The 72089-nt window shown below is 34.9% G+C and overlaps 3 protein-coding genes across 6 annotated transcripts; 1 reads left to right on the top strand and 2 right to left on the bottom strand.

Moving 5' to 3' along the window:
* Positions 1–19524: 19524 nt before the first annotated feature.
* LOC115988376 (metal transporter Nramp6-like) lies at positions 19525–35811 on the top strand. 3 transcript variants are annotated; one of them, XM_031111916.1, is made up of 14 exons: positions 19525–19830; positions 20315–20457; positions 21840–21918; positions 22031–22071; positions 22538–22616; positions 22722–22826; positions 24658–24767; positions 24986–25167; positions 25248–25317; positions 25532–25702; positions 25862–25966; positions 32182–32313; positions 34632–34727; positions 35342–35811. In XM_031111916.1, exons 2-14 carry the CDS (start codon positions 20338–20340, stop codon positions 35666–35668), a joined length of 1617 nt encoding a protein of 538 aa, XP_030967776.1. In that variant the 5' UTR covers positions 19525–19830; positions 20315–20337; the 3' UTR covers positions 35669–35811. The 3 variants fall into 3 exon arrangements, with proteins under 3 accessions (XP_030967776.1, XP_030967774.1, XP_030967775.1); XM_031111914.1 differs by having other exon boundaries at positions 25529–25702; XM_031111915.1 differs by lacking the exon at positions 19525–19830 and adding an exon at positions 19893–20163 and having other exon boundaries at positions 25529–25702.
* Positions 35812–40445: 4634 nt separating this feature from the next.
* Positions 40446–42133, bottom strand: LOC115990412. The gene is made up of 3 exons (XM_031114247.1): positions 41113–42133; positions 40808–41038; positions 40446–40687 (listed from the first exon to the last, which is right to left on the bottom strand). The coding sequence occupies exons 1-3, from the start codon at positions 42131–42133 to the stop codon at positions 40446–40448; spliced, it is 1494 nt and encodes a 497-aa protein (XP_030970107.1).
* Positions 42134–61971: 19838 nt separating this feature from the next.
* Positions 61972–70992, bottom strand: LOC115991866 (magnesium transporter MRS2-1). 2 transcript variants are annotated; one of them, XM_031115820.1, is made up of 8 exons: positions 70670–70992; positions 70497–70589; positions 69827–69828; positions 69167–69795; positions 63876–64004; positions 62963–63295; positions 62821–62868; positions 61972–62504 (listed from the first exon to the last, which is right to left on the bottom strand). In XM_031115820.1, the coding sequence occupies exons 4-8, from the start codon at positions 69755–69757 to the stop codon at positions 62274–62276; spliced, it is 1332 nt and encodes a 443-aa protein (XP_030971680.1). In that variant the 5' UTR covers positions 69758–69795; positions 69827–69828; positions 70497–70589; positions 70670–70992; the 3' UTR covers positions 61972–62273. The 2 variants fall into 2 exon arrangements, with proteins under 2 accessions (XP_030971680.1, XP_030971679.1); XM_031115819.1 differs by lacking the exon at positions 69827–69828 and having other exon boundaries at positions 70670–70991.
* Between the last annotated feature and the right edge of the window lie 1097 nt (positions 70993–72089).

Raw genomic sequence — 72089 nt, 5'->3', positions numbered from 1 at the left:
TTTTAACAGTTTTTACCAAACACTCAGTTTTTTAAAAAAGCACTTTTTCATTATGCATTTTTTGAAAACTCCACTTTTTCATTATGCACTTTTTCAAAAAGCTGAACCAAACTCACCCTAAATTCATGTCTTTTTTTTAAATAGCCATCTAAATCCATGTCTTGGTTTTCTCCCTCAATTCCCTTATCCGGTTATCCCACATTCCCACTTCCATTTTTTCCCCCTGAATTATCCACTTACAATTAGTTTCTCATCCACGATTTAATAGACAGTTACCACTCTTTTTTATAACAGTTTTTTTTTTTTTGTTTAATTTCAAAAATAATAAATAAATAAATAAAAACTCCCAAAACATTATCCAACCAAGCTACCATTTTCTACTATAAAAGACGATTGCAGTATATCAATCAAAATTCAAAACTAAAATTCTTTGCTTATTCGAAGACAGAAAAGGAGGTAAGTTTTCGGTGAATTGCCCCAGTGCTAATTTGTTACAGAATCTAAGTAACAGAGGTGAGAAAATTAAATTATTGATTTTAGGTATTCACTTTATGATTTTGATGTGTTTCTTAGCCGGTTTTTATAAATATTTTCACTTCCTCTCTTTCTTTGTGATAAACTGTGTAGTTGAATTGCTTCTCTATAAAAAATCTTGATGTGAAAAATTTTCAAAACTAGGTTGTTTCTATCTGATTATTAGCGTGCATTTGTTGAGATTTACTTTTTATTGTTAACATCTTCTCTCTTTGTTACAATTTCTTAGTCCTCATGAAGCTCTAAAAAACATATATGTTGAATTGAAAGTATTGTACTTTGGGAAAAAAATGGAAGAGCTCTAAAAAAACAAATATGTTAACTGCATTTGCAAGTTTATTTAAGATTTAAGAATTGAGGCTAGATATTAGTTCAAGTTTATTTAAGATTTAAGTAATAAGTTGGGTTTGAAAGATAAGGGTGATGTGTTTGATGTTCAAAGAACCAATCCTTTTAGTGTATTCCCTATTCAAGATACTCATGCTATTGGGAGTGGTATCAATCTAGATAAGGGAAGAAGAGCCTGAAGTGCAACAAAGAAAGTGGAATGCATTTGGAATGATTTAAGGTCAACCAAAGCGCAAAAGAGTGTATAGTAAACCTGCTCACATAGTTATTACAAATTAGATTCTAAAAACAGAGTTATATAAAAATTCATAAATATACTCCAAAGCCCGGTAATATTGAAGCCCGTGGGCAGCCCAGTAGCCCAATGGGATAGGCTATGGGTTGGTTTCTTTACCCATGGGCGCCCGGTGGGCCGGCCCGTTAGCCCAGCCCAGTAGCCCGACCCGTTAGCCTAACTCATTGCCCAAAATTTATAACAAAATAATTTGGGAGTTGGGTGGGTGAGGGATTGAACTTTAGACATTATAAAAACTTTAAGACCATACACCTAACCACTAAATACTTGGAATGATTGTGATACAATATGCATAATAAATATATATTTTGGTATTAGTCTAGTAGCTTTGATTTTTAAAACAAAGTTACTAAGATGACAATTGCCCTACCTCTGTGCCTCTGGAAAGAAAGTCATTCTTTCCTTTAATAAATTCCAATTCTTTCCTTACAAGTTATAATTATAGAAGAAATTCTTTAAAAAATAAAAAAAGCTTACCATTGGTTGGAAGAAATTCTTTCCTTAATGAGTTGATATTTGATTCTTCATATATTTCCTTTAAGAATTGATATTTTATTCTTCAAATATTTCTTTTAAGAGTTGATATTTAATTCAATGTACTTATTTATTCTTATCAATAAAAGTTAATTAATCTTATTTTAGTACCTTTTTAAGAGGTATGTCTTAGTATTTTTTTTTAATAGAATCTTTTTAGTGGATTTAATTGTTCAATTTGATAGTTTGTAATAATATATAATTATAATTTTTTTGGTTAAATTTTTACCTATTAAAAATGCTCATGGGTAGCCCATTAAACCCACCTCACTAGCCCAGCCCACTAAAGCCCAAATGGGCATTGCCCATGGGTAGGGTCATGGGCTAGGGTTTTTCCATCCAGCCCAGCCCGACCTACCCCATTGACTAGTCAACAGCTCATTAAGCCCAGCTCATTAGACCCATGGGCCAAGTAAAAACGGGTCTGGCCCGCCCGGCCCGGCCCATTGACGAGGCCTACCTCTGAGCACGCACTCACGCACGTGATCAGAGGCTCTTCTATTTTGTGGGTAATGATTAATTTAGAGCATTTATTATACTTTGAAATTACTACATTTTCTAATCACAAAAAAACCTAGGGGTGTGATAAGTATTATGTGTGGTGAAATAATTTTTCATCATACCCCTAGGTTTTTTTTATGATTGAAAAATGTAGTAATCCCAAAGTATAATAAATGCTCTATATTTATATTTATACTACTATTTAAGGGGCTTCTCTTATTTGGACTGGATTTTGTTTTTCTAAAAAATACCCCTACAACCTAAATTTAAGTAGATATAAAGCTTGAGGATAACATAGTAAAAATACATCTTTAACTCTCACCTATAACCTTGCCTACAAAATAGGCAATATTTAACTCCAAGCATTACTCCACGTTTTCACTTTTCTTTCTTCAGTTTTTTTTTTTTTTTTTTTTTTTTTTTTTTTTTTTTTTTTTCCTTTATCAAGACTTAACTGTTTTTTTTTTTTTTTCTTTTTCTTTGCATAAATATTAAAAAAAAATTTTAAAAAAAAACTTAACTTTTTTTTTCAATACCCGGTTTCCCTTAATCTTATCTCATGTTTGGTTTGGTTTGGTTTTTTTTTTTTTTGGAAGAAAAAAATACTAAAGAGTAGAAATCAATCATATCCAAAAGAAATCCAAAAATTTTCAAATACCACATTCAAACCCATGTTCAACTTCTATCAAAAAAAAAATCCCCTAAAAAAAAAATCCCACTTTCAAATTTATCCAAAAAAAACCCTACTTTCAAATATATCTTACGTTTCAAAAAAAAAAAAAAGGATAACTGAAGGTAGTTGTAAAAATCGGATTGCTACACCTATTAAAACCATGTTCGTTCTCCAAAAAAAAAAAATCACATCCTCACATCCACCACAATATTATCCTTCTCCTTTAGTTTCTTCTTCCTTCATCCACCCAATCTTCTTCCACCATCTTTCAAATCCTGTTCATAAATTGATAACAGTTTTGATGTCATTGTTGGTCCTCAATAGGAAGGTCGGGGACAGATAGATTGCGGCTATGGGTTTAGGAGATTATGATACTTTGTTTGCTAGAAGCATTATTAAGGGTATCAATACACCATTCAATTTGCAGTAATTATAATTTGTAACTTTTTTGTTGTTGTTATTATTCAAGGGTGTTTGATGTTCCTGACCACATTATGCCTTCACTTCATACATTTTTTCTAGAGTAATTTTTTCTAGAATGTCTCATCAATTGGCCGAATTCAAGATTAATGTACTACTATGAATGTTCATTGTATTTTGTTGTTGTGTTAGCCACGGATGTAAACAATCTTAAATCCATTTCAATAAAAAATAAAAATAAAATAACTTCCACACAAAAATTTATGGTATTATTTGTTTGTATTTGATTTGAACTCTTTAATGTGGGTAGTGTACAGGAAAAATATTAGTATGAGATAGGATGATAGTCATTTGACTCTTTCATGGTAGAGTTAGATAACTATAATCCTTTCCTAAATCTAATCTTTTTTGACAGGCATGAAGAAATGGGGAGAGAATAGCCAAAAGAAGGAGGAGAGATAAAATAAAGGGTATTTATCTCCACAAAAAAGAAGATTGAACTCCATGCTAATCTATTTCCATATTCTTCCAACGGATTATTTCCATATCTTTAATGAACTCTTAAAATAATTCTAGCTTTGCATGGACATATCATGTAATGAAAAAAATTATTTCACCCATAAATGCATAACTCGTCATACTCCTAAGTTTTTTTGTGATAAGAAAATGTATTAATCTCAAATTATAATTGATGAAAAAAAAAAAAAAAAAAAACCCTCTAAGCATGCGCGTGAGCGATTGAATATATCTGGAATTGAAGTTTTATTAGAAATGGCAAATGTTCTATCATGGCATAAAGTCAACTTATAATGGTGATTCTTTATGTTATGTGATACTCGCAAATATGATTACTTTATTGGCATCAAGGGTAGTCAAGAATTGCCCTAATGAGAATGATGAGATAGCCCTAATAAGAAGGATATGACCATGGCATGGATGAGAATCGGCTATAATTGTGGGAAAATTGGGCATTCATTTGCTTAATGCCCCTAATCTTTTTGTGTTGTTATTCACCTTTTGATTTACTTTGTATCATTTCAAGTTTTTCTATTTCTGCTTAAGTTTGTCTTTGGATTATGCATTCACCCCATCAATTTAGATCTATTCTTTTAGTTGTTGTATTGAGTGATACTTCACATTGGATTGACTTAATGTACAAAGTTTAGTTCAAGTTAACATAAAATTGTTTTTAAAAGAATACTTTAAGGTGGCTTTACACAAATTGATAGCTCATCTCTATTAAAAGTTTTGAAAAAAATTCATTTTTAAGTCACTTTAGTAATCCTCTTACTAGCCTCTAAGCACGCACTCATGCGCGTGCTTAGAGGCTCTTCTATTTTTTGGGTAAGGGTTAATTTAGAGCATTTATTATAATTTGAAAAAAAAAAAAAAAAACCTAAGGGTGTGATGAGTATTATGTGTTTGCAGGTGAAATAATTTTTCATCACACCCCTAAGTTTTTTTGTGATTGAAAAATGTAGTAATCCCAAATTATAATTGATGCAAATTATTAACTTTTTCTCCAAAAAAAAAATAAAAAAATAGAAAAGCCTCTGAGCACGCGCTCAGAGGCTAGTCATTATTTAAGGGGTTTCCCCTGTTTAGACCAGATTTTTTTTTGTTCCAAAATACCCCTACAGTGTACGTTTAAGTAGGGGTAAAACTTGGTAAAAATGCTTTTTTAACTTCCACGTAAAACACTATCTACAATATAGGACCACACTCCCAATACACTCACGTTGGTTTTTAAACTACTCTTTTAACTTCCTGTGAACAAATTTTATTAACTTCTATTACATTTCCGATTTTTTTTTTTTTTTTTAGTATGAAGCTATATCCTTCTTCTTCTAGAAATATCAAACAAAACAAATCTAGATATGTATAAACTACTTTACGGAAAATAGACTTGATTACTTGACCGAATAAATATATATGAGCAAATAATTTTCTTTTACTTATCGGGTTATTCTCTTCTTTTTTTTACTTAAATTTTCCTATTTCATATATACAATTACCATTTTTAAATATTTGTTTTGGTTTCTTATATTAAATGCCTCTCAAACGTGTATTTGTGATAATGAGATGTTACTGTCACAGCCATACTCTTGACATCATGCTTCCACTAGATCAAGAAGGGCACAACATAGCCATGATTATGTTTCAAGCCACTGGCTCCTCCTACTTCATCAATATCTCACCAACAACGAATTAACACCTATTTGGTGAAATCCTAACTTCACAATATGTATTTGGTTGTCTCTTGCCACATGACAATTTCTAATTGTTTGGTACTCATTTCTCTTATTTAATGTCAAACTGTTCTTTCTTTTTTCTTTTTCTTTTCTAAATTCAATAATTTTGCATCTAATATGACAAATAAATTCTTTCTTTTGGTTCCCTTTATATATATTTCTTCATTTTGACTTCTGTTAATGGCTGTCTATAAAAGTTTTTCATTATTTGTTAGCTTCCTTTCTGTTTAAAATGATGTTGTTTCAAAGTGTCTCACAAGATTAACATAGTTTCTATTTAAATTCTTCATCTGCATGCTAGGTGCCCAAGTATATGAGTTTTTTTTAGAACACTTTCTTTTAATTTGAACCTATATGCCAATAGAAACTATTAGGAAACTTGAAAGAAAAGGGGGAAAAAAACTAAAAAGCCTATAAAAAAGTGCATGGAGTGTGTAAAATAAAGAAGGCTACACACAAATGTTCTTTTGATGGTTTAGAATGTAGCTGACACATTTTGTTCATTTCTCCTTATTATTTTTATGTATATGGATATCGTACATAGGTTGTTTTTCAATGTCATGTAAAAGGTTATATGATTTTGATATTGTATCAAAATAAATTGTTGAGTTTGATTTTGGATGCTTTCAATAATTTTTGAATGCTTTAATTGGCTTCCTTAAATAAAATAAATCTACACCAAACATTGAGTTTATCGACTAATCAAGTAACAATCCTCCAACTAAATTGGTACATTCCAGTTTCTTTTTCATCATTTAGTTTTCTACCTTGATGAAAGCACAATATTAATGTATACTGATTATTGAAAGCTAATCTATAATTTATGTTGAAAGATAATCTATATATAATTTATACTAGCTTCATCACACTCGTTTCGTGCATGCAATGAGGCTTTTTTTTTTTTTTTTTGGGATAATTTTTCTTTCATATTAATTTGAGGTTTACACATTTGTCTATTACATTACAGATTTCACAAGTTAATGCTTGATTTGTATTGTACTTATCATTATTGTGTACGTTTTAAAGTGTCTATTAATAACACAAAGTAACACATTTTGTATCATAGGTTCATGGCAAATGCTGCTAGAAAACAATTAGAATGTGGAACAAATAACATTGCTCCACTAAATTCTCCACCATAGTTGACATAATTTTAATAAGTTGACCTATTCCATGTTTTAGATGCAGTGAATTATTTTACAATTTTACTTGATGTAAATATTTCAATTTTCTACATTGATCCATCAACTTCTTCATAATAGCTTTTGTAAATATTTTCACATGTATTTTGTAAGTAGTTTTATAGTTACAATTTTCATTATGCATTTTCAATATATGTAAATTTATAAGATTTATTCAAATGATCTTTTCTTTCCTCCCCTTAAAGGTTAATACTAAATTATAGCATCATCTTCCAATCAATAAAATGTTGATTACTACATAAGCAAAATTGCCAAAAACGGATAATAATTACGAAATACTAGCCTCTTAGCACATGCTAAAAGTTAATAATTTGAATCTATTATAATTTTATATATATAAAGGAAAAAAAAGTCCAATAAAAAGAAAATGTAAAGAAAAAAAAAACCTTGGGATTCTAAGCCAATACACTTGCTTTTGTAGACATTTCCTCTTAACCATAAACATGGTGGAGCCTTGAAGGTATTAACTAATTGGATGGTTGGATTAAAACTACAAGTGATACACACCACATGCTTCGTAAATAACGGAAGAAGCAAAGAAGAAACATAGTAAAAAAGCATATCAGTTGAATTGAGACAGGAGACAAAATGAGATAAAATGTCAAAGAGTCACCTATGCCAGAAGAACTTAGTGGTGTTTGCAACTGCATAGTGGTGCAAATAGGTACCCTTCCTATGAAGATTTTAGAGGTAAATCACAGCCTCAGATTGTGAAGTCGACTGTAGTAAGCTCTAAAACTGTTTTTCAACTAGAATTTTTATTTTTTTTATTTTTTTATTTGTTGAAATGTTGGTGATTGGAGAATGTCTAAATATTTTTTCAGAATTTGGGGGGGCTAGAAAGTATATCTAGTCTTGAAAATTGTTTAATTGGTTGGGATAACTCATATTTCAATATATCTACTTTTTTTTCTTCAAAATTTTTTTTTTGGGAGGGGGTGGGGGGTGGATGGCTCCCTTCATTAACTCCCAAAATTGGAAAGGAGATTCAACATCAGCTCAACACAAATAAGATTCTTTCTTATTCCGTTATTTGGGATAAAAGAGTTTATTTTCGTCTAATTTTGCTTGCTTCTAATAGTACTATGTCCTATGGGAATTTAAGTTTATGGTGGTGGGAAATATGTAAAGTTCTAATTGTAAATGAGATCTAGTCTTTCAACTCCTTTTGAAGTATGAATGTTTGTGAACGGTTTTAAATTTCTTGTGTATTGTGCTCTCATGTAGACAATTGAGATGGGTATTTTTATGTGTGCTCTCAAATAGACTTTGGTTCCCCTTACTATGACTTGCTAACTTGCAAATTTGATTCCACTCCCACATCTTTTAGGTTTTCTATTAGCTAAAAACTTGCTAATTTGATTCCTCTCCCACATCTTTTAGGTTTTCTATTAACTAAAAATTGGATTTTATATTTTGGCTGCGTTTGGCAACATGTAAAATATTTTCAAGTGTTTGGCTGCATTCTAAAAATGCTACTTTTCTACTAGTTTCTCACATTTTCTCCACTTCCAAACAAATTTTATAATAGAAAAATTTCAATAAATATACTTAAAGGAACAAAAATCAAAATAAAACCATTCACTAAACTAAAAAATTTGGTCAAACTAAGAGAGGGAGGAAGAGAGAGTGATCGAAAACTGAGGGAAAAAGAGAGACCAGTCATGGGTGGTCATGGGTGACGAGATGGATCATGGGCGATGAGATCGAGACGACGAGATTGGTCAAGCGGCAGCAGGCTTCAGGCAGCGACAAGATCAAGATGACGAGAGTTCGAGCAAGAGAGCGGTAGCGATGGGCTTCAGGCAGCAACGGGGTTCAGGTTTCAGGTTCAAGCTCTCTCTCTCTCTCTCTCTCTCTCTCTCTCTCTCTCTCTCTCTCTCTCTCTCTCTCTCTCTCTCTCTCTCTCTCTCTCTCTCTCTCTCTCTCTCTCTCAGGTAGGCTGAAAACGGGTGTAATTAGTTTGAAGGTAAAATAGAATTGTAAACTATGTTACACTTCAGGGGTTGATATTTTATGGTCAACGGAAATCATTTTCTGTTTGACTGAATTTTTCAACCAATCCAAACATGCCCCATGGTGTAAAATATTTTCTATATTCCTTTTATAACCGAAACAAACACAGCCTTTGTAGCCATATTACATTTTAATGATTAACGTTGGCCATCTCTGTACCAAAAATTGGATATTCCTTGAATTGCTTCCATGTTGCCAATCGCTTACCATCTTTAATATATATAAATGCTTTTCCAAATCCATATATATATATATATATATAATTTAGAGAAAATCCAATTAGATTCTATAATTAAAGTCCAATTTTGTACCATGTGTCATAAATTATTTATTTTTAGAGAGTTTTATTTCTTAATTTTGGAGTCAAAAAAAAAAAAGTGTAGGACCATATCATAAATATCCATCTAAGTGAGTTATTGCAAACAAAAACCAAAAAGCCTAAAATTAATGAACATAAAAAATTTAAAAATTTAAAAAAAAAAATTTAAAAATAAGAATAAAAAAATGGACAATTTACATTTTCTACCTAATAATATTCTTACAAGATTTTTTAAATAGTTAACAAAAAAAAAATAAGAATAAATATCAATAATATTTAAATTATATATTTAAGAATTAAATTATGCATCTTAATGTATATCTTTTGAGTATATCCATGCATATGCATGGAGTTATAAGCTAGTATATATTAATAGGTAAAATTTAAATAAAATCCAATTAGATTTTAATTGGATTCACAATTTTGCGCTATGTTTCCTATTTAATTTTTAATTTTGTATCAAATGAATTATTGAGTGTAAAAATTGAAGAGTTCAAATCCAATTAAATTATAAATTGGATTTCAATTAAAATCTAATTTTCCACCACGTGTCCATCTAAGTTTTTAATTTTTGTGGCAAATGAATTATTGGATGCATAAATCTAAGAGTCTAAAACCGATTAAATACTAAATTATATATATATATATATATATATATAATGTGAAACCATTACACATTTTAGAAATGTATGGTTTAAAAAAAGTGTAAATTAATACTATGTATGATTTGAACTGTATAATTGTGATTATTTTTAATTGTATCTGTGCATATGCACAAAGCTACACACTAGTTAAAAGTAATGGTTAAAACAATGATCACATACAAGGATTAAAGCTTCTTGAAACAATTTCCAAATGGGATCACTAAAAGACCTTTTAGTCAAATAAGTAAAATAAAAGACATTTTAACAATTCTTTTTATAGAATCAAAATTACATGGATACTTGTTTAAATTCAAAGACAAGTAATGAATTTTCAAATAATACAAGCCAACGAATACTCCTGTACCATACAAACAAAAATTTGACATAATAACAAGATTAGATTTCTCCTCCCTAGCATCCAGAAAAGCTATAATTCTCTTTGCGTATGCCATATGAGATTTTTGCATCGACCTTATATCTGATACATTACAGTGGCTCTCATCCATACCCACTTTACCAAGTTAAGTCAAGTTGCCCCCTACTACCATGGTTTCATCTAGTTTGGTACCTGTAGGAAGTCCATATTAAAATACTAGGCTCATCAAACACCTTTGCGTGTGCAATAATACTTTTTTTTATTTTATTTTATTTTTGTTTAGTGTTATAATTTTTAATAGTGATATATAAATAACCGTGTGTATTTTTATTTTTTATCTTTTTAAAGAAAGAGGTATGGTAACATGGAATAATGTTTAAAAATGAGGTAGATATAGTGTCATAAATTTTAGGCTGAATGAAAAAGATAAATGAAAAAGTCTAAAATTTAGGAAGAGTAAATTACTCTTTTAACCAGTTTATATTTTATTAATTTAAAATTATTTAACTAAAAGATATGGGTATTTTAGAAAGTTTAAGAATTTTTATATGGGTATTTTAGTATGCAAAATGTTAAAACTCAAACAAAGAATCATTTTCTTTTTTAATATACAAGATAGAAATTCTACTCTAGCTTAATCTAAGCATATATATGTGTGTGAAGTTCCCTTCTGAAGACTTGAACCCCGACTCTTACCCCCCACACCCCATAAGCACTTATACCTATGGAGTGATCATCGCATTAAGGGTATGTGGTGGTGAGAATCATGTTATTAATAGTATAGATAAGTATTAGAAAAACAAAACCAAACTATATGATGGGTCATTTCAAAACTAAAATTATAATAGACCCTAAAGAAAAGTTTCACAAACCAACAAATTCCTATATATTGTATCATTTCATCAAAACTAGAAATTTAAAGGCAAAAATTCCCCAAGAAGAAAATTACCAAATGAAAGAAAATAAAACGCTCATTTTTCTAACAATTTATATTTTATATACTACAAAAGAGTCTAGAGATTAATGAAAGTAGGTGGCTACCAGTTGTTTCCAAGACCAAAAGTTCATAACATATGTTGGTGTAGAAATTTTATACCATCTCATTGAGTTGTAAAATAAGGATGCCAAACATCGATACTAAATATCCCTTGAGGCATAAATTTTTTATTTACATGTAAATGCAATAGTTGGAAGCCTATTATGACCTACAAAACTAGCAGCTAACCAAAAGTTAAATTTAAATTTATGCAGGAAAAAAAATTAACTTCCATACTCTACTTACGGAATGTGATTTCATAACCACAACGAAAGATGCAAAGCTAGTAATCATTTCAGTTTACATGGATGAACCAAAATGAGATATATGAAAAACGATAAAGCATATCAAATCCACAAGTCACGAGCTAGTATCCTTGAGGCTTGTAGAAAATATAGTAAATGGAAAGGACCCCCAATCATGTAGAGCAAGGACTATTTGGCTTCTTTGTTTTGCTTAATTTCTAACTACCAAATTTTTCATAGCAAAAAATATATATATATATATATATATTTTTTTTTTCATTTTCATTCATTGTGCATCTTATGTTCTCATTCCAAATGACTAAGTTAGTCCTGTTATATGTTCAGTAGAGTGCAAAATTACTTTCTTCAAAATTCAAGGTTTTCCTTCAATGTGGAGTAAGTACAATCCTAAAATAGCTGCAAGACAAAGAAACAAGATTTTCCTTTATAAATCAACCATTTTGCTTTCTCTTTTTTTTTTTTTTTTGGAAACCATTTTGATTTTTAATTATAACAAAAAATGAAGAAAAATTCTTACATTGCACCCTAGGAAAAAAATTTATTTTTAGATTTCATATTGATTTCTCTTTTCCCACATTACTCAATAGTTAAAACTTTTGTCATACAAGAATTAACATCGTTCTCAATTTTCTTAAGGTAGTTAGGTAATGACCTTCTCTATGCCTCTATCAAAAAATACCAATCTTCCTTCCTATTACTAAAGAACCACAATCAGATTCGTTTAAGGGTTGTACCCTAACACTTAGAAATGTAATCAAAACCCAAATCAAGTTATTAATGTCCAAAAAACCAACCCAAACCCATCAATAATTAGAAATTCAAATTGGGAAAAAGGGCAACTCACAAGAATAAACCTTGGGATTGAGACACCATGCTCACGGTGGCTCCAACATGTTTATAAGCTCTAACAATGAATCCGGCGACTTATACGGCAGTGTGCATCAGTGGGTAAAGGGGTGGAGGTCTAGGCAAGAGGAAGCAGAGGATGTTTTTTACTTGGTCTGACAGGCGTTTGTGGATTTGAGATTTAAGAATGTTATTATTGTATGTGGTAAGGTCTATTTGGCTTTTACTAAAACTAATGTGTAACCCCATACAATTAAAAACAATCACAATTACATGGTTCAAATTATACATTATTTTGAGAAGATGTTGAAATTATACATCGTATTATTAGCTTACACATTTTTTAAATCATAGATTTCTAAAATATGCAATGGTTTCTCATTAAATATAAATATATAGATATAATTTTTTTTTTTTTTTTTTTTTGGAGCAAAAGGTTAGAATTTTATTAAAATAAACACTATTGTTTACAAGTATGGCCAACCAAAAGGAAAGGCATTTAGGGGGTGCAACTACATCTTAGTCAGACCCTTGATGGATTGAAATACAAAGACCGTCCAATACTAATCAGATACACTTACGAGGTTTTGGTATTCATTTAACAGTCCTACTGCATTTTCCATAATCCACCGTGGCTGTGACTGAACATGCTTGAAATAATAGCAATTTCGTGCATTCCAAATACTCCACGCCGTGATCGCCCACCTATCCAGCTCTAGTGACTCCAACATTTCCTACATATGTTTGAAGAACAGGAAAAAATCAACCACCTCATTGCTGCATTTATGTACACGCCCACTGCCCAACGCCCATACATTTCTTGTGAACGGGCATTTCCATAGGCTATGAGCAACAGTTTCTGGTTCCTGACGACAGAGCTCGCACGTTGCCTCTACTTGGATTTTCCTATGGTTCAAGCTGTCCCTTGTTGGTAGGCAATTTGAGCATGCCCTCCACAGGAATGTTCGCACCTTTGGAGGTACGTTGAGCTTCCAGATTTTCCTCCATGTAATGCCGTGTTCCTGAGCCGATGAGTATTCAGCCAATGCACCGGATTTCAGTCTCAAAGCAACTCTGTATGCAGTCTTTACAGTGAATGTTTTCTCTTTATTCTTAATCCAAACTAGTGTGTCCTGGGAGTCAAGTCAGTTGAAGGGAAGAGATAAGATTTGCTTGCAAGTTATTGGGGTAAATATTTCTGCCGGTTTTCCCCTATCCCACTACTGTGAACTTTGGTCTATCAACTCGCACACTTTCATCTCCGCATTGGGCTCATGAAAGAATGCTGGAGCACATGGGAGCCATTTATGTGTGGTTACCTCGATACTGTTGCCATCTCCGATCTGCCATGTGGACCCTTCCCTTAACACCTCTCTTGCAACTAGCAATGAGCTCCAAACAGCCGACGGATTAGATCCCAATTCTGCCATCAAGAAGCTTCTGTTAGGAAAATACCTCGCCTTGTACACCCTATAGAATAATGATTGTTCATCATGGATAAGCCTCCATGCTTGCTTAGCCAACATTACCAAATGGAAAGCCGATATATCTCGGAACCCCATGCCTCCCTTCTTCTTATCTTTACACAATTTTTTCCAATTGATCCAATGAATCTTCTTTTCATCCTTGGTTTGGCCCCACCAGTAATTAGATAGAAGGGAGTTGATTTTGTTACAACTGGCATTAGGCAGTTTGAATAAACTCATGGAGTAGGTGGGTATAGCTTGGGCAACCGTCTTAATCAAGATCTCCCTCCCTACTTTAGATATAAGCTTTTCCTTCCACCCCATCACCCTTTTAGTGATTTTTTCTTGAAGCTCCTTAAAGGTGTTAACCTTTGATTTTCCACACACCATTGGTAGTCCCAAATATTTTTCACAATTCGCCATTATCCTTGCCCCCATCATTTGTTGTATAGCCCTTCTCACTTCTGGTTTGGTGTTAGTGCTGAAAAATAAGGATGTTTTTTGTCTGTTGATTGCTTGGCTAGATGCAGCTTCATAAATCCCCAATAGATCCAGTAACCTTTGACACTCCTCCACAGTGGCTCGACAAAATAAGAGGCTATCATCAGCAAACAAAATGTGAGAGATACACACCCCATGTTGGCTAGACTTTATACCTCTCAAAGTGTGGTTCTTTTCAGGTTTTCTAAGCATGGCAGACAAGCCTTCAGCACAAAGAAGGAACAAGTAAGGGGAAAGTAGGTCCCCCTACTTTATTCCTCTTGATAGTTTGATGAATCCACGTGACTTCCCATTGATTAGGACCGAATATGAGGCTATTGTAATTGTCTCTATGGCTAATTGAACCCATTTGGGATCAAAACCTAGCTTTAGCATTATCTGGCGTAGAAAGCCCTACTCCACTCGGTCATAGGCCTTGCTAATGTCAAGCTTGACTGCCATTTGTCCCATCCTTCCTTTTCTTCGATTCCTCATCCTGTGTAACAACTCATATGCTACAGTAGTATTATCAGTTATAAGCCTATTAGGTACAAACGCACTTTGTGCATCAGATATCACCATAGGGAGGACATATTTCAAACGATTAGCTACAACCTTGGAGACAATTTTGGATATTACATTGCCCAAACTTATTCGCCTATAGTCAGACATGTTTTTCAATTCATTGTTCTTCGAAATAAGAACAATATGTGTAAAATTCATTTTATGCAACATGTGACCAAAGCCCATTGCTACAAGGCACCTCTAAAGCCTGCTACGATGCGGCACCTCTAAAGCCCGTTGCTACATGGCACCTCTAAAGCCCGCTACAATGCGGCATCTTCAAGGCCCACTATGATGCGGCATCTCTAAAGCCCGCTACGATGCAACACCTCTAAAACCCGCTACGATGCAACACCTCTAAAGTCCATTACGATACGACACTTCTACTAAGTCCGTTGCCACACGGCAATATTTTTGCAAAATCCTACAAAGCCCAAATGCTAATTTGGCACTATTTTCATAAAGCCTAAATGCTAATTTGGCTCCTATTTTACAAAGTCCAAATACTAATTTAACAACTATCTCTAAAAGCCCAAATAATAATTTGGCACTATTTTCATAAATTCCAAATGTTAATTTGACACTTATTTTACAAAGTTCAAATACTAATTTGGCAACTATCTCTAAAAGCCCAAATAATAATTTGGCACTATTTTCATAAAACCCAAATACTAATTTGGCACTATTTTACAAAGTCTAAATGTTAATTTGGCACTTATTTTACAAAGCCCAAATACTAATTTGGCAACTATCTTTAAAAGCTCAAATAATAATTTGGCACTATTTTAATAAAGTCCAAATAATAATTTGGCACTATTTTATAAAACCCAAATAATATTTCGGCAACGATTTTACAAAGACCAAAACACTATTTTGGCAAAAACAATTACTTTATGCTCAAAGCCTAAATGCTATTTTGGCACATACTTACAAAGCTTAAATACTATTTTTGACACTTGTTTTACATATGCTAAATCCCTCACTCATGGGAAATATAATTACTAATCCCTCAAAAAATACTTCTCTTACAAGATTTATGAAAGCCCATGTATATCACCCATGGCAAAATTATTCATTTTGTAGGAATGACTAAACCCAAAGAAGCTTACCTACAAAGCCCAGCTAGGCCAGCCCAACTCACACACAAATTCCAATAGCTGAAGCTCACGTGAGGTGACAAGCCAAATCTCAACACAACTAAACAGCTGGAGCCCCTTCCCATCAAGTCCCAACTTGTCCAATCAGATCAGAAAAGGACATGTGTCCATCAAGGGTTAAACCCTTCCTTCCCAAGCTGAATTCCCATCATTTCTCAAGTGACATAAAGCTGAAAGTGATGTGACAGAAAGCTGGGAAGTTTCAGCCGGCTATCACTTCTTTCTTCTCCACCCATCTGGTCAAGAATCAAGAGCAGCCATGCCCAGGCCATTAAAGCTCTTGAAACCACTTGAAATCAGTTTATTTTCATACTAAAAACGTGTACTCTTTGGTTCATGGACCAAGCACATGTACCACAAATGGGGAAATTTAGGAAAATGTGGTTTGGAGGGCACCAAGGATATCCTAGCAAAGTTCCTAGCAAGAGCTCCAAGATTGACACTTGGCTTGGAGTGATACAATCTGCCCTAGGGAGCTCTGATTCTAGCTGTAGCATAACCAAGCTCATTAGCCTAAAGCATGCTTTAATCCCATCAGCTAAGGCCAATCAGCATTCAATGCTAAGTCAGAACCCCAGCTGTTATTACCCAAAATAGCAACAACCTTCTAAAAGTTGAGCTTACCATTATTAGCTAAAATCCCAAGAAAGATTCTCTAAGGATTTTCTAAGGATTGGGAAAGATTTGGCAGAGATTATTTGCTAATCACCCCCTAAAAACCCAGATATAAATGCAACTCTCCATTATTGCTCAACCAACATACTAGAGGAGACCAAGATACACTAAGACATACACCAGAAAATTTTTTTCCTTAACCTCTCTGTTTAAACCTTCTCTAAGCTTTGAAAAAAGCATTGAGTTCTTAGTTTCAAGCCTAGAAACTAAGTCCCCAACTCCTAGCTCAAAAACACTTCTCATAGCTCTACTCATAAACACTTATCTACCTTCAGCAGAAAGCTCCAGCAACCTTACTATACATTCTCATTCATTACTCATACTACTCACAAATGACTCTCTCTACTCATTACTCACTATATTCACGAGCATGTTTTGGCACCATAATGATCTTGTGCGCTAGTTGGGATCTCTCTCTCTCCCTTCATCTTACACTAAGTTTTCCTCATTATTTGTCATAATGGAAACCATGATATTTACTTATTCATTTACTATTAATGGTTATGATGTAACTGTTACTATATAATTTTTCCCTCATATTGTTGTATTAGAAGACTCCTCTCCAGAGCTAACGGATGATGAGTCTGAAAGTGTAGATACTTTCCTTAATTTGTGAAGTAGCTAACAGTTAGAGGTTTATCCTATTTTATCTTACTTTACCGCTGGGCTATTTTCTGCAGAAACACCTTACCGCTGGGTCATTTTCTGCAGAAACAGTTTATTGCTGGGTTAATTCTTACAGTATGCTTTTTAACCGTGCTGACGTGTTTGCTGTAGGGATTGTATATGAGCCACTCTTGTCAGTCCCAATCTAGGCCCAAAGCATAAAATATAGTAGATTCCTTGGACCTTCACTGATAGCCTTTGGGCCGTGCATCAAGCACATCGTCGAGTTTCGGTTTAGACCCCCTAACCCAACATAAATCTCATTTGGCGAAAAGGAAACTTTTTCACCCCCGACATGTACAAACCGTTTGCCACATAAGTATTTTCTGTTAGTGAGTTGAGTAGGGACCAAATTGACTGTAAGTTTACAACAGTAGGGACCAAATTGACCGATATCAAAATATAAAGACCAAATTGATTGTGACTCCAAAATGTAGGGATCGAAATGGTGTTTTTGCCTTTATTGGATTGTATTTGTAATTATTGTCATTCCGTTGGATTTAGATATAAAAATAATGGATTATGAGTATTTGCACATTTTTCAAACATAAAAGGGGAAATTGATTAGTTTCAAAGATAAATGAGGGAATTATGAAATACAAATTGTTAATCCTTAAAAAAGCCTTGTAATTAAGAATATTCTTTAATAGAAAATGCCAATTGTTTATGCTTTTGTATTTTATTCTAGGAAAGAAAATATTATTTTACTTCTTAATTTTATTTTTATTATTGTGATGAAATAAATTATGATTTAAGTTTTTTAATTATAGTTTTAGAAAGATTTTATAGTTACATTATCTTACTCAATTTAGATTCAAAATAATATTTTCTCTTTCAAATGATAAGGTTCTTAAAAAAAAAGAAAAAAAAAAAAGAGTTGTCTAGTTGAAACTAAAATTTTAATATGCTATAGAATTATTATTTTTTTAAAAGGAAATACTTCTTGTTGAAAGTGGTGTCACATTCAATATAAAAACTAACAAATCTCTTGATTGTTGCATTGAATAATAATTACTTGTACCAAAATTAAAAAAAAAAAAAAATTTGACACATGACACAAATTAGGCTTCAATTTTGGAATTTAATTAAATTTTCTCTTAGTTTTAGCTTTATATATATATATATATATATATATATTCATCTATGTGATTGTATTGACCAATGAACTATAGTTGAATTTAATTATTATTTTAAAAAATTACTTTTTATTGCATTTATAAACACAACCATATAGTTAAATTTAATTATCAACACAATCACTTATTGTGTCTATATATATGATAGCAAATAAAACACAAGTGAACAACAAAAATCTTGGGGCATCTGAGGCCAAATTGGCTTCTTTAAGGAAAGAAGCTTATGATCACTACACTAACACTGTTATATTTATATGTTAAAAAGTGACAAACGCATGTTTTTTTTTGTTTTTTTTTTCATTTGAGAAAACGGGTCAACCTGAACCTTATTTGACCTATAACCTGATTCACTTGACTAATTTTTAAAACCCATTTAAGATGACATTTCTATTAATTCAAACTCGATTAATCTGATTTGTTTGTCATGTCTAGCATCCATCATAAATAGATTTTGTCGTTTATTCATTCAAAACCCAGAGAGAGAGAGAGAGAGAGAGAGAGAGAGAGAGAGAGAGAGAGAGAGAGAGAGAGAGAGAGAGAGATTAAACCCAACTTAAACACATGGTAAATAGTGATTGAATTACATTTTACTAAGTTCTAGTGTAGGTTCAACATGTAAGTAATGTAATTGTAATCCAATCATACATCTGAAAAATGTGCAAATTATGTTGAAGTATGAATTTATAGAGGAATGAGAAAATATAATTCCACAATATTTTTTATTCCGCACCAAAATTGTGGGAATGTAGTGAGAAAAAAAAATCATAGTGCTAGAACAATAGATAAAAGAAGTGGTCCCAAGTAGACGTATTAATATTAGCCTCATTATATGTGTTTTGCACGTGTGACGAGATTTTTCTTCTGGATAAATTTATTTTGAAGACAAAAATCAGTAGAAAAGTATTTTAAGGATCATTTGGTAATGTTATTTTAATAATATTATTTATATTTTTTGAAAATTCGTGTAATGTGAACATATATAAAAATATGTGTAGTATTATTTAAAAATTAAAAATATATATTTAAATGCATGGAACAATGGGCCACTTATTTTGCAGGCATCTGGGCGTGTGACGTTTATAAATAGTTATCTTCGTTTATTCATTCAAGAGAGAGAGAGAGAGAGAGAGAGAGATTGAAATTAACGAGTCGTATCATTCACGATCAAGGTATGAGCTGACAGTTTCAGAAAAGGTAGACAGAGAGAGTCACATCACACAGCGTCAAATATTTTATGTTATAAGTTTGTCACAAGTGGTTTCACAACACAAGTTAACCATACTACTACTCAGCTGTAGCATCATAGGAGGGGTGCGCCGTGCGCGTGTTAGAGAAGTATATATAAAAAGGACATTTTATTGTCCCTCTGAATTCGTGCCGTGAACTTCTTCTACTCGAGGGAGGAGGTTCTGCAAAATCTTAAGGTTTCTGTCCCTCTGAACCTTTTTTTTTTTTTATATCTACTTATTATTATAAAATTGTATCCAACCACCACGCAATAGTAGAAAATCCGCCGAAGTCGGGTCCCTTCGTTTTGTTTCTTTTTATTTTTGGTGCAGAGAAGGTTACGTTGTTTCATATATACATCGTAGCAATTCGAAATTCAATTACTTGTATGATCTGATTATGTATATCTGTAACAAGTGATTGTCCAACATTAATAAATAAATGAAAAAATACAAGATTGCTTTACTCTAACATTCTGTCAAACTCCTACAGTTCATCATACACTCCCACCCCGTGTGTCTCACTTTTCGGTAACCAATAAAACTGTTTTTATTCTTTATTTTTACCCTTTATTCAGTACTAAATTTGTGCACATATTGAGTTTTTACGTGAATATCAATTACTAACTCAAGCTTGCCTTTATTTATTTATTTTTGGTTCTAACGGTGTGGTATAATATAGTATTAGTATAGAGGAAGAGAGAAATGGCTGCGACTGGTTCAACATCTGGGCAGCCACAGTTCATTGCCAGCACTGGAAATAGGAGTTTTTCAAATGCGCCGCTGATTGAGAACCCAGATGCTGATAGGATTGTTGTTCCTGATGTGAGTTTAATTATGTTCCTTGTCAAATATTTAGTTATATGTTTGTTTTCTGCATAATTTATTTGGATAAAGTATTGCTAGCTGAATATTGATTAATACTCTACTTTCTGTTTCTGTTTCTGTTTCTTTTTTTCTTTTTAATTATGTTTTTTGTTGGGTGAATTTATATTATAAGATTGCATAGAATCTAGAAAGATATCTTAAGCACATGGTTTTGTTGGAAGTTTTTGAACAAATCCTTATGAGAGAAACCGAGATGAATGAATATGGTTAAGTGTTTGAAGTTACTCTTCTGTTAGACGTCTTTATGGACAAATGCCTCCATAGTGACTAGGATGGATATCTTCTATTTGAAAAAATAGCAGTTTACCTAGTCAATCCTTCTAGTCCAAAATTAATTTTGGTCTACTATGAATTTTGGTGTCATTTAGATGACTAATTGCATGAAAGGAGAAAAGGGGTTGGGTAGAGGCACTGGAGGGCAATAAGTTAACTTTGAAAGATATGCTGTCACTTCTAAGATGAGAATGGTTTTGGGAAAGGGTGGGATAAAACTTAAAATTATGTCAAAGATTAGAGTTAATACAGCTAGGAGTTGATTATGACACCCTTAGTCAATTATCAATTTTGTCTTTTTGGTTCAAATGGTAGGGATGGAATTCAAAGTTCCATCTGATATTACTACTTGAATTAATCTCACTGCTTAAAAAATCTGAGATCATGGTGATGGTCTTGATGGAAAAAGGATAGGGACTTTCTTTGGTAAAAACCAAAAAAAGAGGTTATTTTATTTTTCTTGTAATATAATATAGATTGGTGACCTCAGCAGGGGGCATATTTCAATTCTTAAGTTTGTTGCATCACTTAGGTTGGTTCAATGATTGTGATGATTGCTTATTTTAGGCTGTTCAAGACGCAATAGCAAGCAGAAGATACCAATGTACAGGAGTTGAAATACTGTAGTGAACAAACAGATGACGTAGTATTTTATTAGAGTTCCTTTTGTATGTGGACCATGTGGTAATTAATGCACAAATGGCATGTTTAAAAATATACTTAAATGAGTTAATGACTTTGTTATTCTATAAATGGAATTTGCTTCCCCAAAACGTTGTTGTTCTTTTGTAAATGTTGATTGTAAGACAACATTTAGTGCCATTAACTCTTGGGTTGAGCAAAATGTGCCTCAAGTGCCATTGACTCTCAGATTTACATGAATTGTGCCAGCTGACATACTTTTCTACTTTTTCCTCTCTTTTTGAAGGTCTGTTTTTGTGCTTCTCCTGCTTAATGATAAGACGTGAACTCTTGTAGATGGTATTAATTTGATAGAAGATTGATTGATTCAAGGCCATTTATGTTATCTTTTTTATTTTTTGTAGAGGAAAAGTTGGAAAAACTTATTTGCATACATGGGCCCGGGGTTTCTAGTTTCTATTGCATATATTGATCCTGGAAATTGTAAGATTGTGTATATATATATATATATATATATATAATTTCTTTTGTGCCCACATAAATCATGTGTTTACTAACATATATACCATCTTTTTATCTTACTCTTAACTCACAGTTGAAACGGATCTACAGGCAGGAGCAAAATACAAGTATGGGGTGCGTATTTCATTTTTTAACACAAGCTTTTTCTTTGGTATTCAATAGAAGATAGCATTCTCAAAGAAGAAAGTAGTCTTACACAATGACATTTGTTAGAAGTCAAATGCCAACTACATACGAATCTTTCAAAATTTGCAACCTTGGCAATGTCATACATTAACAGTGACAAGTATGACAGCTATCTTGTTATAGGAAATTTTTTCTACATCTTTAATTAATTTTCATTTAGATGGACCTGTGTATAATTGGTTCCATGCATCTAGAGTTTCTCTACATGCACCCTTGTGCAAATCATAGTATCTCATTGGGTCTTGGCCTGCCTGTTTTATAGAATACACTCTTAGAGCTTTACTTGCATTTTATTTTTTGGGTAAAATCCATAGCATATACTTTTCATTCGGGAGCTCTCTCTATTTTCAATTAATTATTTATTTACTATTACAATGCTATTTTTTTTTTTCAGTTACTTTGGATCATATTAGTGGCTTCTTGTGCTGCTCTCATTATTCAATCCCTAGCAGCCAATCTGGGGGTTGTCACAGGCATGTGATTTGTGAAGCTACACTTTATTATATGTATTATCCCAATCTATTCGTACTTAACTGCAAATCTGCTCTCTTTCTCTCAATGCTGTTTTGCAATTTTAGGAAAGCATTTAGCGGAGCATTGTAGAAATGAATATAATAAGGTCCCAAACTTCATACTATGGGTTCTTGCCGAAGTTGCTATTGTTGCATGTGACATTCCTGAAGGTAAGGTACTTCTTATTGCTTGAAAATTGCTACAGTATATGGAATATATAATGCTATTAATTTATATTGTTTTAAAGGGCTAATTCTGAATGTTCTACAGCTTTAGTAACTAATTTAAAACTTCCACTAATTCAAGAATCTCCACATACCTGTGTGTGTGTGTCTGTGTGCATTATGTAAACACCCGCCCCCCTGTGCATTCCCACTGAATGTCAGATTATAATAATTCAAAGTGGTAATCATGTTCCCATGAAAAATGAGAATGTGATACCCATGAGAATCTTGCTGAGAACTATGGGTTCTTGCCGAAGTTGCTATTGTTGCATGTGACATTCCTGAAGGTAAGGTACTTCTTATTGCTTGAAAATTGCTACAGTATATGGAATATATAATGCTATTAATTTATATTGTTTTAAACGGCTAATTCTGAATGCTCTACAACTTTAGTAACTAATTTAAAACTTCCACTAATTCAAGAATCTCCACATACCTGTGTGTGTGTCTGTGTGCATTATGTAAACACCCGCCCCCCTGTGCATTCCCACTGAATGTCAGATTATAATAATTCAAAGTGGTAATCATGTTCCCATGAAAAATGAGAATGTGATACCCATGAGAATCTTGCTGAGATTCTTTGAACCAGATGCCACCTTAAGACCATCAACAAGATTCTTTGAACCAGATGCCACCTTAAGACCATCAACAAGATTCTTTGAACCAGATGCCACCTTAAGACCATCACCTTGGCATCTTTATATAAACTTGTCACAAATGAACATGCTCAACTTTCTTTAGTTAATACATTAACAATTTTAATGTACAGCTAATTGACTAGGCCACAAGAATAGGTCCATTTTTTTTTCTTATTTTCTTTTAGGTATTTATGGTGATGTGACTCGTGAAGCTCGATAAAGAATAAAGTTATTACAGTTTTGTTGAATGATTGAAGAGGGTAAAACATTTGATGGGAAGTTCTAAGATTACCTAATAATTATTCCTAACATTAAACATTCACTTGCCTGAATCTTAGTTGAAGCACTCTTTTAACTCTGGATGGTCAGATTAAAGGGTTAGCTTTGTCATGAGACCACAAGTACTAGCCTCATTTTATTCAGTAGGTTGATAAGACGAGCAGGGAGATGGGAATAGAATTTTGGGATGAATGCATGGGAAATATATTGGTGGTAAGTTTTAGTGGGACTAAGGTGGGTAGTGTTGTTGCAACAAAGATCATTTGTTTCACAAGATGAGTGCAATTTTGTTCAAATTGGCTTATCAAAGAAAAAATATGTTCAAAATGAGGTTTTGTCAAAGTTGATAAATCTTTAAAATGGACAAAAAGAAAATGGGTTGAGCTAGAGAGATTGGAAGATGGAATAGCTTATTATTTAAATTGGAGTCTTGACTTCTGATACCGTAGAATAGAGAAATAAGATATATGACATTGACCCTAAAGAGTTGGTTGAAGTTCATGCAAATTTCCCATAAGGGTCTGCTTGAGTTCCATTTATTTTGCTGAAACTGAAAACTTTTTACTGAAACTTGAATTATTTTTGCCAACTTATTTTACTATTTAGTTTATTTGTGCTACTATTCATGGGTTACATTACACTTTTTGATACTATTTATGGGTTCCACTGTACTATTTCAGTTAACTTTTACATTTATCTACAGTACTTTCAACAAAAAGTTTTCAGTTTCAGCAAAATAAGCGGATTCCAAACGGACTGCTAATCTAATTTTTGTGTGAAAGTTTCTGCTTTAATCTAATTAATACTTCATTTTCACTGCCCAAATTTATTTGATTCATACTCTCTCCTTTATGTTGCAGTGATTGGAACAGCTTTTGCATTGAATATGCTCTTCAGTATTCCTGTATGGTGTGGTGTTCTTCTGACAGGGCTTAGTACATTGGTTCTTCTTGCGTTACAGCAATATGGGGTATCTTGACATGCTTTTCAATAGTCTATATGCTTCCTGCTATCTATAAAGGGATTTTTTTTTTTTTGGATCATATTTAAGAAGAGTAATAACTATATCTCTTATGCTTATGACCCAAAGAGATATATGTTAACAACAATACGTTGATACAGATAACTTTTAAATAAAAAAAACTCATGCCCTGTGATAATATTTTTCATTTTTTTCATTGTTTACAGGTTAGGAAACTTGAATTCTTGATTGCATTTCTCGTATTAACAATTGCTGCATGCTTTTTTGTGGAGCTCGGATATGCAAAGCCTGATGCTACTGAAGTTGTAAATGGTCTCTTTGTTCCTAATCTCAAAGGAAATGGTGCTACTGGCCTTGCAATTTCACTCCTTGGTGCGATGGTTATGCCGTAGGTTTCTTATGCCATCCAAAAGTTATACATTATTTCTTGCTCCCCACCCCTTTTTGATTTTGTGTACTTTGCTGCAGGCACAATCTCTTCCTCCATTCAGCATTGGTGCTTTCTAGGAAGATACCACAATCTGTTCAAGGCATCAAAGTAAAAATTCTCTCTTTAGCAAACCAGTTTTGAACTTTATTCTTCTTCTCTCTTTGTGTCTGTTCCCATCAAAACTAGACGACAAATCTTGAAGATTTTGGTATTTAATCTTGTTTTCCCCCAAACTCTTCACTGTATGCATCATTTGTTTCCAGAAAAGAGTATTCTGGAAATACGGTCAAGCAGAAACTGATGGCATAATTTTTCACAGCAGGCTTGCAGATTCTATCTAATAGAAAGTGCCTTTGCACTAATGGTGGCTTTCCTCATTAATATATCCGTTATTTCTGTAAGTGGCGCAGTTTGTAATTCCTCACATTTGAGTGCTGAAGATCAAAACAGCTGCGTGAACTTGGACTTGAACAAGGCCTCTTTTTTATTAGAAGTACGTGGTTGCCAAATTTACGAATGTTCCAATCATTGTTTTCTGTTCTGGCAAAACAAATGCTAATATTTTATGCAGTTCATAGTTTATTTCACATTGTATACTGAATGTGCTAATCATCCAAATGCTTTCTGGTTGTGATTTTATTATTTTTTACAGAATGTCTTAGGTAGTTGGAGTTCGAAACTTTTTGCAATTGCTTTGCTGGCATCGGGTCAGAGTTCTACTATAACAGGGACATATGCAGGGCAATATGTTATGCAGGTATCCTGCTAATTGATTTTATGTGTTTCTGCAGGTCTGAGCATTTTTTTAGTATTTCTTTTTTCCAAAGAACATTATCAATTTTCTACCATTAAAAAAAAAAAAAAAAAAAAAAAACACTTACTTTCTCATAGTTGAAAATTTGAAGTTAAAATATAATTTTATTGTCTTATCTAGCCTTATTTCTTAGCGTTAAAGGATATAAATTAATGGGAAAGGTAAGAAAGTAACAAGTGTCTAATGGTCCACTTGATCATGTGCATTGCACATGACCATTGGACACATGTTGCTTTCTTTTTGCTGTCACATAACCCATTATGCAGCAATTGCTGCATACAAATATGCAGCAAAATCTTTCCCTAAATCAATTCCTGATAAGTGCCATTGGTTTCCTGTCATTAGATCGAACAAGTTGACAAGTTAGTTCTATAGCTAATGATCCTCTTGCATGATTTAGTTACTTTAGGCTATGGATTTATTCTTTGCAGATGACATCCTGATTTGTAATTGATAATTTATATTCTTATACAATAAACTTATCAAGTTATAAATTAAGAATTAATGCCTGAATTGTTTTTTTTTTTTTATAAGTAAGAAAAGTCTGTATAGATGAAGCCACTGTGCAAAAAAAACACAAGGGGACACAAAGTACAAAGAAAAAAAAAAGAAGAAACAGAAAAGAAAGTTAAATACAAAGGAAAAGAGAACTAATAAACAAAGGGAGGGATTCATTAGATGTGATCAAACAAAGAACCACTAGAAGAAGCAAGCATCTAGTCTCCCGAATTATAACAGAGAACCACTAGAAGAAGCAAGCATCTGGTCTCCCAAATTATCCACATCTTCAAATGCCTGCCTATTACGCTTCCTCCATATACACCACATCAAGCACAACAGAACTAAATTTCAAATGTTAGACGAATGTTTCCCAAACCAATTCCACTAGCCAAAAAGAATATCTAGTACTGTTCTTGGAAAGACCCAGGAAACTGCAAAAGATGTAAAGGACAAAACCCCACAACTAATGAGCCTTCTCACGATGAAGCACTAAATGATCTGCAATCTCCCTACAATAGCGACACATGACACACTAGTCAACAAAAGCAAGACCCTTACCTCGTAAATTGTCACTTGTGAGAATTTTATCCCAACTGGCGGTCTAAACAAGGAAAACTTGTTGAGGGGCCTTAACTCTCCAAATACCTTTCCAAGGGAAGACATTGGAGAGGGAGCCTTGCAACTTATTAAAATGCAAATGGATATCAAATTCTCCATTCTTCTTCAATTTCCATCTCATGTGATCCCCAATTTAAGTTGAAAGTATATTGGATTCCAAAATATGAAGGAAATCCACCACTAATCCAATTCCCAGTCATTCAAATCTTGAATGAAACAAACATTCCAAGTCGTCTTCTCCCCCACCCTTTGTCTTGTCAATGAAGCCTCTACATAAGCCTCTTTATTAATGGAAATTTCATATGAAACCGGTGAAGTCACTTGAAGAGGTTGATCCCCACACCAACTATCTTGCCAAAATCTCACTATATTCTCCACCCCAATCTCAAGCCAAGTATTTTGGCAAAATGCCTCCCAACCCATACAACTGTCTCTCCACAAACCGCAACCATGTACACCCCTACCCAATTTAGAGGTCCATCCCCCCATGCTTCTCCAAACTTCACAACCCTCCTCCAAAGTCTCGTCTCCTCAAACCCAAAACTCCATAGCCATTTCCCTAATAAGACTTTATTGAATGCAGTTAGCTTCCTTATTCCCAAGCCACCATTAGCCTTTTTTTTTTATAAGTAAGAAAGATGTATATTCAAAAAGCTACCTCATGAAAAAACACAAGGCAGAACAAAGAGTACAGAAAAAGAAACAAACAGAAACAAATAGACAGAAAAAGCTAATTACAAAGGAGAGAACTAAGGAACAAAGGGAGAGAATCACTAGAGGTGAGTCCCCAAGCCCTAAACCAATCAAAAAGAGAACCGCTAAAAGAAGCAAGCAACTGGTCATTGGATTTGTCCATATCCTCAAAAGTTCGCCAATTTCGCTCCCTCCAAATACACCACATTAGGCACAACAGAGCTAAATTCCAAATGGTAGAAGAGTGCTTTCCAAACCAATTCCACCAACCAAAAAGAGTATCTGCAACCGATCTTGGCAAGGCCCATGAAATCCCAAAAGATCTAAAGACCAAACTCCATAAATGATAAGCTTTTTCACAATGGAGTAGCAAATGATCCACCGTTTCCCCATTACAACGACACATAATGCGCCAATCAACAAAATCAAAGCCTCTACCCCGCAAATTGTCACCTGTAAGAATCTTATCCCAAGTTGCAGTCCAAACAAAGAAAGAGATGCGTCAAGGAGCCTTAACCTTCCAAATATCTTTCCAAGGAAAGATAATAGGCAAGGATCTCGAAGCTTATTATAGAACGAGCGGATGTCAAAATCCCCATTCTTCGACAAATTCCATCTCAAACGGTCTCCGTTCTCAGATTGAGGTAAATTAGAACCCAAGGTGCGAAGGAGATCCTCCACCTCACCCAACTCCTAATCATTTGGACTCCTAAAAAAACAGACATTCCAGCTCCTCTGTGCCTCAATCCCTAGTCATTCGAGCGACGAGGCCACAGATGCCTCTCTATTAGTAGCAATCCCATACACTACCGGGAAGGACAGTTAGAGTGGTAAATCCCCACACCACTGATTTGTCCAAAACTTCACTCTATCCCCCACCCCTACCTAAAACCAAATATATTTACTAAAAACCTCCCAACCTTTCCAGATACTTCTCCATAAACCACACCCGTGAACACCCCTACCCAGCTTGGAGGACCATCCCCCCCCCCCCCAACTCTTCTCCAAACTTCAAAGCTACAACCCTTCTCCAAAGTTGAGTCTCCTCAACCCCAAACCGCTATAACCATTTTCCTAGTAAAGCTTTATTAAAAGTAGTTAATTTCCTTACTCTCAAACCACCATTCGCCTTAGAAGCACACACCTTATCCCACCCCACCAAATGTGCCTTCGAGTCCCCCCACAAGAAATCTCTTTGCAACTTCTTAATCTTATTAGCCACATGCGAAGGGATGGTAAAAAGAGATAAATAGTAAGTAGGAAGGGTAGATAGCGTACTCTTAAGCAACGTCAACCTTCCACCTTTTGACAAATACAGCTTCTTCTACCTAGCCAACTTCCGCTCAATTTTCTCCAAGATAGGATTCCAAATAGTAGGGGACTTATGGGAAGCCCCCAACGGCATACCAAGATAGGTCATAGGAAAAGTCCCAATCCTACAATCCAGAATCTCTGCCAAGGCATGCACATTATTAACCTCCCCTGTTGCAACCATCTCACTCTTCAAGACATTAACCTTCAGACCTATTATAGCCTGAAAACAAAGAAATAGCATCCGAACATGAAGGATCTGCTCCACATCCGCATCACAAAATAGAATAGTGTCATCTGCAAACAAAAGATGCGAGACAAATTCCCCCTTCACCCCATCTACCATTAGCCTGAAAACCACTGATCAAGCCAACACCTTCAACTCTTTTCAACATCCTGCTTAAAACCTCCATCATAACCAAAAACAACAAAGGAGATAGTGGGTCCCCTTGTCTCAATCCCCTTATGCTCCCAAAAAAGTCAACTAGAGTCCCATTAACCAAAATAGAGAACTAGACAGTAGAAATACAAGTGCGAACCCATCTACACTACTTCTCCCCAAAGCCCATTCTCTTCAATAGATCCAATAAAGCCTCCCAATTCACGTGATCATAGACTTTCTCAATGTCTAGCTTACAAATAACCCTCGGAATCTTACTTTTTACTCGACTATCAACACACTCACTGGCAATAAGAACTGAGTTAAGAATCTATCTACCACCCACAAAACTATTCTAAGACTCAGATATCAGTTGATCTAAAACCACTTTCAATCGATTTGCCAAAACCTTAGACAAGATCTTGTACAAGCTCCCCACCAGGCTAATAGGCCTGAAGTCTCGAATATTGGAAGTGCCATTCTTCTTTGGAATTAATGCTATGAAAGTAGCATTCAAAGATCTCTCAAACTTACTATGTTGATAGAACTCCTCAAAAACAACTAGAACATCTCTTTCTACCACTCTCCAACAATGGTGAAAAAAGGCCATAGAGAAACCATCTGGACTTGGAGCCTTATCTCCTTCCAACTCTTTAACAGCTAGAAGAATCCTCCTCATTTTCAAACCTCCTTTCAAGCCAACCCCTCTCCAACCCATCTATCTGATCAAACTCCAAACCTTCCACAAAAGGCCTCCACTCCTCTGTCTCCGATACAAATTTTTATAAAATTGAACTACCTAAGCAACCACCTCGGATTTCTCCTCATAGATCACCCCATCCACCTCCAAAATACTTAGATGATTATACCTTCTACGGGAATTAGCCACCTTATGGAAGAATTTAGTATTATTATCTTCTTCCTTAATCCATAACATCCTCGATTTCTGTCTCCATGGGATTTCTTCCAATGAGAGAAGATTCTCTATTTCAAATCTCACCACAACTCTCTCACATGTCTCTGCATCAGAGAGGCCAAACTCTCCTTCCTTAGCATCTAAAAAATTCAAAGCCTCCAATAATTGAGTCCTTTTGTGTCTGACATGACCAAACTCAATACGGTTCCACTGAATGATATCTTCTTTCAAAGCCTTCAATTTTTTGGCAAACACAAAACTAGGTGTACCAGAGAAAGAATGTCAATTCCACCAAGAATGAACTCTATTTGTGAACCCGTCCGTCTTTAATCACATATTCTCAAACCTAAACGGACTTTTCCCCCTTGCCATTCCCCCTAACTCCACTAGAATTGGGAAATGGTCTGAAACAGGGCGAGGTAAAATCCGCTGGATCACATCCGGATAGTGCTTCTTCCAATCATGAGACACCAAAGCTCTGTCTATCCTAGACATCAAAGGCAAATCAATCAAATTAAGATCCTCAATAAACTCCGAAAATTGTTCCATAGCCGGAGTAAGGCGAGAATTACCCAACCGTTCACTTGAAAAACGAACAATATTAAAATCCCCAATGCAACACCAAGGAATGTTCTAGTATTGCTGAATACCTACCAACTCGTCCCACATTTGCCCCCTTGCATTATTATCATTTAGGCCAAAAACCCCTGAACACACCCAGCTAAAACCATCTCCCACCCCTTGCCACCGAACTGACACAAAAAAGGAACCCACCATAAACTCCAACCTTTCTGAAACCCTCCTATCCCACATCATCAAAACCCCACCGGCCGTCTGGACAACATCTAAAGCCACCCAATCCACATAAGGACAACTCCACAAGCTGCAAACCATTTGTCTGTCCAAGGGAGAAAGCTTAGTTTCTTGAAGACAGACAACATCACACTTCCACTCACGTAATAAATTTTTCACTATCAAACGTTTCCGAAAATCATTCAAACCCCTAACATTCCAAGAAAGAATTTTTAAATTCATAAAGATCTATATCTCCCAACTACTATCTTTGCTCAGCAGCCAACACTCTACCTACCATCATAATTAACCGAAGATTGCAAATTCCTCAGCTCTCTCTTCCCTTTATCCTTATAGATAACAGCTTTTCTAGGAACTGTAACTTTCCTGTTCAACACTTTGGCAGCCTCCGTCTCCCTCTTGATCTTTCGTAACAAAGCAATACATAACTTCTCATGTCGACTTAGAGGAAGCCCTACCAGTTTACTGAAACCAAGAAGTCTGTACTTCACCCAGTTAGAGATATCCGATGTATTCACACACTCCGCTGCCTCAGTACCACAGAGCTGAAATTTAGAATTTTAATAATCTGTGGGTCCAATTAGTAGGGACTTGTGGTTTTTATTCAGTTTAATTTTTAGTTTAGTTTATTTGTCAAGATTACGTGTTGCTGGGACTTTTGACAAGCTTATATAAGCTTTGTATTGGGAGTCTTATTATCATTGGCGTTCAGTAAAATTTTTTGATGGTTGGCTTTTGTGTTCCTCTCAAACCCTAGAAACGCGATACTTTCTTTTACGAAGGAATCTACTAGTGTGATGCTAGCAATTATTTCATGTCTTAATAGAGCGCATGTATACAGTATACACTTTTCCCTTCCCTACCTTGGTTGAGTTACATTATCGTTATACTGATTATTATGCCTGGTTCATGTTTTTATTCTTGTAGGGATTTCTTGATTTAAGGCTTCAGCCATGGATTCGGAACCTTTTGACACGTTCCTTGGCTATAGTCCCTAGTTTAATTGTTGCTCTTATTGGTGGCTCTGCTGGGGCTGGAAAATTAATCATCATTGCTTCGGTAAGATACTTTTTCCCATCATTTCTCTTTTACTTCCAAAGTTCTGTGATCAATCATTCTAAACTGAATTTTTGTTTTTGAGAAGAAGGCTGGTAAGGCTGTATTATTCAAAATCTTTAAAGTCTGACGAACAACAATTATAAAGATCTGGGGGAACATACTCCATCTAGACCAACAATGGAAAAGAATGTCTTGTTCTCTTGGCTAAAGCATGTGCCAAAGCATTACTTTGCCTACGTGTATGAGAGAGAAAAATGTTGTAAAGAACTAGCATTAGACAAAATGACCTTAATCAAATGACCATATGAAGAGTGTTGCAACCCTCTATGTCGTAGTGCGTTGATGAATTATTTTCACTAAAAAATTGCATTGATACCTAAACAAATAATTGTGAACCAAGATAAATTCCCATTTTAGCCTCCTTGGATTAAACCTAAAGCAAATGCACTATAACAAAATTCCAAACCCTAAATCTCTACCTGTAACACACCAAAACCCTCTTCCATCCAAACACACTGTCGCCACCACAAGCCTCCACTACTAGTGTGGCTCTCTCTCTCTAGCTAGGTCCATTTCTCACTTGATGAAAAGAAAAAGAAAAGTTTTTATTTTTTATTTTTTTATTTTTTTTATTTATAAATCATTTGTAAATAAAAATTCTGGAGACTCAGTTGGATGAAGACATCAACTGGGTGATTGTGCTGAGATCATTGCAGTTTCAATAGTTGCTGGATTTGATTTCATTCTTCATGATCAAACTGGGCTACTGATAGCATTCCTGTTGCTGATGCAGCAGAGGGCTGCTTGAACTGTTGGATAGCAATAGCTAAAATTTTAATTGTGTTGTATCATTAGTGTCTTCTTGCTAGATAGAAGTAGAGTTTGCATTCTAGAGAGTAAAATAGAAATAGAAAAATCCATACAGAATAGAAGGAACAGCAAAAAGAGAGAGAGAGAGGAGAATAGTAGAAACAAACAGCAACCAAAAAAAAAAACAATAAAAGAGAGAAGAAAAGTAAAAATAAAAACCAAAGAGACCAAAAAAGCAAAATAGAATACTTATAAAAAACAAAAGAAACAAAAAAAAAAAAAAAAAAATCCGGAATAGAGAAAAAAGGGTTTGAGTGGAGGGTAAAATGGAAAATTTTCAATTTTTAAGTGAATATAAAATGATAATTTCAATTGGAAAGTGAGAGTAAAAGCATAAATATATCAATTTCCATTAGTGGATTTAATGGAGTTAAGATGTAGGGGAGGTGACTGTAGTTTTTTTGAAAGATAAGAGAGGTTTATCTTCAATCAAATATTAGGAGGAAGGTCAGTGTAATTTGAGCAAACCTCAAGAGAGGTTAGTGCAATTTTCCCGTATTTTCACATAGAAATTATTGACCTTTTTGTTCATATAGTATATTGAGTATTAGAAAGACTAAAATGTGTGTTTGTAATAAAATAGATTTCTAAATTACTAGAGTTGATTTGCTTAGATTTCTTTCTTGTTAGTTTTAAATGCATACGTTGTGCTTCTAACTGGTACTGCATATTTCTATATATTCCTAGTTAATTATGGTTATACTATTGTTGATTCTTGTGCCATAATTGATTTAGTCTATTTCCAAGGTGTACTTTCACATCTCTAAAATTTTGAATTACTTGTTTATTTTACTGTGTTTTAGTTTTATCTTATGGTCCCCTGGGTATACCCAGGGCAGTTCTGATAAAGGACACGGTAGGAGAATAGTGATAAAAGAGAAACAAAAGGGAACAACAGAACAAACCCTAGGCTTCATCACCTAGAATCTGCCTGCAAGCCCTAGGCATCACAACCTAAGGGCATTTGGCATCACCACCAAACAAAGAGAACAAAAGAGGAGACATATTCTGAACTTGTCATAATAATTCTTATTCAAAATTACCTGCTTTCACAATTACAAGAACACTAGTTTAATAGGCTTTAGTAATAACGCTAATATGGAAATTGCCTAATCAAATCCCTTTAAAACCCTCAACATTAAAAACTAAATTCAAAATTCAAATTTAGAATCAAATTCTTAAATGAATTTGGTGCTCCCTGCATCAAGTTCGGCACCCCAACATTACATTTATTTGAACCTTCATTTACACAGTGGAATTCCTTACTCTCAACTTTATGCTTTCAATTTTTTCTTCTTTCACATTTTTCACTGATAGTCCTACATTTCTGGTTAAAAATGAGATTGTGATTTTGCAATTCATCATGCTTAGTCATTCACAATTTGATTTATGTTTTTGTTTCCATATCTAGTTTCTGCTGCAAGCTTACTCTGACGTTATGTTGTCAGATGATTTTGTCATTTGAGCTCCCTTTTGCTCTTATTCCACTTCTCAAGTTCACCAGCAGTAAGACCAAGATGGGGGAACATGCAAACTCTACCCTGGTAAGATTTTGTATGAGTGGCAACGTATGTTGCAAAACCCTTACACATTTGATCAAACATAAGGTTGTAGATATTTGATTTGTTTCTTAAATTGGCGAGACTATTAAGTGTATCCTTGCATTGGATTTTCTGATCCTGAAGGTACACAAGCAAATGAATTCACATGTTAGACAATAAATCTGCACATAATTTTGTTTAATTTTAATTCTAAGATTTTTCTTATATTTACTTATCAAATAAAATAGTATATTAGCCGGTCTGCAACTAATAATCTGCAATTGCTAGTGGAAACTCAACCCTTTTGAGTATCTTTCAAGTAGTTCTCTTGCTGGCTAGTATTAGAAACTGGGTGTAGTATATCCTTTACCATAGATAATGCATGCATTGATTTCTGACAAAAGTGTCTTCACAAGGAAAAAAAGTCTTCTTTTAGCCAACATGGAAAAAATATTCTACTAATTAAATTTTTCCTCTCATTTTTTAGCCATAAAATATGTACAATAATGAGAAAGTGTGACACTGCTCCAATACTAGAATATAATCACAAGGGCAGTGCTGATGTTTTTGCACCTTATCGGTAATTGTTCATTAATTTGTTCTATCTTCTATTGCAGATTGCAGTTGCCACATGGATCATTGGTTCCCTGATTATGACAATAAATATATACTATCTGATAACTGGTTTCATCAAGTTGATTCTTCATAGCCACTTGAAACTTGTGGCAGCTGTGTTTCTTGGAATATTTGGGTTTTCCAGTATGGCAGTATATTTGTCTGGAATCCTATATTTGGTTTTCCGCAAAAACAAGGAGGCTACACACCTTTTGGCATTAACAACACCTGGAAGTAGGCAAATGACTAATGAATCGGAAAGTCTACCAAGAGAAGATATAGTGAGCATGCAGTTACCTCCGAGAAAAGATGCAGTAGATCTTGACTGATGATTAGTTGGGTAAGCTCAATTAAGAAGGCAGAAAGTCTAGGACACGTAGTTTATAGTTCAAGGTATATACAATGTTGCTAACATCTAGAGATGGAAACTATGTTCAAATAAAGTTTATAATAAATTTGACTTTTTTCTTCATTTTTTTCATGTTTAAAAATGGGATTTTCGGCTTTGTAGGGCTTAAATTGGGTACATAGACTGCTTGATATTACCAAGTTCAATCACCCATATACAAAAAATGAAATCACTCCTAGGTACACACGAGTATAAACTGCGTAGGGTTAAAGCTTAAAAAAATTGTTGAGAGCCCAAAAAAAAAAAAAAGAAGAAAGAAAGAAAGAAAGAAAAGTTGAAAGAGCATGCTAGTTGGATGTGATTTAGAAAGTGATGCTCAAGATCCATTTGATGAGTAAAAATATCCAAAGATCTATACTACAATCTCAAGGAAAAGCATGCATGTAGAGATTGTAATCCAAGTGAAAGAACAAACAGAACATCTACTTGATCCAAGTAGAGATGGCGACACAGCAAGTGAAGGCGAGCGCTGAGAGAGGCTACTGAATACTGATAGGTGGACGGACTTCCAAAACAACTCCCTTCTCCACCGATGAGTCGAAAAAGATCAACATAGTGGAACGTACTTGATCGCAACTACTTGAGATTGGTTACGATCCAATTAAGTCGAGACTGAAAGTAGAAAGAACCACTTGAAAATAACCAAGTTTGTAAGGATCGTGAAACCAAGCAAGCAGATGGTTGATTGGTACCAAATCACATTGCGCACACACACACACACAAAAGAAAAGAGGTTGTATGGCTTTAAATAAATTAAAAAAAAAAAAAAAAAAATTTCCCTGCCAACCCAATTAATGTTGACACTTCGTGTGTGTTTGCGTAGCAGCAAGTGTGCGCTCGTGTTTTTGGTTAGGTCCCATTGCATTGTTCATGACACAGTCAAACTCAACAAAATGTAAATTTTTAGGTAAATTTGGGTCCTACAATACTATTCACATATTTAAAAATTATTTTACTTCAGTGTTTTCAACAATAAGTTCTCTTTAAAACATCATTAATAACTGTTGGTTGCTTTTCATGTTTTAGGGACATCAATACAGCTTCTAAAGCTCTGCAGATATGAGAATCATGTGTATACATATCTTAAAAGGGACGGAATGAGAGTGTATAAAAATATAAAATCTGAGATGTTAAATTACCAATTTTTCAAAAATTTTTAAGTTTTGGGATATGATAAATTTAAGAGAAGTACTATGTTCATAATATTTTCACAATATTTTAATAACAAATCATAGGTGCTAGGTAATATTTGTTGATTCTAATTTAAACTTACCACTAAAATTATTTTTTTATCCACCAATACCGACCTGTAACAACTTGCCACTTATTATTTGTTGTGAAAGTATTGTAAACATAGCATTTTTCTAAATATAATCATTTAACCACATACATCTAACATTCTCCCTCACATGTGGACTCAAACTCCCTTTTAATAGGTGAGAGACCCAAAATGAAGAATTTAAATAAGAGGTAAAGAAGATGAGACATGGATCGAATTTAGAACTTCCTATCTTGATACCATGTTAAATTACCTTATGTGATTTGAGTTCTTAAATCAAGAAATTTTGTATATTCAATGATTAAATCTCGCTTGGTTGATTCCAATCAATTTTACGGGATTAACCAAGTTTTAAATCAAAGATTGTAAAATTCCTTTCATATGACCGTCATTGAATAAAAATCATACTTGAATAAGGCAACTTATGATGGGAATATGAAAATTGTCCCGTTGACATTTTTTTCATGGAAGACGTACATTGGTGCATAAAATCTGTGTTATTTTCCCTTTTTTTTTGAGCGAAAAGCGGTAGAAAGTTTTATTAAAAGAAAAGTAAACGTGTATAACTAGACTACCGTAGTGTTGGGGGACAACAGTACAACAAGCTAGACAAACACTAAGATGTCCGAAGAAAAGCAAAACTGACAAAAAAAAAACACGTTATGTAGGAGTCAAGCCTACACAACTTGCGCTGCATTTAGGCGTTGATATTCCTCCAGTAGACCCATTGCGCTGTCAAAAATATACTTCGGGAGTGCCTGTACCTGCTCTCTAAGTAGAACCGATTTCTGGCGTTCCATATCGACCAAGCCGTGATTGCCCATTTCTCCAAGTCAGATGAACCCAGCTTCTGCTGCAACATTTTGAACGAGAAAAAAGTTGTCCGTTTCATTGCTGCACTTCTGGATTGTACCTCTAAACAGAGCCCAGACGTTTCTCGCAAGGGGGCATTCCTACAACACATGACCAACTGTCTCGCTATGGTGATGGCACAGCTCACATCTTTCTTCAATTCTGATCCGTTTTTTGTGGAGATTCTCCCTTGTGGGTAGACATCCTGAGCATGCCCTCCATAGGAAGGTACGGACCTTTGGAGGTACTTTTAACTTCCATATCTTCCTCCAAGTGGACCCATCAGCTTGCACCGATGAGTGTTCAGCCTGGTTCGGATATTTTAAGCGGAGAGCTACTTGATACGCCGAGCGGACCGTAAACCGTCGTGATCTATTTTCCTTCCAAATCAGCTTATTTTGGGAATTCTGATGAGTTAGGGGCAGCGCTAGAATGGACTCACATGTTCGCCTATCAAACGTAGCAAACAGCTTCCCCCTATCTCATTGCCAAGTGTCCTTGTCGATCAGATCAATAACCTTCATATTTTTGTGAGGTTGTATTCAAGAAAACCGGTGAGTGAGGTAGCCAAGAGTGGGATGCTACGGATACATTTCTGCCATCTCCAATTATCCATCTTGACCCTGCATGGATAACATCCCTAGCTGCTAGTAATGAACGCCACACAAATGAGGGATTATTGCCCAACTCAGCATCCAAAAAGGAAGTATTCGGAAAGTACCTTGCTTTATAAACTCTATAGAAAAGCGACCCATTGTTATGAATTAGACACCATGCTTGCTTAGCGAGCATTGCAAGGTTAAAAGCATGAAGGTCTCTAAAACCCAATCCCCCTTTTTCTTTGAATTACACATTTTGCTCCACTTTATCCAATGGATTTTCCTATCCTCTTGGTTTTGGCCCCACCAATATCTAGCTACCAAGGAATTGATATTATCACATATTGACCCTGGGAGTTTAAATAAGCTCATGGAATATGTAGGGATGGCCTGTGTCACAGTTTTGATAAGAATTTCTCACCCCACCTTAGAAATATATTTCTCCTTCATCACTCTTTTGGATATCTTTTCTTGGAGCTCTTTAAATGTTCCCACCTTTGACTTCCCATTTGGCATTGGGAGACCCAAATACTTCTCACATTCTGACATGACCTGAGCTCCCAAAAGGTGCTGAATAGCATTCCTCACTTCCTGCCTTGTATTCTTGCTGAACAATAATGTTGTTTTTTGTCTATTTATTGCCTGACCCGATGCAACTTCATATTTGCCCAAAATATCTAGCACTCTTTGGCACTCCTCAACTGTGGCTTGACAAAATAACATACTATCACCAGCAAACAAAAGATGGGAAATACATACCCCCTGTTGGCTGGACAAAACACCCTTAAGTGATCGAGTCTCTTCAACTTTCCTCAATAAGGCAGACAAACCTTTAGCACATAATAGATACAAGTATGGTGAAAGCGGATCTCCTTGTTTTATGCCTCTTGTGCAAGGTTGTCAAAATCGGGATCCTACGTAGGATCATACGAGGTAGGTAGGATCGTGGATCGTAGGATCGGATCGTGGATCGTAAGATCCTACCTATTTTCAGATTTTAAGCAAAAAACCTATTGATAGTGACTTTGTATGTTATATAATCACTTAAAATATGAATCCATCTATTAAAAAAAAAAATTGCATCATAAAATGTAATTTGCACGCACTACATCGTTCTTATGTCATTCTAACGAAACAAAATATATTTAACTTTTGACATAATGTATCTAAAAAATTCAGTACATGTTTAAGTAGCAACTAAGTACCAAAATATTATCTACACATATGGAAAGTGTTTTCCAAATTCTAAGTTCTAAATCCAAAATAAGTTAGCTAGTTAGCATATAAAAACTAACTAACTACAAATTTACAATATGTAATCTAAAAGAGAATTCTCAATTTAAGGTAAACTAGCTAATTACAAATATGAAATCCAAAAGAGAATTCTCATTCTAAGGTTCTTCTAATCTAATCACTGTCATTATCATATCCCATTTCATCATCTAAAAATTTTAGGTTTTGTTTTTGAAAACGTTAAACTTAAGTACTATAGGTTTTTTTGAGATTTTATGTTGACATAGGGGTAAATTTGGGACTTCAATTCATTATTGGGCTTTTGATAACCCGTTGGACTTGTGGGTTTTGGTGGATTATCTTAACCCAAATGAATCCCACTTAAAAAAAAAAAAAAAAAAAAAAAAAAAATTCAATCCAAATGGTAGGATCGGTAAGATCGGTAGGATCCCATACGATCCTACGATCCTATGCGATCCTACACGATCCTACATACGATCCTATCATTTTTGCGATCCTGCTACGATTTTAAACTTTTTGGTGAGGTGGGATCGTAAAATCGTGCGATTTTACGATCCGGATCGCGATTTTGACAACCATGCTCTTGGGGGAGTAATTGTCTCCATGGTCATATCTATCTATCTGCAATCTAAGCCAAGCCTTAGCATTATATTCCGTAAGAATCCCCACTCAACCTGATCATATGCCTTGCTAATGTCCAACTTCACCGCCATCTATCCCACCTTGCCTTTTCTTTTATTCCTCATCCTGTGTAGTAGTTCATATGCTACAGTGGTATTGTCAGTGATCAACCGGTTTGGCACAAAACCACTTTGGGTGTCAAATATCACATTTGGCAACACAAGCTTTAATCTGTTTGCAATCACCTTTGATAAAATTCTTGAAACAACATTAGCCAAGTTTATAGGTCTATAATCAGACATTAGTGATGGATCATTCTTTTTTGGAATAAGCACTATATGAGAATAATTCATTTTACGCAACATATGTCCAGAATTTAAGACTGAAAGGATAGCCTCAGTTACATCAACTCCCACAATATTCCAAAATTTCTGAAAGAAAAAAGAAGACATACCATCGAGGCTTGGAGATTTTGATGGGTGCATTTGGAAAAGAGCCTGTCTGACTTCTTCAGCTGTGTACGGTTGTAGTAAAGAATTGTTCATCTCCGTTGTAAACCGCTTCTCCACCACATCTAGAACACTCTCCATATCTGTGGGATTTTCTAAAGTGAAGAGATCGTGGAAATAGTTTTCTGCAACCTGTGATATCTGGTCCTCAAATGTTTTCGAGCTACCATCCACATCTTGAATACCAAATATATTATTTTGCGATGTCGTTGGCTAGCCCATTGGTGGAAAAATTTTGTGTTTTTATCACCTGCAGGTAGCCAAATGGAGTGAGACCTTTGTTGCCAGAAGAGTTCATCCTGGCATAGAATAGTGTTAATTTCGGCTTTTAGTGTTCTAATTCTTTGAAAGTGCTCGGCCTTATTCTCCCTTGATAACTCTTTAAGTGCATTTTGTTTCTCATGTAGCTTTGTTTTGAAGTTCCCAAAATTATTTCTGCTCCAGTCCACCAAGGCATGTCGGCATTGCTTGATTTTTTCAAATAATACAAACATTGGACTCCCATTTCGAATCTGCCCTCCCCAAGCCTCACAGATCACTCTTTCACAATCTGGATGAGTAGCCCATTTTTCTTCAAAATGCCTTGGCAACCTCTTTCTCCTCCTAATGTTGATCAGTTCTGTTGTAGATATTAGAAGAGGCACATGATCCGAATATGATACTTGGAGGTGACTGACTTTTGCATGAGGAAAAATGGCTCTCCACTCACAATTGGCATAGGCCCCGTCTAACCTCTCTTGCACTAAATCCTCGCCCAACCTACCACTGTCCCAAGTGAAGATATTCCCTTTAAAACCCAAGTTAGCTAGTCCACAAAATAAGAGCGCCTCCCTGAAGTCCTGCATCAGCCTCAAAGGCCTAGGAATTCGGCCTTGTTTTTCTTCCATACACAATATTTCGTTAAAATCCCCGCAACATAGCCACGGATACAAACTCCTAGAGTGAAGGTGCTTAAGCAATTGCCATGATTCACGTTTCTGTTGCTCCTCAGGCCACCCGTAGAAACCTGTAAACCTCCAAAAATAATTGTCTTTTTTAATCAAAGCATCAATATGATTTGGTGAATATGTTTGTACATGCAAATCAACATCAGCCATCCATAAGAGAGCCAAACTGCCTCTTCTACGAACACTAGGAATAACTACCATGCAGCGGTAGGGTAAGTCTGCTTGTATCCTCTTCATCTCTTCCACGGATTGCTTTGTCTCCATCAGAAACAAAACATTGGGAGCTTTCTCCCTCACTAAATGAGAGAGTACTTCAACCGCCATTTGGTTCCCAAGCCCATGACAGTTCCAGCTTAATAGATTCATTAGGCTCGGCGGGGCTAGTCATCAACCTCCGCTGTTGTAAATTCATTGTCATGTTTGTCTTCCACAAGCTTGCCCTATTTTCTATTCTTGTTGAAACCATCCACCAAAACTTCATCCTTTTCTGTTATTGTCTCCTAGAAAGACCTCTTTGGACCCACGACATCTGAACTCATGTTGGCAGTATGTGTAGAGATATATGGGTCACGTGCCAATCTTTTCCACATTTTACCATCTGTGCGTTTAGTGTTTCACATGCTGCCCCACGTGCTTGCTCAAGAATCGGGTGCTGTTCCACTTCCACGGCAACGTAATCAACAGGGACACTAATCAAATTTTCCATTTCACATGGATGTACCATCAACACCACATCCGTTTTTGGAGTAAATATGGTCATGCTCACGTCTCCTCCATGATTTGGGGCGTCGGTTTCCTTTTGGGTAGTAGTAAATCTCGAGACTGAAGTATTCATTCCTACATTAGTTGCCTCATGATTATTCTTACACATTAAATTCGCCCCATGCAGATATGAGAGATTTGTAACGTGTCCATTAACAGATTCGGTGCCAGCTGGATTAGTAATGGCGTCAGAGCATGGCATTCGTGTGATGCTAGATGGAACCTTACCGCCGTTAAACCCTTCTTCTCCATTGTCTCTATGTGGTGGTCATCTACTTTATCCCTTCAAATTGTTCGCAGGTCCCCTGAAGCCCGCCTTCAGCCACTCCCTATATGGGAGCTCACGTTGGTTTTTGTCTCTTGGGCGTGAGCATTCCCTAGCTTCATGGCCCAAAATCCCACACTGATAGCATAGTCCAACCAATCTTTCATATTTGAAACCTATGTGGACCTTATCACCTTCAAGATTAGCTACCACTCCACACTACCATAAAGGTTTGCCAAGAGGTATTTCGACCCTCACCCGAACAAAACGGGCTTGTTCCGATGAAAAGGCCTTGTTGTCAATCTCTATTACCTTCCCTAGTCCACTCTCGATATCCTTACTCGCTTCCTTAGATATTAAGTCAAAGGGTAAACCCCAGACTTGAACCCACATTGGGATAGAATTGAAGGCAACCGTCCTAGCCGTCATCCCCCTCTCCCATCTCCATAATACTAGGGGGTTGATTTTCGAAGCTCCATGAACCATTGTGGATGACCCACTTCAGCTGACTTTCTAGTGCAAACTTGAATTGCAACAGGCTATCACCCACTTCCACAATCTTTAGATCGGCCCCCAACTTCCACACCAAGTGAATTAGTGATTTGGCAGCACTTAGATTGTATGCCTGGGTTGTAAGGAAACATCAAAGCAAGCTGAGTGAACAGGCTTCAAGTAATTTTTTTCTCCTATGTGTACTTCCAACCTTAATCACCTCCCTCTTCGTCGGTCAAGGTTATATTCTGCACCCTCTCAATAAAGTCTGAATCCATACTACTAAGGAAGAGTTTTGGTTGTCCAGAAAAACAAAAGAAAGAGAGAAAATAATTAATTAAGATTTAAGGTAGTAGAAGAAGCCAAGATCACCTATAGTGAGAAGAAGAAAACCTCACCAAAACGCGAGAGAGAGCACTCATTAGTCGTGAGAAGTTATTTTCCCTTGAATGGTCATAATTGGCCTTTTAGTTGATTTGTATATATGCTCTAAAGTCAAATTTTAATTTCCAAATTACTTGATTTTTCATAGAATTTCCTGGGTCCAATTATTTATAATTAAACAACCACATTTAATTGAATTGTCCCACAAATTTTATTGGAGAAATGCATGTACTTTGAAAATTTATAATTTGTGGAGAAATGCGTGTTCTTTGAAAATTCAATTAGTTTTCCATGTTAATGAGCATGTCTAAACTCTGAGTTCAATTAAACTGGGGCCTATTACAATTTTATTGTGCTAGGCTCCAAACTAATTACATTAAAGAATACACATTTAAAAATTTGGTATTGTTTGTTTTATCATAGCCAAATGGGAACTCACATTTGATACAAGTGTCCTAATTCTAGAGTCTTCTCATGCAACAAATGGATGCCCTTGTTGCTCTACAAGCTTACAGCCAAATTGGTTCCTAAGTACAATCGAATTTCCCCCTTTCCTTACTTCTCATTTTCCCTACTCTTCCACCATCTTCTTCCCTAAATGCTCACAAGAAACACCCAAACATCCCAACAAATTACCCAAAAACTCTATAGGCAAAAACCTTGCAGAGACGCTCACATTACCCTATGTAAATCTTACCCAAAACCTAGAAAGAACCCCCACTGCAATCACACAGAAACCCAAAAACAAAACCAGAAAATCAGCCTAGAAAAATACCCAAAACCTCATTGAAAATACCTAGAAAATTTAATTTTAAAAAAAAAACAAAAAAAAAACTAGAAAACAGCCTTGAAAACCTAGAAAATCAATCCTAAAACTTCCTTTCTACACATCACCAAAAATAGCTTTGTGGGCGTAAGCACCCACGATGATCTTTGTGGGAAGTATACCTTGGCCTAAGGTGGACCATGACAGAGGGTGTAAATGGAGTCGCTACCTAAATTAGGTCTAGAAACCATAAATATAGCACCCTTGTGGAAGGGCTGATCTTACTAAAGCACATGTCCGGAGTTTAGGTATAGGGACGGGAAGGTGTTAGGCACCCAACCCCACACGACCTATGGGTCGGCTTTCACTCATTGTGTTCCAAGTCTTAATCTTGTTAAAAACACATTTAACACGATATTCTAACTCACACATACTCTAACATACATCTAAAGGCAAACAACATGGCATAACCATCCCCAAACCTAGCATTCATCTATCATGGCATTAAGCATATATTATCGAAGGCAGAGACATTTCAAGGCAGATCTGGACAAGACATCTAAACATTCAAGCATCAAAACCATGGTATTCAACCAAGCATATTCATGTTCAACAACCATATCATGCTCATCATCCAAATTAAATGCATTTCCATGTAATCATGAATGACTTACCTCACTACATTATAGCACCTATGCATCAATGCATGTTCATGTTCATGTTCATGGTATTCAAACAAACTAAAACCCTAATAAACATCAAAGAGATAAAACAAGACAAAATAGATAGACAAATACTTAGAGATATGAAGAACTGAATTAAATAAAGGCTAAACAGATGAAAGAAAGCAAGGAAAAACAAAAAGAAATGAATTAGGGTTTTTGGACATGAGTGTGCATGTGCATACATAGGGTATGCATGCATATCTCAATTGTATGCATACGCACACTTCGAGTATACATACGCATGCATGAAGCATGTGCACACATACACACCCGAAACCCTAACCCAAAAACTCAGAACTAAAAAATAAAAAATAAAAAATAAAAAATAAAAAATAAAAAATAAAAATAAATAAATAAATAAATAAATAAGAAAAACAAGAAATCTAACAACCTAGTATGCTTCAAACATAAACACGAAGTAAACCTAGACTAAACAAACATGTTAAGACATTAAAACATGTATATACACACACACCCAAAAAAAAAAAAAAAAAAACAATGAAAAGTGAAGAGCCAAAGTTAGAACCTTTACCTAAACACTAGAACTCTTTAGACCTTGATTTTGACCGTTCCCCTCAGTCAATCTATTCACAAACAAATTAAAATAGGTTAGTAAACTTCAGAACTCAAAGATCAAGACTAGAAAAGGTCCCAATCAAGTAAAATGTAACTTGAGGATGTTTTGTGAAAAACTCCCCCTTTGATTCACTATTTTCTAGTGAATTTTGTGTGTTTTGCCATCGTTTTCGTCCATGTGAGAGACGAGCATTTATTTGGGGTTTTGTGGAGTCGCCACTTATTTTTTATATTATAAAAAATAAGAAAAACTACAAGATACAAAATACATATCTAAAATACCTCAATTTTCATTGATTGAATATGTAAAGACAATTTGGTAGAAGAACATTACAAGGCTTTGGTCCTAAATGATAGGGCAAAAATGGATTGACCCCTTTGGTAAATTAATCAATTACCTAAGTTAATTAATTAGTCAAATTACATGCAATAGCGTGGTAGCACAAACAAATCACCAAATAACTAAATGCAGCGGAAATTAAATTTGATATGGTTATTTGTTTATGAATTGGGAAAACCACCAAGGCAAAAACCCCATTGGGTGAATTTAAGGTCACCACTCCCAATAATCCACTATTATCAATCACAAGCTGTTACAAGTAAAAGGAATCCCAGTACCCAATACCAACCTACAGTTGAACCCTTACCCTAATGCCCTATTGGACTTGTATTGTAGTGACAATCTCTCCGTTCAATGCACGAATCCTTGAATGTGACTAACCAATGATGCACAGATTCCAATACATAACTAACACACCAACTTGAGGAAAATTGTTGGCTACAAATTTCTTCAGTTCATCAATAGTAAAGATCAGGAAGCTCCTTGGTCACAAAACCCTTGGTGTAAAGACGTAGTAGCTTCTATAGAGAATATGATGAACTAGAGCAATTTCTGCTTCTAGTCACAATATGCATGGATTATTCTTTTGCATCACCTTATGACAGCTCTTAAAATAATCCTTACATATGTCTAGGGTTGTGAGAAAAGAAATCCTACACAAATACTCAAGGATATGTATGTAATCAGATCTGGAAAACCTGATTTCGTAATTCTCAACAGATTCAACTTGTGTTGAGCTTCTGTCGAACTTCAGCAGTAATTCTCAATAGAAAGGATTCTATTGAGACTTTTGTCGAGATTTAATGGGCAGCACATTCTTCACTTGTTTCTTGGTCAGATTTGCATGGCTTCAATACTAAACTTGAACACTTGTTTCTTGAAGTAAAGTGCGTTTTGTCAAAGGATTAGCCAATTACATTAAATATATCCCTAACACTAAATGCAATCTATGTAAAAAAATATAAACCTTATGTCCCAAACACTAAGTTTAGAGGATGATGATACTCCACAAGTTCCAATAGTAAACTTGGAGAGACCACCAGGGGTGAAGACTGAAAAAGAAAGATTGAAGAAACAAAAGTGTAAAGAATGTACGACTTCACATATGGAAGTCATATTGAATGTCATGATGGAAGAAAGAAGAAAAATGAGTGAGATGAAAATGGCTTGTATTGAGAAAGGATGTCTTGCAAACCATGGGCATGAGATGGCGTGAATTCAACTTAAGGATAAAAAACTTGAAATGGCAAGAATGAAAATGGAACTGGATATGAAAAGATTGAAAGAGGAATATGAAATGGAAAAGCTAGAGGAGGACAATGAAATAGAGAAATTGAGAATGAATCAAATGAAGGAAGAAAAAAATATTATAATGATGGATGTAAGTACGTTGTCTTCAGTGTAGCAAGAATATATTCGCCAATGCCAAATGAAAATCCTTGAAAAACGAAGGTCTCGTGATTAGACTATTATCATCATCAATGCAATTATTTTGTATATGATTAAGAGAGCTCTTTAAACTTTTTTTGTTGCAATGTGATCCTACTAACTAAAAATGTATGTTGGGTCACTCATTTTTGTTTTGCTGCAATATGATCCTATTGCACTATTTATTTTGTTTTGCTACAATGTGATCCTATTGCACTATATATGTATATGCAAGGTGATGTTCAACCTTATTGCTAATTCCCATTAGCTTTGTACTACTTTTTAAGCTTTTAAAATGTCATTACTCCTATACTACTAATTCTCATTAGCTTTGTACTAGTTCTTAAGCTTTGTACTAATTTCCATTATTGCTATACTGCTAATTCACATTAGTTTTTAAAATGTCAAATTTCTTTTGTATTAGTACAATGAAACAGGCAATGGCCTTGCTAAAAAGGTTGATCTGATTGCATTAAAGCTTTTGTTCTTTTGTTCAGATTCCATGCTTCCTATATACAGGGAAAAATGGTTTCCTAATATATGTGTGTGTGTGTGTGTGTGTGTGTGTGACTATAAAAAAAAAAATAGCATGTTGGAAAATATGACTATTAGAAATTTTGAAAATATTATTGTTGTGAGATTTAAAAATATAGTTGTTGGGAATTTGAAAAATATAGCCGCTGGGAATGAATATAGAAAGAATAAAGAAATATTAAAAAAAGAATAAATAATTAATGAAAAAATAATATTTAAATGAGATAGATAAAGAATAGAGAATTTGTTAGAAAATGTATTTAAAAAAGTAGGTAGGTAAAAGATAAAAACAACTGTTCACACTCCAATTAGTACAAAAATTTGGAGAAGTTACTGGAGATGCTCTTAGTTGCTTAGAAAATAAGTTAGGGTTGCTTAAAAATTAAGTCAGATCAGCTTAAAAAATAAGCAAAAAAATGGAAGGCGAAAATCCTAAAAAAGGTGATTTGGATAAGAGTAGGCTGATTTTTCAGATTTGAACATGTTTCAGTATTTTGATCATATCATTTTACTATAAATTTTGATTAAGCTGAAATTTGGATAGATGAAGGGAAATTCGATTCTCTACAACTTTTCCAGAAATATCCTAGTCCGAATTTCGAGTTCTACAATGCCAAAAGTGCCCTAGAATGTGAATTTGAAACCTGCTACTTGATTAGCACGTTTTTGAAGTGTTTTTCAAGTCTAAAACTGTATTTGGACGAATTTCAGAGTTATTTTCATGATAAACTTCATCCCAAAGTGATAATTAGGATTTTTAAAATAACTATTTTGAATATAATTATCTCAAAAGCCTAATTATCTACAGTCTTTAAATATTATCAGCTTTATTGTTTTAATCCCATGCAACAAATCTCACTTAAAAATTTTAAAAAAAAAAAATTTTTTAAAAATCACAAAAATTCATTTAATTAATTTTAATTATTATCCAATAAAAATTAATTTCAATTAATCACAAGTGATCAATTTTACCCAAATAAATGCATGCATACCGTTAAAACTTGATCTTGTGATATTTTTCAATTTAATGGTCCGATTTGGAAACCGGATGTATTGTTGTGATCGTTAGAATCTCAAGATCATTTTTAGGATATGTGATGAATGATTTAATGCATAAAATGCAATCATGATTTTTGGGTACTTAGAATGATAATTTTGGTCGTCTTCCAAGATTAAATTATGGGTGCAAAATTGAGAGTCTACAGTCTTCCCTTGAAAAAGTACCTTTTATGGCTTTATATAGTCGAAAAATAGGGGTTTGGGGCGGCTCCCAAACGATGTGGGATTCATTCCAAACCATAATTAAGTGCAAAAAGTTTTCTTCACATAGTTTCTTGAGCCCTAGTTGCGTACGCATGGCTTTAGTGCATGTATGCATGTGCACACTTTAGGGTTTCCAGCAGCCTTTCTTTTCCAAAAATAGTTTTATTCTTCCAAAAATAAGTTATATTTTCCACACACACTTTCCTTAAGTCAATTTTCACGAGATTGGGCCCTAAACCAATTTTGGGCTTTAAAGTACTACTATTGTTGGGGAACGGGGGCCTGAGTTGTAAGGGGTACAAAATATGGTGTCTACTGTAAAGTTGTGATTTACAAATATGTATTTTGTTGGCTTTTATTCCGTACCAAATTTGATTGTGATTTTATTCAATCTTGTGTACCCTGTATTTATTGTGGGATGTGATTGTAAGGGTTGTGTGTTAGAGAGAGAGAGTATGAAGGCTCAAGCAAGTGAAGCCAGAAGAATTCTCACGGGTGTCTCGCGACTAAACTTCCCACGAAGTGAAGCATATGCCTTGCACATGACTGGAATGCAAAGAGTCTGTACAGATGGAGACAGCTATGTCTCGCGAGTATCTTGCAAGTAAGGCCTTCTCGCGAGACACCTGCGAGACATTCTGTTCTGCTAGTCTGTACTACCTGATACACACTTTCTGTACCCTCATTATATATACCCATATTACCCACAAATATGAGAGAGAGCTTCTAAGAGAAAATCCTAGCTAAAACACTTGAGAGTTAGAAATTGTTATACCAACAATTCTCTACACCTTTGTTTGTGGGATTTTCTCATCTCCTACCTCTCCATTTCCATACCATTGAGAGGTCAATAGCCCAAACACTTACCACACCTTTTGAGAGTGTCCAATAAGGTTTTGGTGCTACTGGGAAACATTGGAAGAAGCCAAGGATGGTAGATGCAACATGGAGCTTGTTGCGGGATACGGAGAGCTAGACAAGACACGGTTCCGAGAAGCCTTGTTGGAGTAGGAGCTTGGAGGGCTTAGGTACAGAGGGTAGATTAGGCTTGGAGGCTCTCTTACTTACCCATGTATCCTAACTGATTGTCTAGTGGATCGATTACCGCTTGGAGGGCGGCGGAGAGGTTTTTCGCCGAGGTCTTTGGTTTCCTCTTCGATAACACATCTCGGTGTTATTTGTATTTGCATCTCTTTTCCTTACTCTTGTTCATTTCATTTTACTGTTGTGTTGCTTTAAATATGGATTAGAGTAGCTCTCGTGTTTACTTGCTTGTGTTTACACTATTCCGCACTTAGTATTAAGTTAATGTAAAATCAACCAAGCCGTAATTTGAATTGGGGGTCTAAACAAGCTCTTGTGTTTTCACACATTTTGAGCTTTCATCAACAAATGCCCTTCTTTTTATTCGTGAGCTCCACTAATGAAATGAAAAAAATAAGAGACAAAACATTTTGTTTCGATGTACAGCTTGGGCCCAACCTAAGCACATGACAAACAACTCGCATACATGGGTGGGTGCAACTCCGTAGAGTTACATGGGATTCGTATATCTGAAGTTACACGGGTGTTACTAGGGAAATGAGTAATGACAAGTTCACTATCCAAGAACCTGGTTTGCCAATTGCAAGAAAAAGGCGAATGACTAGTGTGCTGTCACAGGAGACCAAAAATAAAACCTGTACTCCTAAAAATACATATAGTGGTGTGAGTAAGGATCGTTCCCATAAAGAGTATCTAGCCTAGTTTTGTGCTATATGAACAAGGATTTTGGGGGGGAGGGGGGAGGGGTTGAGTATAATGAAAACAATTTTAAGAAAAATAACTAAGGAACAATTCAAATTCAAATATCGAAATCAATCAAAAGAACAAACCTTGATCTAAGTCAACATCCACCATTAGAATATTATAATTGATTATCAATGCAAGCATATATCAATTCACACTTTGAATATTCACTGTTGGAACTATTTTCCTATTTCTCCTTAGTCGCAGTTAATTAGAAAACAAGCGATCTAATTAACCCTAACTACTAAACAACCCAAGACAAGCACTAAAGGTTTAATCTAGCGGCAGCCTTAAGAATTAGAGAGATCGATGAAGCTAAACAATACAAGCACAAGCGGTTGCATTTAATTTAGTCGAGTGTTCTTCCTAAGATCTAATAATTTCTGACGTAGCAAATCTTTAACTCTTGGTTGCTTCACAAATTAGAGATATCAAACAATTACGGATTTGATATCTAACCTAGCAGTAGATTGCAACGAATAATAAACTAGTAGGCCTCCTAGTAATTAAACTAGACAATCATGAAAATAGGCATAGAAGAACATCCGATATTCAAAGCATAAATTGAACAATAAAAACAAATTAGTTTTCACAGTTTTATTGATTCCAAGGCTTTAGTTTCCTTCAACCAAGTATAAAAGTTTAGCCAAGTAGGGCCATGATGAAAACTCAAATGAGAAGTTAGAGTAGAGGGGAGAGAGAGGCGTGTGTGTCCAATCTAATTTCTCCTCCTCTCTTTTACACGTTAATTCCCCCTTTCCCAGCCTAAAAAATCTCCTAAAAATATTCTAAATAATAATATCCAAATCTGACTAATTAAGGAAAAAATAAAAAGTAAAACAAAGTCCTAATATAACTAGGAAAGTGGTGTTTTTTCAGTTGGAATTTTCGTGCACCAGATCTGGAAGCTTATAAAAATAAACCGCATAAGGTATTAGAATTTCAGGCAAAGGAACATTCCAAAACATCAGCAGTGCAGTTGTAGTAAATTCAAGCCCAATTTCTACCTTGATGCATCCAGTATCTCTCAAAACTTGAAAGTTGTAGATATTTTTCTTGGCGTTCCATAGCATCTTGAATCATCTCAATCGAAGCTCTAATGAGAGAGTTATGCCAAGATTACAAAGCGATGTCAAAACTATCCAAAATCGTCCAATTAGCTACGTTTTGCACTTAATGCCTCCATTTGCATCCTAAATCAAAATATAAGAATAATGAGTATATTTAGGCACCAAATAAGTATAAAAGACTAAACATTAAGGGAGAAAAATATGACAATTTGCATTCTCATCAGTGACTCACTATCCTAGAGTCACTAAAAAGAAAAACAAACATGGCCAATAGCCTCAACCATCAACCAAACAAACAAGGTTCTCTTACGAGCTAAAAGGATACATATTTGTGGTGTCCATTTGGGGATCTTACCTTAAACTTCTTTGGGTAGCTCTTGCCTCTGGGTGATTTCTGCCTTTATCTCAATCTTTTCAATTCTGGATGGCTCTTTTGTCTACCTCAAACTCTTCCATTCCAGGTGGCTTGCGCCTTATGTTCAATTCCAAGAAGGATATGTACTCAAATTCCGTATTCTTCTCTTCTGACTTATCATAGGGGTTTATGCCTTCATGGGGGTTCCTAACATGCATGGGTTGGTGATTTTGACTCACAAAGGAGTTTTTTCTGGGTAGCTTTCAACTTATGAGGAAGTCTCTAATGATGTATGATCTATTGGGGAAAATCTTTTTTTTATGACTCATGAGGGAATTATCTTGGTAACTTTTGACTTACGGGGATGTCCTTGATGATGCTGACCTATTAGGGAAAAATCTTGGTAACTTTTGACTTACGGGGAAGCCCTTGATGATGTACAATCTGCTGGGGAAAGATTTTTTTTTTTTTTTTTTTTTGGGTGACTCATTGGGGAGCTTGTTGGTGGTTCTAACTCACGAGGGATCTTTCTTGGTGATTTCTAATCTACTAGGGAAAAATCTTGGTATTTCTAACTCACGAGGGAGTTTCCTTGGTGATTTTTATACCTTTCAACCATCTGAGGGGTATTTCTGTCATTTCAATGCATCTTTGTAACTTCTAGTGTTTCATGACTCATTGGGATGATTTTGAATTTTTTTTTTCTTGCACTTCCGACCTTTTGGGAGTCCACTGAGGATACCTTAAAATTTTATTTTATTTATTAAACTACACATAGTTTAGTGGGTGGCCTAAACTACATGTAGTTTAGCCATCGGGTGTCTTTCCCGCCTCTTCATTTTTCCTCAACGGTTACCAACCATTTTTTTTTCTCTTTATTCTTTTCATCTTTTCATCTTTTCATTTTCCCTACAACTCTCCAACTTCCTCTCCTGCCCTATAAAAACCTCTTCCACTCCCTCATTTTTCATCTTTTCACAATTTGAAAATCTCCTTCTCTCTCAAACTTTCTCATCTTCTTTAATGGCACCCAAGACCAAGAAGACTTGATCTTTGGCAAAGTGCTCTCAACCTCAACCGCTGGGTTGGAGCCACAAGGCTAACCAAGTCCCCTTCACTGCTCTACAAGCCACAAAATCATCTTTCAGACAATGCATAGACCGAATTGGTAAGTTTTTCAAACTTTTCTCATTTTCAAGTTTTGCTTTGATCTTTCATTTTAATCTGTTTTTAGACTTGAAAATGCTTAGGTTTTTTTGTGGGATGATTTAGATGAAAACTTGATGTCCTAGGAGGAGTAGGAAAATGTTTAGGATGAGTTTTGATCCATGGTAGGCCGAAACTGTCGAAGAACCCATTCTGTCTGCACCCATGCATATGCATGCATTGTGTATGCATGCGTGGCCAGGCTGTATGCGTATGTAGCCAAGCTATATGCATACGTGTTCATGTTTATAAGTTCACAAGGATGCATGCCTCAACATGTGTACGCATACACTAGCCTTGGGTACGCATAAGTAGGTCATGCATATGCATGTTGAGGCTTAGAATCACAAATTTTTCTCTAGTTTGATTTTTTTTTTCACTTATTTTTTGTCCAAAATGATTCTTCTGCTCATGTTTTTGTCTTCTACAGGCTTTACAGCCTTATTCGAGTAAGGATAGTGCCAGTCACCTATTTGCATGGTATTAGACTTTGATGACCGAGACCAAGGGCCTTAGTGAACGTGGCAAGCTTCGAGCCACTCATGCATTTACTTCCTCAGGGTGCAGCCAGCAGCATACTGGTGTAGGCACTTGCTAAGAGGTAGTGGGACACTACCCACACTTTCCATATTGCTGGGAGGGAGATGACCGTGACTCTTCACGACTTCCAATAGATGATCAGCTTGAGATCTGACAGGCCCATCATCAACTTGGAGAGTGAGTCGGGCATTTAGCTAGGTGTTGACCTGCTAGGGCGTACCTACACCAGTGAGCGCATTCGTTACTTTGATTTGGAAAGGGACTATAGTTCTCTTTCTTAAGAGATTCCAGATGATCACGCCCGGATGGCTAGGGCATTTCTACTATATTTGCTAAGGGCATATCTCTTTGCCAATGGTGGTCAGTCGGTATCTCTGAGGTGGGCTAGATCTCTTTCGTGACTTTGAGCAGGCTTGGGATGTGAATTGGGGCCATGCTTGCCTTGCTTACATCTACTTAGTCATGGACACATTGAGCCGGGGGACTCTATGCGAACTAGCAAGGCCTTGGAAGCTCCTTAAGGTTAGACTCTTTCTTTTTCTCATATAGTTCCACAAATTGTACTTTGTACTCCTACAAATTATATCTGTTTCATATGTCATCTAGGTTTGCAAACTGTATCTATTTCTCTTGTAAACTGTACTTGTGTGCTCTATCTTGCAAACTATCATCTTGCAAACTGTATTTGTATGCTTTGTCTTGCAAACTGTCATCTTGTAAACTGTACCCATGTCTTTTTCTTGCAAACTATCATCTGGCAAACTATACCTATACTCTTTTCTTGCAAAATATCATCCTGCAAATTGTATCTATGTGCTCTATCTTGCAAACTGTATCTATGTTCTTTTCTTGTAACATTGGCCCTTGTCCTATGGCCTTATCTCCTATGGTGCGGATGTGGACCTAAAGGTCTTCCTTTCAGTCTAGGCTCATCTCAACGACCTTTCCTCCTACTCAATGAGCAAAAAGAAATCCTCTTGTTTAGTCATCATTGCATGTTTCAAAGTCTCTTTCTAATCACGGTGTCTTTATAGATTGTTTGGGGACCTTGGGCGAGTGTTCCTTCTGTTGTTGACTCAGATCTAAAGGCAGCTGCCATCATCTCTTTTGAGACCTTTTAGCTCTAGGAGAGTGCTGGCTTGAGAGTCCTATACTTAGCTAAACGAGCTTCTTGCAAGTTGGTGGGTGACGACACGCCTTAGGTACCCATGGATCCTCCTGCATTCATGCTTGCCCCACTTTTGATGTTTGATGCTGAGTACCAGTTGGGGAAGGGTGGCATTGCCTATGCCCAACGCCTCCTAGGTGATCTGGACTATGATGAGTTCAATGAGGGTCACCTTATGTCTCATTTTCCCATCAGGGTATGTATCTTCTCTTTTCCATCTCTTTTTTCTCTTTATCTTGCATATCATATACGTGGTGATACTCAAATGTGGTGAACATTTTAAGCTGTAACTGGTCTAGCTGCTAGTGGTCCTGTTAACCCTCCTCGTTTACCTTGGTCGGTCTACACCTATGGTCCTGATAGGTTTGCTCAGGAGCATCCTGTGGGGCGTAACCCTAATGTCATGGGTTGCCTTTTTTCTTAGGGCACATGAATGGTGAGTTCTTCTTGTCCTTATTCTTTGCACTTTCTTCTTTGCATTCCTTAGGCTTGTTATAATTATTGTCCATTTTCAAATCTAGCCCACTGTAGCGGAGCATGAGGAGCTAGTCTGGATTGCTAGGAACTTCAAGCAAGGAAGAGGCACTACCGGAGGTGATCCCTGCAGAAAAATAGACATACACAGACAGACAAACAAACAGACAGATAGTCATACAATTTCCAATTTCTTTCTTTCTCTTCTTTTTTTAGCATATATCTTCTACCTTTTTACTTTATTTGAGACATTGGGTTTTATTAAGAACATCTTTATATTTCTGCTTTTATTTTAGGATATGTACTTATTTACAACTTATGGGAGATTTAGATATGTATGCATTTTATATCATCTTGCTTTTCTTCTTTTTTTTTTTCTTTTTTTTTGAATGAAATTATAAGTTCAAATCTGTCTTGAGCAATCCCTTAGGTAATAGGAATCATGAGAAGGATCTTGGTGTAGAAAACAAACTCCGAAAAGGAAAAGGAATTCGAAACGCTAGTGACCATGTGTTGATACCATATTTTGTCCACCTTTGATTTGCGTGCCGGACCCCAAAAAATCTAAAAAGATCATTTCCTCTCCATGGGGCTGTAGAACATCCAGAATGATGTGGCGTAGCCTGTTCAAACACCGGAGCACCCAAAGTGCCTTTTTCAATCAAAATGACCAAAATGCCCCTGGTCAACCCTAGGTTGACCAAAGGTCAAATAAGGTCAAAATCCTCACAAAACAACATTTTTCATGGTTTTATATCAAACCTGAGCTTCTCGGAGATTTTTGGCAACTTTGACCAAGTTTGACCTAGAGTTGACTCTTGGTGGGCCTAAAAACCCTAATTTTGATCTGACCGTCAGAATGGGTTGAAACCAACGCCATTATGAAGATTATTAAATTCTCAGTCCAACGACTATTCATGGGTCAAAATTGGAGTTAGAATGACCAAGATATCATGAAAATCGAGTTAACGCATTGGTCGATGCATCGCTAACTTTCGAGAGCCATAACTTTTGATCCGACCATTGGATTTTCAATTTACCTTTTTAGAAATTGGAAGTCAAGATCTTTCTAGGGGTGTCAAGATCAACCCCATTCGTGAAGCTTCACAAGTGGCGGCCCTTGAAGGGCACCCCTAAACCAAACAAAAAAAAAAAAAAAAAGGACTTTTCTGGGTCTTGCTTTTGCTTGAATGTTTTCTACAAATTTTTCCTCTCTCTCAAAAAGCACACAAAAAACACATCAAAACCTCTTGATTCTTCCTTCTTCACCAAAAATACAAGGTATTGTTCTTATACCCAATCTTCTTCTCCTTGATTCTACACCTTGGATTTGGGGTTTAAGGGTGTGGATGTAGCTTTTTAGCTACTACACACCTAACTTTCTAAATCTATTTCTAGCATTTATCTTGCTCTTTTATGCCTTAATAACATGATTTATTGCTTTCCTTAGCATGTTTCTTGCTTTATCTTGCTCCTAGCGTGTTCTTAGTTTAGATCCATGTTCTTCCCTGCTTGTTTACATGTTATTTGTCTTGATCTACATGCTTTATGCTTTATGCCATGTTTTCCTATTCTTTGTTCCTTTTTTTGTTCTATGTTGATGTTAGAGTTACATGCTCACATGCTTGCATGATGTTGTTAGCTATGCCTTGCTCGGATCTGTGTTGATGTATGTATTTCCATGTTATATGGTTAGATCCTTGTTTTCACATGCTTATATGCTTGGATTCATGTTCTTCCATGTTTATGTGCTAGGCTTGTACATGTTGATGTGTATGTTTCTATGCCTACTTGTCTTGATCTATGTTTTCACATGCCTATGCACTTGGATTTATGTTCTCTACATGCTTTCTACTATCTTCCATGTGCTTGTGTGCTCCATGCCATGTTTGTGTGCCGGAATTAAGTGTTATAATTTTGATATTATTCCATGTTTTGAATTGTCTATAATGTTATTACTACGAGAAAGTCATATTGCTACTCAAATTTGAAACTTGGTGTGTCTTCCTCATATCATGGTCTTTGTTTATATATTTGCAATTTATATTATTTTTGAGTGTGTATGTATATATAACTATTGGGAGTTTTTCTTTATTAATATAAGAATTGTAAAATGCTTTGTAGATTTCAGTAACTATTCACTTGCAACTCAATAACGTTCAATATTAGATAATATTTCTAAACTATGGAAAAGTATAGAAGTTAAATATTTCTTCATTTAAAAAAAAAAAAATACTAACTAGCAAAATTTCTATTTACTCATTGTTGGATTTTTTTTTTTTTTTCCAGTGTCAATAGCTTTTTCGTGTATTGCACAGGTTAGCATCTAGTAATGATAATAATAAAAACTATATCATATGATATAAAGTTGGAGAATATAAAAAAAATAAAATAAATACATCATTGATGTAAATCATCCAATAACCAAGTTATATAGTCTAAAAGTCTTAAAACAACATATCTCATAGAAATTCAAAATAATTTGTTTGCTTAATCATACCCTAGACCATAACAAAATTATTTAAATCTCCAAATACAATTGATGATTAAAATCAATCAGGTGTTATCGTTGTGGTATTGGTCGCTTGTGTTCCTTGCAAACCGCCATCTCTTTATCTCTTTCTGTCTCATCACTATCTCTTTAATCTCAACTCTCAACACTCATCTCATGGAGCAAGTCTTAATTCATCTCTTTAGTCTTTAATCTTTATCAGTTTATCTTTTCAATCTTCAAACTTCAAAGTCCAAACTATTCAGTGACTTTAGTAGTTCAGTTTAATCTTTTTTCATAGATACACATGGTATTTTTTTTTTTTCATTCATCCACGAGTTAAAAAGATTAACCTGTACAATTTGTCAGTTTACAGGGTTTAAGAATGGTTCATTGCATATCCGGTATTTTACTCCAAACCATTTTGGATAATACTTTGTTTCACGGATTTCACGGTTCAACTAGTGGTTTGGTATGGATTTAACAACTATATTCACACAACATTGAAATTTCTTTTGATCTTCATGTCATTTTAAAAACATAAAATAAAAACTTTTTATTTAAAGATGAGGTCTTGATAACGCCTTAAAATGTATACTTGTTATATATTTATGTGGGCTTTATCTCCTTATTACTATACTTAATTTGTATAATTAAGCCATGATTTGCATTAGTCCCTATATTTATCTTTACATAATTTCTTGAATAAGATGCTATTCATTGTATGTAATTTTCTACTTTCAGGAAATCATGTGAGAAAGATGAGTTTACAAGAATTTGTGAGAGAATGGAGGCCAAACTAGAATTAAAGTGGAGCTAAAGGACCATGCTTAAATGTCTAAGAAGGTGCAGCTGGAGTGCTTGGATCGTCTACCATGATTGAAAGCTTCAAATAAGGAAAGAAATCAAAGAGGCAGAATCTGAAAAGGAAAAATCTGATTTGAGCACTGATCAATATTTTGGGCGTATCTCTCTCCTTAAAAATCCAATTGACACAAGACTAGATTGGTTGGAACCATGACTTAAATATCTACAACTTTCCAGTTTTGAGTTTTTCGAAATTCTCAAGTTTTGAAGGCCGAAATTAACTCACAAGTTACTGCTATAAACCTGGATGGAAATTAAAATAGTAAAAAGTTTTATTTTCTTTGGACACTTAGACATTAGGGTTTTGAAGGGAGGCTGGTAGAACGAATTTTGCAGAAAAAATCTTGTACTTTTCTTTCTCTAATGACAGCCTAAACTTTTTTTGCTAGGGCTAGGGGTTATGTTTCTTCTATACGGTATGAATATTCAATGTGATTCTTTCTAGGATTTTATCAACAACATATTGGATTGTTCAATTAGATTTCTTTTGATGTATTAGTTCTTCCATGCTTTCAATAAGTTCAATCATGTTTTTTTTATTGTTTAGATGAATTTCTAATAGTTTCAAATAGAAATCAGGTTTTAAAGTGAATGGGTTTTTTTGAAAACTTTTCTAACCGCATTATTAATCAAGGTTATCATGCATTCTTGAATTGTCTCAGTTCGACCGTATTATAAGTTTTTAATTGTATAAGAACAATCAATTATGAAATAGATATTTTCTTATATCACAAAGAATTTCATATCGATATAAGGAAACACCTCGATGCCCTAGTATTTACATTATTGATTTGAATCAGTTTTTATTATTATTCTTGTTAACAATCACCAAGCAAAAGTATTTTTCTTCATTACCCAAATTGTTATTTAATTATATTGTCTTTGAATTTACCCTGCTCCTTGTGGTTCGACCTCGGTACTCCGAGAATTATATTGCTACGATCTCCTACACTTGGGAGTGAGCAAGCAGGTCTATGTATAAAAGTTAGTGGATTAAATTTGATGGAAAATGCTAGGCACATAAAAAAGTTCACAACTCGCCACATGGCAATTTGTGAGTGGTGGAGGTAAAATGGTGCGTCCACATATTCGATCATTTTTTAGGTTTCAAGGATATTTTGGTAATTTTCAAGTTTAGGGGGTATTTCGGTCTTTTCTTAGGTTTTATGGGTATTTTGGTAATTTTTAGGTTTAGAGGGTATTTTGGTCAATTTTTAGATTTAAGAGGTATTTCGGTCATTTTTAAGGTTTAGGGGTATTTTGGTCATTTTTTAGGTTTCAGAAGTATTTTGGTAATTTTTAGGTTTAGGGGGGTATTTTGGTCTTTTTTTAGGTTCTAGGGGTATTTTGGTCATTTTTAGGTTTAAGGGGTATATTTGTCATTTTTTAGGTTTAGGAGGGTATTTTGGTAATTTTTAGTGGTTTGGGGTATTTTAGAGTTGAGTGATTTGTAAAAATGATACTTGGATCATAATTGGGTCTAATTGGATACCTAGTTAAAACCTCTAATTGGGTACCTAGTTAAAACCTAATAAACATTAATGATAATTGAGTTTAATTAGGTTAATGTTCATTTAAGCCAATTAATAATTGGGTGAGTTTGGATCTCATATAAGTGGGTTTGAATGGGCAAATGGGTTTGAGTTAATTTTGCCACCCCTTCTAGTTAGTTATTATCTAGTCATATAAATATTGTGGTTCAACTGAGTCCATATCCAATTATGAAGCTACTTGGGCGATATACTAAGAATATAAAGAGTTAGTCTTGGTCCCACCATGACCAAGCGAGGTCGCTCGGTGATATAACATTAGATTATAAAGCAAAAGTACTTTGCAAATATCAATAATTTCCGGCCACAAAACTGTTACAGGTTTTCTATACAGCTTCTACCATAGAACCTTTCTCCATATGTTGCTATCGTGGGATTTTTCTCCATGATCTGCTACTGTGCAACATTTCCCCACTTTCGGCCATACATTGAGCTTTTGTCATTTCTTTTATGGCCACGGGATCTGCATATAAACAAAGTCTAAAGCCCAAAAGGTATCTCATTGAATATAATAATAAGCAAAGTGGGTTAGCGGTTATCTTTAGTGATGGAAGGATAAATACTTTAAATTTTGGGTATCAACAAGATTATAATAGGGTAATCGTTGGAAACAGTTTCTTCCCCCCATAGTGCATAGTATTTATTAAATATATATATTTGAGCATAGTGTTTATTAAAAAAAAAAAATTTGGTAATTTTATGTTAAATGTCTAAAAAAAAGAGACAGTTTTTTATTACCCAAAACAAAATTAAATGTTAGTTGTGATGGTCATTAGTCATGGTGCTGGTTTATGTGATTCGAGCGCAACATTTAAAAAATAAGTATAAGTAAGGAAAAATTATACAATAAAGAAAGGAAAATTTCAAGATTGCAATTATAAACCTTCTGTGTACCCCTATTAGAGAGAGAGTTTCAAATCGGATAAATAGCTATATATACAAAGAAAGTGTGGTGGTTTGAAAAAGAAGACCGGAAAATTGAAGAAAGGAAAAATGGTAGGACAAGAATTACAGCTGACTCTAGCCAAAGAACAATTCTGAAGTCTCGGGTTTTTTTTTTTTTTTTCTTACCCCTCTTTTTTGGGTTTCCAAATAATCCAGGTTTAAGTCACTCATAATGAGGTTCAAATTACGATACTTTCATTGACTTCATGCCGTTTAAATTTTCCAGCCATACCATATTCCTAGTGTCTCACCACCCTCATATACATTTGAAGTTTTGTTTTTAGCCACAAATTTCACAATAATATACATTAGAGATCTTACCAAAATTTCTTACAATTGAATCTAAATTAAATAAAAAGAATCGCTCTTAGATAGAGCCAGCTTTTCATTTATCTACGTCAATTTCATCTAGAATACAGGATTAAAAACGATAAAAGCAATTTTCCTCTTTCTCGATTGTCATTTCCATATAAATTTATAGTGGCATGAGCCTTCTGTACTTGAAGAACCACACAAATGCAGAAAAAATGATGGCCCCAGTAACTCCAGTAATTGTAAGGACCCATTTAAATGCACCAGGGTCATCAAATAATGGTATTGAAAAATTCATACCGAATATCCCCGCTACCACACCAAAGATTGCAACAACAAATGTTGCAGTTGTGAGTAGCAGCTCAAATTGGATCAGTTGGTTCCGAACATTATCCTGCAAGCAAAAATTTCCTATCAATTTCCAATTTCCTATCAACTTAAAATCTTTTCAGAGGGACCATTATACATCCCAAGCTAGTATGCCGGTAATAAAAGATGTCACTGGGCATGAGGACTTGGGCAATGACATCATCATAATGTCACTGCCGTCTTCTTTTGCCCATCATTATTGACATGTATGCATTAAGACTAATATCACGTAGGGTATTTTGTGCTGTCCTGTCTACTTGATCAACTTATTAGATTTTAGAACACACTTCTATATCAAGAAATGGGAACAAAAAATGAACTTAAAAAAATAATAATAATACCAGCTGAATGTTGATGAAATCTTCTGTGTCATCAATGTACTCCTTCAACTGAAACAAGAGGAAGAAAATGATTTTAAGTCACTTCATCCTACTCGGGAAGATAAGAAGTGAAAAGATTAAACAAAATAAATGCTACACATACTGATGTCAACTTGTTCAGGGTGCTATCAATGACAACAAAATATGCTTCCAACAACATCTCAAGCTCCTCTATACTTTCCGTCCCACTTTCTGAACTCCTCATGCTCTCATGTCGGCTCCTTGCAATGCTCAAGCTTTTCTCAAGCTTCCGGGCTTCAGGGGGTGAAGAAACAGGAGAAACAGGAGCAGAAATAGATGCACCATCGGTTGATCTGTATCCCATCACAGACTGATCACCATAGAATGATGTCTCCATCCTCTTTTTCTTCTCAGTAAGATACATTTCAGCCATATCTCCATCATCATCCATGAGCTGCTCTATTTCATCCCTAACCTAATAGATTTAACTCAAAAACGAGAGCAAAGGAAAAAAAAGAAAAGAAAAGAAGATGGCTATCATTTGGTTGCATACAATAGGAAGCAGTTAACAAAATATTAGGGCTGTCAATGGATTTGGACAGGATTTGAAACCAACCCGTATAAGATTTGATTAGCATATAATCTGATTTCAAAGTTTAAGTTTAAATTTCGTTCTAAAGATTCATAATCAGATTAAATTCAGAATTAACTAGATTTGATCCAATTAAGATTTAAATCTGATTAAAATTCCAAGCACAATAAACATATTCCAAGAAAAACCTATCATCAAGGTATCAATAAATAAACTTATATATTGATATGATAATGATAAATGGTATTTTTAACTAAAAAAGAAAATTATATAATTAACTATATTACAAAAATTCATAAGTGAATTGTATGCACATTTTGTACTTATAGTCAGATTTGAGTTTGATAGCATCATTTTGAAAATCTACCATTTGAGTTCAACTTTAGTATATAACTAGATCTTTAATAGGATCCTGTGAGATCTGTCCCTAACCCATTGACAACCCTAATTGAATATACAGTACCTTCTGAACTCTCCGAGTCAATGCAACAAGCCTGCTTTTCAATCGACGCGCACGTTCCAAATTTAGTGTACTGATCTTTGATGTAAGTTCATCTAATAGTGGATATGCTTCAATTTCTAATTCTGCTGCCTTCAGAAAATTCCAAATATCAAATGAGTTACTAATTCGCACAGGTAATCAACTTTATAACCAGGAAAGATTCTCAAAAAAAAATTAAAAATCTTTAAACCAGCAAATACATGAGGAAACAAGTTAGGATACCTGAGTTAACAAAGAGCATAAGAAGTTCCACAGATAAACAGATACGATTCTTCATATAAGTCAATAGTTTTAAATTATTTTACTTGGCATTTTAGCTCTCCATCATTTTTACTCTTGATTAAGTTTTTGTGCATGTCCATATTTGTGTCTGTGTTTTTGTGCATGAGAGAGGATAAAAATTTAATAACAAATTGAGTGAAAGGGTTCTGAGCTCCTTCGGAAAATTGAAGAGAGAAGATTTTGGAAGCAAAGTACAAGTGTCAACAAAGTAATCAGGAGGTGAACAACTCTGCTTGAAATATATACCACTTGAACACAAGTGTCATCATCGAAGTTTTCATGGAGACACTTCCAAGATGGACAAACAACAGAAGACCTTAAAAGGAAACATTTAATCATTAAAACACAGTATACAATAATCCAAAGCCTGCCAATAATAAGTTTCAAAATAAAAATTATTATCCATGCTGCCTATTTGTTCCTAAATTTTGATTTTTACTATCTTTTTTTTTCTTTTCTTTTTTCTTTTTTTTTTAATTTTTTTTAATATCATCTTTAAGGTAGGATTTGAACTCATGTTTCTTTACTTTTTATACTGGACAGACCAATACACCTGTAGGAAAAATAAGATATAAAAAATATGTTCCATGCTAAAAGGCTCTCATTTGCATAAGGTATAAAAGCCATGCATCAAAGAAAAGTGGTTTGTGACCAAACTATAAGGCAGCTCTCAACTCCTTCAGACTTTTCTCTTTTTGACAAGTAATAAACCTATTGAAAGAAAAGATTACTTCATCTTCACGATGATGAACACAAAGTATCATAAGATATTACAACAAATAAAACCAAAAACAAAGTGAGAGTTGGAACTCCAAAATAAAGTTACAATGTGTAAAACCCCATGTCTGGGACCAATCAACCTAAGTGTAGATTAACAAGGATTTCAATTGATCCAACAATCTCTCCTAGCCTCAAAAGTGCGACTATTACGTTCCCTCCATACAAGCAACATCAAACATAGAGGGGAGTAATATTCCAAACATCTGAAGAGTGCTTTCTTAACCAATTCCTCCGTCAAAACAATAGATAGCTACTGTTGGAGCACCACCCACTGAACCCCAAACACCTTAAAAAGTTCACTCCGCGAAGCACAAGTAGTCTTGCAATGAAGCAACAAATGGCCAACCATTTCCCCACTATAACAACACATGCAGCACCAGAGACCCCCTCTTGATGAGGTTATCTTAGGTAAGAATCTTACTCCAAGTTGCGCTCAAAACAAAGGACACCCTCTTTGAGGCCTTAACACACCATATACTCTTCCAAGGGAATGAAGAAGACTTAGTACCTCTAACGGCCTTATAGAAAGAACAAACATCAAGCTTTCCACTCCAATTCAAATGCCATTGCAATCTATCACCTCCCTCTGCCCCAGGCACCTTTGAATAAATAAGATCTAAAAAGGAATTCACAGTCAATGACCTCAAGGCCTCTGACAACTGAGCAAGCAAACTGATTAGGGTACAAATAGTTGTCCACACCATCAGTCGTGCCAAAATCTGGCAAATGTGCCATCACCTATCTCAAAGCATACATAATAGAAGAAATTATCCAAACCATACCCATGCATCCCTCTACTTGATTTACTACTCCAGCCACCCCCTTACACCCCATATTTCGAGGCTATCACCGGGTGCCACAAGTGTGTTACTTCATGCCCAAATAAAACACCTAACCATTTTCCTAGTATGGCTTGATTAAAACTCCCTATCTTTCTAATCCCCAATCCTCCTACCTCAATGGAAGAACAAACAATATCCCATGCAACCAACGGATATTTGAACTCATCTTCTAAGACATCCCACAAAAAATTCATCTGAGATTGCTCAAACCTATTTGCCTGATGCATGAAAAGTAAATGAGGAGAGGAAATATGTAGGTAAGGTCAAAAGCGTACTCTTCAACAAAGTAAGCCTCCCACCCTTTGACAATTATAATTTTTTCAAACAAGAAAATCTCCTTTCCATCTTCTCGAGAATAAGATTCCATACTGAAATTACCTTAAAGGGTGCCCCCAATGGCATTCCCAGATAAGTCATAGCAAACTCTAGATTTTGCAACATAGAATATCTGCCAATTCCCCTTCAGCGACCACTTCACTTTGACCTACGTTGACTTTCAACCCTAAGACAGCTTCAAAACAAATTCAACACCACTATAATATACAAAAAAAATTTCCCTAAGCTGTGTTGGGCCCTACTCAAATACAATGAATAAAACCATCCTCCTCAGTTTTCTTAAACATCCGGCTGAACACCTCTATGACCAGAATAAAGAAAAGTGGTGATAAAGGTCCCCCTGCCTTAGCCCCTGAGAACTACCAAAAAAACCAGTAGGGGATCCATTGGCCATAATTGAGAAGTAGATAGTAGAAATATAGGCATTTAAACACCTCCTCCACTTATCCCCAAAGCTGTTCAACTCAAAACTAAATTAATTTCTCCTTCAGACCTCTCAAAATAATTGTCTAGGAACCTCATTATCTTGTACTCACAAGTCTCCATTTTCCCTCATAACAAGAGAACCTTTTGTTTCCCCTACATACTAAAAAGTTCAATTCCATACATGCTGCAACTTGTTTGTGTAGTCTCACCTTAATTTTGAGCAAAATTAAGACATGAACAAGTATCATTCTCAGTATATGTATCAGAAAGAATAAATTGGCTCAAAGACTATCATATATATGAGTAAAAATCCTAGATGTACTACTAGTATTACTGAAAAAACCAAGATTCAGCTTTCTTTGACAATCGTAATTGTCTCGCTAGAATATTGATAGGTATTAAGGTTGTAGGCAAACAATGCTTGAGGCATAAAAAAGAAACACGGACACACGAATAACTCTCTCATTAGTAATTATGCCATGCCACAGCTAATATCATTTGATATGTTTAGTCCTCCAGTGTGGTTGAAGCTAAAGAATCATTGATCAAATAATAATTGAAGCCACAATAGACAAGGGTTGACAGGAGATTTAGTTAACGGATACAAGAGTATGAAACTTTGTAAGTAGTTCATGAGGCAAGTTTCCTTTCTCAAGCAAGAGCCTTAATCTCCCTATTCTTGATTCCATTAATTTTTTTTTTAAATGCATAGATTTTTTCTTCAAAATGGAGAAAAAAAAAATGTGAGTGCCAACACCCAAATCACATCAGGTATGGACGATGAGCTATGCATTTACCAGCCTCATCCAGTATTTATTTTTTTGGAACTGAAATAAAGAAATTATGTAACCTCCTTTAACATGGTATATTTATAGTAAGTTTTACTTAAAATTGATTAACTTAATTCTAACATAATAATAAGGATATTTATGAACTTGAATGTTGAGTTCCAAAAGTAATGACTTCGGGAATCTTACAAGCGCAATGCATTTAAAAATTATATAATAAGAGTAAGCGAATTTATAACCATTGATATTCAATGAGACCTTGCTATTGCTAAAATGCTGCAAGTTCCAAAAGCTTAAGTTGATAGGAAATGGCATATTTAATCACTAACAATTTTTCTCACTCCCCCGGGCCTAGATTCCCCAAATTTTTAATTTTTAAATGGAAAGTAGAGTAGAGACATGGTCCAAACTAAGGACAACTACTCTAATAGCATGATGAACAACTACTAGTCCCAAAATTTTAATCTACTAGTCCCTTCATTTTCTTATATGATCTCGTTGTAACCTTCTAGATACTTTTTGTTCATTTTTTGAATAAATAATACTACTTACTTATCAAAAAAAGGTTGTATTTAATCACTTAGTCATTTTTTTTATTGGTGGTTACACACACCCAGTGGGTCTTGAACCCACAACCTCACCCTCCATTGCATTAATATTGAGCTACAACTCATTGGCACTGACCATTATTCTAACACGACAATGTAAAACCTTTGATAAGGACTACTTTAATCTTTTTGGAGATGTCTTTAGCAGAGGTAAATGGCATAATCTAATGTACATTTTGCTATAATAGTCAAGAGAAAGGACATATTAATGAAGGGAAAAGTTATGGCACTATTGGACTTAGGACAAATCTGGAGACCTGCCTACAACTGTTTATGTGTTAGGAAATAAACTTGGCTGCATCACCAATTTTGTGCAATGTAACATTGACCCTCAAAATGTGTGCAAGATGGATTTCAGACAAATTACTACATGGGATATCACTATGCACCCATGAAATGTTGGGAATCATATCAACAAAGATGTACCAAACAGACATTTCCAACAAACAAAATAGGAACAAATTCTAATTCTTTAGAAGTTTCCTACAAGAAACTTTTAATATGTCAAATTGCGAGACATTATTTCATAATGAATAAAATGTCCCAACTTAATTTAATTTAGGCATTAAGAATATTGCATTATTTTCATAATACATTAGTCAATGTCTCTCCTAAGAATTGCAAGTACACAAACCTTCTATATACAAATGTAGCTGTATGGCTGTACCTGATACATAAATCCAAGTCCATCTTATCTAAAATGTACGCTAAATTCTCCAAGTAACAATAGTCATGGTAAAACAGCCACAGAGAGAAGTTGGATGCAGTTAGTACTGCTTTATAGCTTGTAAAACACAGTTGGGAGAACAGAACAGGAATCAATCAAACATATTTCATCAAGAGTACATAGGCAACCACACATATCATCTTTCCAGAATAGCTTGTTACACATGTTCTGATATTTTTAGAGACAAATTCTTAGAAAATGTCTTTATGTTGTTGCCATAGTCTACTGAGGCCCAACCTGAGCAAACCCAAGCCAAGAACTAGTCTAGAAATTAGAAATGCTATATGACTTGGGGAACATTTTCAGAAAACAAGTCTTTTAATCATATCAGTAAGCAATTATCATGACCAAAAATGTAAATACCCTCATATAATTTTTAATTCAAAAAATGACAACTTTAAGGACGTTGAGAGAAAAGAGAGACAATGAGTAAATTACAAACTAGTGTTGTTCCTGGACAAACCTGAGAATCAAGAAACGTACAAGCAGCCTCCAGAGCAACTTCCAGCGCCCTAAACTCAAAAGGCAAATAGTCTGGTGATGTGCTCCCAAACACATTGTCAAAGCTTCTAATTCCCCTCCGTAGACTCAAGTCAGCAGCATCTGACTGCCAGACCTCACCCACACCACTTGTTGTCAATCGCCGTTGTAGCTCCACCACATATTGCAACACATAACTATCTAGGGAATTCAATAGCAAAACCTCATCGGCAGTGATAATACATCGAATCTGCTCCAAATTTATAACAATAGCCTTCTCTCTACCAAGAATCGTTGAGGGATAAACAAATAGGGGATCAAGCAGGCGTAGATCACGGGCAGGAAGGTCACAACGCCGCATCATAGTGAATTTGTCAACCTCAATGACTTGTGAATTCCCAGATGCATCAACACGAATCCAAGATCGAAGGCCTTGGCCCCGCTTTTTCAGGCCCAAAACATCCATACCTTGGAAAGGTTGCCGGCCAGGGGCTGAAGATCGATAAGCTGCATCTCTAAGGTTTATAGCTGATTGAGGTTTTGGAGGGAGCAGGCGCTCTTTGAGTTCCGCCATTTACATGAGCTTTAACTGCTGCAACACATGAAAAAAAACTGACAAAACAAATGCACCAATTAATTTTACAACTATGGTTACCATTACAATTTGCAAATATAAGATTAAAAAATCATAGAAAAATGGTACTTCCTTGCCTTGACTAACAAATATCGATGTATTGGATTATCTAACTTGTGAAACAAATTTTTAGAACAAGCCAATATAATGCCATTGCAGACATTGCCAACATAACTAAACTCAGCAATTCTACATACATTGGGGAGGTGAGAATTGTGTCAAAACCAGTTACCATCTAATTCAACTTAGAAAAAGTAACTCACTTCCCCAAAGTCCACAAAGTTCATAAAACAAAAAAATAAAATGGCAAAGACCAAAACATAGTTAAATTAATATTTCTATTCTCAAATACAAGACGAAGATTTGTCTAATTCCCAGTTTTTAAGGTTGTTTTCGTGGCATAAATTGAGACCCATATATGAAAAACCCATTAAGCAGCTAAGCATAACGTAATATTGAACTTGTCCCACTGATATACTACATATGATTACAATCTTCTGGAGTTATAAACAACAACATATATAAAAGAAAGAAAGAAAGAAAAAAATCTTAAATTAAAAGCTTAATACAAACAGAGAGAAAAAAACAAAATCAGAAAATCAAGAATCAAATTTAATCCATGCTCCATCATCTACAGCAACGTACAAACTGAAATTAAAAATAAAGAGAGAGTAAATACCTGGTGCAAAGAATGAAAGAAGAAATTAGAAAGGGTGTGTTCGTTGAATTACAGACGTTGATGATGTTGCCGATTGATTGATTGTGAAAAATTCTGTAGGAAAAAACATCAAACAAATATTAAGATATAAATATATAGACACAAAAGAAAGGCGTAAATAAGATTTCATTTACCAGAGAGAGAGAGAGATTATTGAATTGCTGTGAATTGCGTTGGTTTGGCAGTTAGCACCTGGCAGAAAGGAAGGAAAGAAGGAAGCAAGAGGTATCAAAAGAATTTTTGCTAATGGGACTCTCCTCTAGTCTCTGCTTCAAATGATTTTAATAATCATCTTTCTAAACTACAAGAAGCAAAACGACCCCAACACCCAATGCAAAATATTTGTCAACAAATTAAAAAACACCGAAAGCAATCATTTTACAAACATGACCTACTTTTATCTTCTTCTTCTTCTTCTTTTTTTTTTTTTTAATTATTATTCCATCCATTCGTGTTATAAAGTCTAATTAATATAAAAATGACATAAGATAGTATTTCAACTTATAATGTTTACTTTATAACAATTGTTCTTTATCATTTGTCTATCAAGTCAATGTATCAAGTCAATTGTTTGTTTCATAATGTTTATCTCATATTAATTGTGTGTGTCTAGTGTCTGCTGTTTATAACCTCAGTTTACAACTACAAATGTTAGGTCCTTTTGTAGTTATACTTTAGTTATGTAATGTATTATAAAATCGATTTAAAACACTATTATTATTTTCGTGTGTGTTCTAATAAGTATTACTATTTATTATAAAAAAAAAAAAAAAATACTTGTATCAAGGCAAAAACACTATTTTCAACTCACTAATGAAAAATGCCTATGTGACAAACAGTCTGCACAATTGGCAAGCATAATATTCAAAAAAAATTAACTCACTAACGAAAAATGCCTACGTGGCAAATGGTTTGCACAATCGTTAAGCATAATATTAAAATATTAAATAAAATGCTAATGTGTCTAAATTTTAGTGGTTGATGTGGCCACATCAATGCTTAGATGATGAAAAAAAAAAAAAACCACATCAAATTTTAAGTACATATTTTTCTTTCCAAACAAAATTTCATTCCAATTCATTTCTTGCAATTTCTTGATAACTAAACAATAATCTAGTCCAATAATTCCAAAACCACATATCACATTATTTCTAACCTTTAATTTGGCTTTCAATCACTGTGAATCTTTTGCAATCGATCAAGAAAGATAAAATTAATTCCATAAATTTCACCCAAAATCCTAAATGAAAACTAAACCCCAAACCCAGATTCCCCATAACCATTCATCTAGCACTACAGACCCACCATGGAGCTCAATCCATGGCCACAAATCGATCGTGACTCCTCTAACCCGAATCTCTTCGTCTCAATCTCGACCTGTAAGAACCTAGCCCTACATCGCTGCTGCCTTGTCAAGTGTCGATGAGCGACTGGTGGAAGAACATAGTTAACACAATGGAGTAACGAGATGTGTGTGATCTAGAAATTAAAAGAGAGGTGGAGATGAAGATGAGTGGTTTGGTGGATTTGGGTAAGGTTTGGGGTTTAGTTTAA

This window comes from Quercus lobata, chromosome 5, assembly GCF_001633185.2.
Source record: "Quercus lobata isolate SW786 chromosome 5, ValleyOak3.0 Primary Assembly, whole genome shotgun sequence".
Taxonomy (NCBI): Eukaryota; Viridiplantae; Streptophyta; class Magnoliopsida; order Fagales; family Fagaceae; genus Quercus; species Quercus lobata.
This window is presented reverse-complemented; position numbering and strand designations above follow the sequence as displayed.

Bases quoted from the DNA above. Each gene is read 5' to 3' on its own strand.
- LOC115988376 (XM_031111914.1), top strand. From the start codon at position 20,338: ATGGCTGCGACTGGTTCAACATCTGGGCAGCCACAGTTCATTGCCAGC. The intron at 22,072-22,537 runs GTGCGTATTTCA...TTTTTTTTTCAG, and splicing joins GAGCAAAATACAAGTATGGG to TTACTTTGGATCATATTAGT. The intron at 24,768-24,985 runs GTATCTTGACAT...CATTGTTTACAG, and splicing joins TTGCGTTACAGCAATATGGG to GTTAGGAAACTTGAATTCTT.
- LOC115990412 (XM_031114247.1), bottom strand. From the start codon at position 42,133: ATGGCGGTTGAAGTACTCTCTCATTTAGTGAGGGAGAAAGCTCCCAAT. The intron at 41,039-41,112 runs GTGATAAAAACA...TTGGTATTCAAG, and splicing joins CTCCATTTGGCTACCTGCAG to ATGTGGATGGTAGCTCGAAA. The intron at 40,688-40,807 runs GTATGTCTTCTT...ATTCTCATATAG, and splicing joins AAAATCTCCAAGCCTCGATG to TGCTTATTCCAAAAAAGAAT.
- LOC115991866 (XM_031115820.1), bottom strand. From the start codon at position 69,757: ATGGCGGAACTCAAAGAGCGCCTGCTCCCTCCAAAACCTCAATCAGCT. The intron at 64,005-69,166 runs GTTTGTCCAGGA...AATTTTCTGAAG, and splicing joins GTACGTTTCTTGATTCTCAG to GCAGCAGAATTAGAAATTGA. The intron at 62,869-62,962 runs GTATGTGTAGCA...CTCTTGTTTCAG, and splicing joins CCCTGAACAAGTTGACATCA to TTGAAGGAGTACATTGATGA.